Source organism: Microcaecilia unicolor, chromosome 1 (assembly GCF_901765095.1).
Source record: "Microcaecilia unicolor chromosome 1, aMicUni1.1, whole genome shotgun sequence".
Classification (NCBI taxonomy): Eukaryota; Metazoa; Chordata; class Amphibia; order Gymnophiona; family Siphonopidae; genus Microcaecilia; species Microcaecilia unicolor.
In genome coordinates this window covers 327,428,485-327,500,573 of record NC_044031.1, presented here as the reverse complement: position 1 = coordinate 327,500,573, position 72,089 = coordinate 327,428,485, and the positions used below count along the sequence as shown (strand labels likewise).

The 72,089-nt window shown below is 41.6% G+C and overlaps 1 protein-coding gene across 1 annotated transcript; it reads left to right on the top strand.

Annotated features, from left to right (window-relative positions):
- Positions 1–38,602: 38,602 nt before the first annotated feature.
- GCM2 (glial cells missing transcription factor 2) lies at positions 38,603–68,717 on the top strand. Its single transcript, XM_030190054.1, has 5 exons — positions 38,603–38,701; positions 51,660–51,912; positions 55,966–56,078; positions 60,449–60,574; positions 67,830–68,717. Exons 1-5 carry the CDS (start codon positions 38,603–38,605, stop codon positions 68,715–68,717), a joined length of 1,479 nt encoding a protein of 492 aa, XP_030045914.1.
- Positions 68,718–72,089: the final 3,372 nt, after the last annotated feature.

Here is a 72,089-nt window from a genome sequence, read left to right as displayed (position 1 = left end):
GAGCTCAGAGGGGAGAAGGGGATTGGGGAGGGTGGGGGAGCTTAGATGGGTGCTCAGAGGGCAGAAGGGGATTGGGGATGGGTGGGGGAGCTCAGAGGGGTGCTCAGAGAGCAGAAGGGGATTAGGGAGGGGTGGGGGAACTCAGAGGGGTGCTCAGAGGGCAGAAGGGGATTGGGGAGGGTTGGGGGAGCCCAGAGGGGTGCTCAGAGGGGATTGGGGAGGGGTGGGGGAGCTCAGAGGGGTGCTCAGAGGGCAGAAGGGGATTGGGGAGGTGTGGGGGAGCTCAGAGGGGTGCTCAGAGGGGATTTGGGAGGGGTGGGGGAGTGCTCAGATGGGAGAAGGGGTCTGAAGCTGGAACTGGGGTCTGACAAGGGGGCAGGAGGAAAAATGGGTCCATGCCTGGGGCAGGTGGGAGAATGGGTCTGGGGCTGAAAAGGGGGGATGCAAGGCATGTGGTGGATGAAGTTGGGCTGGAACTGGGGGCTGAAAAGAGGGGGCAGAGAAAGAGAGGGGACAGACCCTGGATGGAAGGGGGGCACGTGAGGGAGGGCAGACCCTGGATGGATGGGAGAGGGAGGGCAGACGGATTGAAGGGGCAGAGAGAAAGGGCAGATGGTGGGTGGACGGGGAAGAGAGAAAGAGGGCAGACTGGGGCAAATGGTGGATGGAAGGGGCAGAGATAGAAGCCAGATGTGGATGGAAGGGAGAGAGAGGGCAGACAGTGGATGGAAGGGGCAGAGAGAGAGGGCAGACACTGGATGGCAGAGAGAGAGCGAAGACAGATGCTGGATGGAAGGAAGACAGTGAAAAGAAGATGAGGAAAGCAGAAACCAGAGACAACAAACTGTAAATAAAATATATATTTTTATTTTTTTGCTTTAGGATATAGTATTGTAGCTGTGTTAATAAATGTTTATAAATAGAACATGTAAATAAGGTAATCTTTTTATTGGACTAATTTTAATACATTTTGACTTAACTTTCAGAGAACAAAACCCCCTTCCTCAGGTCAATACAGTATAGTACTGTTATCCTATCCTGACCTGAGGAAGGAGATTTTGACCTCTGGAAGCTAAATGTATTAGTCCAATAAAATGGTATTATTTTATTTTCTGTATTTGTTTTATTTCTATTTGTTAATTTGTAAAGTGGTGATTGGTATTTGTTAGTTTTTTCAAATTTACATCTGCTGTCTTTATATTTTGCACAGTACTAGGGGACATTTTCTGTTTCTGTGGTGTTGCATTGTATGCAGAGTCTGGCATCGGGGGTTCAGTTTAATTTTTGTCTAAATAGAAAGTTTATGATTACTTATTCTATAGTGGATTAGGGTGTATCTGTGTTTGTGAAAAAGACATGGCTTTCGGTTGGCATTGACTGTGCAGGATCGACAATCTGTACTAATCTGTCTGTTTTCATTTTACAATAGGTGAATTGATGTTCTAGTGCTCACCGTAGTGTTTAAGATGCTTTCCTTTTCCTTGTGTGACTCGTACAAATTACTGCTTATGGTATGGTAGAATTGCTCTATAGGTCCTGAGTGTTTTGTATTCTCGGTATGCCTAGTACTGGATTTGGGGGGGGGGGGTGTTAAAAAATGACCAGCCCCGGGTGTCAACTACCTAGCTACGCCACTGCTGAAAACCCAACTGGATTGCAACCCTTGAGGACCAAGGTTAGACAACCCTGCTATAAAGTAATACTGCAAACATATGAAAGCTCTGATCCTAAAATTATATTTAAAAGAAAAATAAACTTAAATCACCAAGGGTTGGATTCACTAAAGTGTACTACTGTTTGAACACACACTAATGTCTTTATTAGTAATAGGTCTTTTAGTAAAATCCATTCCAAAATTTCTGTACCATCTCATCTCAGGTCACCCTATTCAGGCCCACCCAGCCAAACAGAGAGCAGCACACAAAACACGGGCTCAGCTGAGGATGGACAGAGGAACAGAAAACAGGAGAGAAGCTGAGAGCCCACAGAAGAAAGTTATATGCTTAAAAAGAGATGTAACTGTGCTTTTTCAAGCCAATTTTAGAACGGAATGTCTATGGTTTGTATTTCTATATTATCTATCCTCCAAACAACATCCCACAGCATTTCACAGTCCTAATTTAGATTAAACATTCTGTTATAAAAGATATCACAATATCTAAACTCTTACTGTGGACTGCTAAAGGTGAGAGTAATAGTAATACTGTGTGTACAAAAACTATTATTTGCATGTTGAATAACTCGTTATTATTAGAGCTGTGTTGATGCAAGAGGATCAAATTTAGCCTGTTCTCCCACCCCTCCCCCAACAATGTGTAGAATAGACTTTGCAGCATGTTACGTACATAAAATTCTTTGGTGGGCACCATGGACTCAGTTATCTCACTGCTTGGCTACTGACTTTCTTCCTCCTTGAGGATCACAAGAGAAAATGAGAAATAAGCAGTCTGCTTACAGAACTTCAGAATGCCACATTCTGAATATGATTAACAAAATGAAGTACACTAGGAGGCCAATGTACTTACCCCCAGCCATTTTTTTTTTTTTGTGAAAGCTGGCTATGGATGCAAATAAGCTTCTCACATCTTTAGCCAGCTTTCACGTGAAATTTTACGTGTTGATCCTGCCTGTGGAAATGCACATATTTCACAATCAGGCCCCCTTTGCACACTGCCTCCTCATAAAGGTAATCTTTCATGCATAACAAGGGCTTTTATAAAGATTACCTCATGTTGCAACATAACACACAAATTTCCATCCTGGACCATTTAGCCCCATTTCCAACAGTGACCAATCCAGGTCACGAGTACCTGGCAGAACCTCAGATTCCAAGCTACTTACCCCCCCCCCCCCCCCCCACACACACACCCCCCAAGATAAACTCTGGCTTTTTCCAAGTCTACCTTAATAATGGTTTATTGACTTTAGCTCCAGGAATTTATCCAATCCTTTTTTAAATCCAACTAGACTAACTGCTTTTATTACATCCTCTGGAGTTCCAGGTCTTTTTAGTCCTTGAACTTTAAACAAATCTGTTTGTATTTACCTGTTCCACTCTGGATGTTATAGATTTCTATCCTCTCTCCCCTGAGCTGTGCAATTAGGCACATACTTACGAGTCACATAAATTTCAACTCTGCCTCTGCTGCAGCCAAACTCCTCCCTGAACATAAGATTAGATATGTTCAGGGAGGAGTTTAGCTGGAGCAGAGGCAGAGTTGAAATTTATGTGCACATTTTATAAAATATGTGTGTATACCCTTCAATCTTGCCCATTCCTGAAAGTTGGTTGACGGATGGCCTTTTTACTTGGCACAATCCTGTTCACCGACCTATTCTCCCTTCTCTACCTGCTACTCCTTTTATGGATTCCTTATTAGTTCAACTGAATGGATGTTGTCCCCATCGTGTTTCCTTCTTTACTTAGATCTTATCACCAACATCTTTATCCATTTTTTCTTCTGCTTTCGCTAGCTGTATTTCCCTGTTTACTTCTTTGAGTTTTATCCAGTAATCTTTTCAGTGGTCCTCTTGATGCGTTCTTCTGTATTTTTTGAACACAACCTCTTTTGCCTTTACTTTTTCAGCAATTTGTTTGGAGAACTATATCCATTTCCTGTTTCTCTTGTTTTTGTTTACTTTTCTTATATAAAGATCTGTCATATTTATAGCTGCTTTCAGTTAGACAACTGTCTTTCTACTTCTCCTAAGTCTACCTACTCCACCAGCTCCGTTTTCACGTACTCCCATATACCACTAAAATCAGTAAGTCTAAAATCCAGTACTTTTGAATTTGTAGATCTGCACACCACTTTACATTTTACACTTTACACTCCACCTGGACATTTGAAACACTTTCTCCATATGTGATCCAGGGTCACGCCTATCCTTATGGTTTCCATCACCATTTGCCTGAGCAAAACACTTTGGCAGGCATCCACAGTCTCTCTGCTTCTTTCCAGTTCTACCGATGGGACATTCCAATCCACAACAGGCAAGCTGAAATCTCCCAGCAGCAGCACCTTCCCTTTTATTCCCAGTTTATGGATATCTTCAATCATATCCTTGTACAGCTTCTCCATTTGTGCTGGAGGTCTGTAGATACACCTATATAGATACAGGTTCCATCTTCTCCTTTCCTAGACGATGAATATCACTTCCTCTTTTCCACAGGTTCCTTGTATTTCAGCTGCTGGTTTACCCTTGCACAAGGAGTGGAAGGAGGGGGGAGAGACAAAGGCCTTTTGGGTGGCATTTTCCAAGGACAACTGTTTAAGCTGTTTGGGGCTGCACAGGGCTAGAGAAGGGTGCGGTTTACTAATGGGGGGGGAGGAGAGTTACTTATGACCAATGCCATGCAACCCCTTTTATGGAACCAGCACCTGATGGTGAGTTCCAGGGTCAGACAATGAATGAAAACTATAGACTAGGAAAGTGCAGTTCTGTCTTTTTCAAAATGGGTCTGCAAACCTTTTTCATGTGCTTCTTTTTGCAAAACTCAGTACTCATGAGCTGCCTTTCATGATTTAGTATTACAGTTCATGAAAGCTGGGTTTAAATAAAGCTTTCACCTTGGGCAGATTACGTGCAAGAGTGCCATTTGCAACAGTGACTTTCTTATCCGAAGGCCAATAAGTGTAAAGTCACATCATAAAAGTGGTCTGTGTGTGGGGAAAAAGGCAACACCAAAAATGATGCTGCTTTTGTGAATTTTGCACATTTGTTTTCTATGTGTAGCCTACTTCCTCATCAAGCAATTTATAAAGCTTGATAAGGACCTACTAAAAGTGTAATTAGCTTTTATTATTTTTTTTCCTTTCTTATATCAACTAGTGTTACTAGCTCCAAACTGAAAATGATGGCTACTACATATTCATTCCAGCAATAGACCAGCATATTATATAACTGGAGGACTTCCCCATTATTCAGCTTAACTACACCGTACAAAAAAATTGGAGTAATAGAATCAAAAATGCACCTTCCTACCTTATATACAACATGTTTGAAAGCAACAAAGGCGTCCCCTAGGTAAAAAAAAATAATGGGGACGCCATTGTTGCTTTCAAACACGTTGTATATAAGGTAGGAAGGTGCGTTTTTGTCTGATAATATATTCTACCTATTCCGTTGCATTACAGTAATAGAATCAACCAAGAACATGAAACATTTTATTATTTATTGAGATTTATTAAACATCTTTATGATAAGATTCACTCAAGGTGATGTACAGCATATTATAGCTATACTAGTAGACTTAAGGGGTCTTTTAAAAAGTTTAACGCAAGTTAGCTGCAGCAACATGATCCTTAAAATCTTTTTGGGGTGGGTGGCAATGAGGGGTAGGAAAGTAGACGCCTACAAAATTGGGGGGGGGGGGCACATAATTAAATAGTCACCACCAAGCAGCATAAAAGTTGCTATTTGCATCATTAGGAACCTTTTCTCATATGCCCACAAGAGGGTGCTCCATTCACACGTTTTGCTCTTTAATAAAGGGAATTGGCTACATATGGTTTTCTCTGTGGTTAAAATAATGTTCAAAAGGCAGAGTCTGGAAATAATCTCAACAGAGTTACCCTCCACAACACATGCCTGAGTGGAGCAGTAGCCTAATAGTGCATTGAGTCGATATCCTAGGAAACTGGGCTTGATTGCCACTGTAGCTCCTTGCAAACCTGGGCAAGTCACTCAAACCTCCACTGCCTCAGGTACAAAGAACACACTAGGGACAGAAAGGATACCTGTATATGTGTACAGCTCTGCATACATCTAGTAGTGCTATAGAAATAAGTAGCAGTAGTACAGAAAAACAGAACAACTGTAAATACATCAACATTGATCTAAATAAAAACTTCATGGAAAAGCATCTCTGTGCTTCTTGGTCAGTGTCTGATGCAAACCTCAAGGTCCCAACACACAGTCTGGGAAGCGAGTAAGGGGTGTGTAAAAGAATTGGGACTCTAAATAATAAAATGTCACCAGCAATTTAAAAGTCACTGCTTTTTCCAAAACAAACAACAGTTCCAGAATCAAGAACTTATCTGCTGCAGCCATCCCAGCTGATGTGCTCATCTGAAGGAAATACTTCTAGAGATGTCTCAGATTCAGGTAACTCATTCTAAATCATACCAGAGGTCTAAGCTCCTTAGGCTTAATCATGCATTTATAGCCTAGTTGAAAAGAAACCACCCTTTCTTGAATGTCACAACTCCTAGCTTCAGATATATAAAACTTTCCTGGCAACTCTCTCGTTTTTGGTGAGATATTCAACTGTACAGTGACTTCAAAAGACAAACAGGCTTATTTTCGAAAGAGAAGGACGCCCATCTTTCCACACAAATCGGTAGATGGGCGTCCTTCTCCCAGGGTTGCCCAAATCGGCATAATCGAAAGCCGATTTTGGACGTCCCCAACTGCTTTCCGTAGTGGGGACGACCAAAGTTCCCAGGGGTGTGTCGGAGGTGTAGCAAAGGCGGGACTTGGGCGTGCCTAACACATGGGCGTCCTCGACCCATAATCGAAAAAAGAAGGGCGTCCCTGATGAGCAACTGGACGACTTTACATGGTCCTTTTTTGTTACAACCAAGCTACGAAAAGGTGCCTGAACTGACCAGATGACCACTGGAGGGAATCGGGGATGAACTCCCCTTACTCCCCCAGTGGTCACTAATCCCCTCCCACCCTAAAACAAATTCTTTAAAATATTTTTTGCCAGCCTCTATGACAGCCTCAAATATCATACTCGGGTCCATCTCAGCAGTATGCAATGCACTTCAGACAGGCGGACCCAGGCCCATACCCCCCCACCTGTTATACTTGTGGTGGTAAATGTGAGCCCTCCAGAACCCACTGTACCCACATCTAGGTGCCCCTCTTCACCCATAAGGGCTATGGTAGTGGTGTACAGTTGAGGGGAGTGGGTTTTTGGGAGGCTCAGCACACTTGGGAAGGGAGCTATGCACCTGGGAGCAAATTCTGAAGTCCAATACAGTGCCCCCTAGGGTGCCCGGTTGGTGTCCTGGCATGTCAGGGGAGACCAGTGCACTACGAATGCTGGCTCCTTCCACAACCAAAGGACTTGCATTTGGTCATTTCTGAGATGGGCATCCTCAGTTTCCATTATCGCTGAAAATCAGAAATGACCAAGTCTAAGGACGACCATCTCTAAGGTTGACCTAAATTTCCAGATTTGGGCATCCCCGATCGTATTATCGAAACGAAAGATGAACGTCCATCTTGTTTCGATAATACGGGTCTCCCCGCCCTGTCACGGGGATGTCCTCAGAAAAAGTTGGGCATCCCTTTCGATTATGCCCTTCAAAGGCTCTCTACTGACAGTATAGCCTGGCCCAGAAGTCCTCATCTACAACTCTGTCTTCCTTCTCAACTCTCTTCTGGAGGCACACTTAACCAGTCAGGTTTTCAGGATTACCACAATGAACATGCAAGGGATAAATCTAAAGACTCACTACAGGCAGCTTTATCTCATGCATATTCATTGTGGAAATCCTTAAAACCCAAATGACTAGCTAATGCTTCTCAGCCCACTCCTGAAAGAACATCCTATTATACTGAACTAACATATCAAAAGCACATACACTATGGAGATCTTTTACTAAAGTATAGTAAGTTTTGCAATTACCACACATTAAGTGCAAAACTAGTATATAAGCACAGTAGCGGAAGCCAGCAGGCCAATATTCGTAGATACTCAAGCCTCTGCACCGGCCTATCGCATAGCTTTATCAGCGTCTGCTGAAGGAGGTAAGAACGGCAAGCAAAATCCTGGGAAGGGGGGGGGGGAGGCGCAGCTGCAGGAGGGTAAAGGAGGACATACCGGTAAATGCAGGGAGACTTGAGATCCCATTTTTGGTCTTTTTTGGGCCCAAATATCCACTTACATTCAAGTATATACAGTATCTAAACACAGAAGAGGACATATGCTTAATCTAGAAGTCTCCTTTTAAATAAGAGTCTAACCAGAAATAGACTGTGAATCTTACCTCCAAATACTAGACTAACAATTGGATCATCAGACTGGTTCATTGAAACCCCCTAACACAATAGCCTTTTCCACATTTAACTTAAGTCATGACATCCAGTTTGAAATTTTATGAAAAGAGCTATCAGTGAATTCAAAAATGCTTTTAACTGATGAAGTTTCAGGAAAAATCATTTGTACATTATTTGTGTAAATATAATATGATTATGCTAAGGTTTTAAATTCTAAACCAAGTGAACTAAAGAAGATGTTGAACAGGACTGGGATAGTGGAGAGTCCCGAGACACTCCACGTCCAGGAGACCAAGTTTAAGAGGTGTCTCTCATTTTTTATGGCTCCATATCGCCAAGTTTTTAGGAACATTGAAAACAAAGACCATACTGGTTCAGTTAGTCCAACTAGATAATGGTCGACTAAGTCAAATACTAATGACAAATCTAATTACATTAATACTGCAGATCAACCCTTATCAATTATAAGACTGAGTGCTGAGACTAGAAACAGCAAACGTGTTCGAACCATAAAATTTATGAAATCTAGACTGTATGTTATCTAGTCAGTCAAATTTCTCTATATACTCCTATAGTAAGCCACTGCTGCTTTGGAAACTTTATGCAAAAAATTGAACGCTCACTATAGGATGATAATTGGTATGGCAGTGATTCCTAAGCCTGTACTGGGGGAACCCCAGCCAGTCAGGTTTTCAGGATATCCACAATGAATATTCATGAGATCAATTTGCATACACTACCTCCTTGGTATGCACATCTCATATGCATATTCGTTGTGGATATCCTGAAAACCTGACTGGCTGGGGTTCCCCCAGGACAGGTTTAGAAACCCCTAATTTTAGATGAATCTTTCAAGAATGGAGAGTAACAGTACTAATATACCAGAAGGGAAACTTTCCAAAGCAAACATCAATTGAAAAAAAAAAAAAAAGAAAGAAAGAAAGAGCCCCACATAAATCTTCAGGGGGAAACAGTTTAAACATGTTCAGTAGACAAGGATCAATACAGCAAAAATCTTTACTGAACTTGTTTACAAATTTAGATAGGAATTCATGCTGACTTGGAAGAAGCTTATAACAGATATTCCAGTAGATCATATCTGGAATAACTGAGAATTTCTTCATTTTCAGATTTAAATAATGGTAACGACTTCTGTAGCTGAGACCTCATCAACATGATTTTCTGATCAAAATAACCAGCTAGCTCCTCTGCAGAAGGGCTACAGTAAGATATATTCTCACAGGGATTTTTAAATACAGTTTGCACTATTTGAAATAGAGTATGTGAATCATTTGTGCCACTAATATTTTTCTTAGAAATATTACTTCTTTGCATTTACTGGTAAAGAATCATAGACCTGATGTACTTCTTTTCTGTGATATAACCAAAGCAGTTTACATATTCTATGCAGGTAATTCCACTGTTCCTACTGGGTTCACAATTTGTTTTTGTATCTGGGGCAATGGAGAGTTAAGTGACTTGCCTAGGGTCACAAGGAGCTGCAGTGGGAATTGAACCCAGTTCCCCAGCCCACTAGGTTAAGTGCAGTGGGCTGACACTTTTCCAAAATAAAAAGTTTGTCACTGTCAAGTTTAATTTTATTTCACAATCTATTTACTTTCTCACTTTTTAGCTACTAACGGAAGTACACCAAGGCAAAGTAATCTACTTAAAACAGGGCTCTCTCCTCTACCAGACTGGATAGTCTAACATTCCAATCCTCAACCACAGTATCCATATCAACAGATGACAAATTTTACACACATTTGATTTAATTGAATTAAAAAAAAATTCTATATCAAATTAACTTAATGCAAACTGGAACAGGTTTCCTTCCAGAATAGCACAATACTTTAAATCATCCCTCATTCCCTCAATGTTCACGAGCCTCCCTGTCCCTCTGCTGCAAAACACTCCCATAATATAATTCTGTCACCATCATGTTTTACTAAAGAGATGGTAGTAGCAGGGTGATGTGCTGTACATATTTTATGCCATATATATTGTTTAGTATTCAGTCTAGAAAGTTATGCTTTGGTCTCATCAGACCACAAAACCTTCTTCCACGTGTTCAGCATCCATTAAGTGTTTCTTTGCAAATACTATGCAGCCCATCATATGGCCTTTCTTCAACAGCGGCTTCCTTTTTACCAACCTCCCATGTAGGACATGTTTTATGGAGTAATCTTGAAATTATTGAACTGTCAACATTTTTCACAGTCTCGGGCAAAGATCCCTGCAGTTCCTTTAAAGCAAAAGTAATCGTAGGCCTCATAGCGTCCTTCTAGCAGTCCCTTAATCCAAGACCATTGACTCTGTAGAGATGACTTGCTTGAGAGTTTCATGGTGATGCCAAACTGTTTCCACTTTACACCGATGGACTTCACAGGGTCCCAAGATATGTTTATGGTTTATTGATTTATATTCTGCTTATCTCTAAGCAAATTAAACACATGCAGTCGTAGCATTACATATAAATTAAAAACTTCAGTACTTAAAAACAATACATCTTAAAATCACATAAAACTGCACGATGTCTAATCCACTTGGTGCATATAACTGCTGTTGCATCAATCATTTGTATTCTTTAAAAAATAGATGTCCTTTCAACAATTTCTTTAATTTAGCAGGCTCTAACACCTAATCTGCAAAAGAAGCTTGTCCCACATCATAGGACCTGCAATTCAAACAGCTGTCTAGTTTCTTCAAAATGTATTTTCCTCAAAACTGGAATAAAAACCACATTCCACGCCCTCTGAGCTTAGTAAATTTTGAGTACCATAGAAATGTACTGAGCTGCCTCCTGCTTTATATGTATTCTAAGTAGAATTTTGAAACTAATTTTCTTCTCCACTGGTAACCAGTGAAGTTCTTTCAAGATTGGAGTAATATGCTGGGATCTTAAGCATCAAGACACAAGTCATGTTGCAGTATTTTGTAAAATCTGAAAAGATGGCAATCCCTGATGTAAAATATTACAATAATCCAAACCACTGATCTCCAAACTTTGTGTAACCGATCTAAAATCTTCTCATTTAATACATCCTTTCAATTTGCTCAGCATATGCAATGATAGAAAGCAGCCTCTCACCACATTACAAATATGAGGTTTAAAAGTGAGGTGTGAATCTAATGTGTTCCCCAAATTGCAGATCTACTATACTAATGAAAATTTCCTGTCCACACAAATTGATTTTTACACTCATACTGAAATTCTTTTGGTGTTCACCCAATCTGTACTTTTAAATAACCTTATCCTGGAGTCCCTTCGTCAACTCTCTGTTTAGCATATTTAGACCTTTTCTTCACATCTACTGCATACAAGAGACAAGCAACAGACACAGTGAAGGTGACAGATAACAATGGGCAACTCCTGAAGGTGGGATTGTCAGTTTTATTGATTGGCAGAATCAAGACACGAATCGTGTTTCGGCCGCAAAACCTTCATCAGGAGTCTATAATGGAGCACACAATGTACAAACATACAAAAACATTAATCACAATAGTACATTAATTAAAGCAATGTTCATATAAATGAGAATAGTAACATTAAAATAATTAAAATGAAACACCTAAACAATGGCAATCAGTACCTTTCTTAAGAAAGGATAAAAACACAAAGAACCATAAAAATGACTTAAAATAAAGGAATTATAAAATGCTACTGAAACGCAGATGCAATAACGGTGGACTACTGTTATAAGGATATAGCTTAGTAAAAAATAACACACTTGAACTGAGCTGTATTCTTATAAAATTAGTCTCCCGTTATTGCATCAATTCCTTTAAGTCTTTTTTACAGTTTGCTGTGTTGGTTGCTTTTGAAGGATAGTTCTTCTGTGTTTTCCTCCACATACTAGAGAAACAGCTTGAAATATGATTGAACAGCAGACATGACCTCCAACTTATTATGGCCTTAAGACAACTTTTAGAAACAGCGTTAATTTAGGTTCACTTTGACTTGAAGGGGGAAGACTTACACATTCAAGAATAAAGAAAACAAAAAGTCTTAATTTTTCTTTCACATTGAACACATAAAATGGTCTGTGTAGATCAGGGGTTCTCAAACCAGATCTTGGTATACACCAAGCCAAGTCTGGTTTCCAAGATATCCACAATGAATATGTATGCAATATCCATTACACTTCCTTTCCAGGATCTCCTTGGTACTGAGAGAACATAAAATTTATAGTCTTCAAAGGTATGACCTACTTCCAATGTGTGATCCACTAATGGTGTCTCTTTTCACATTCCTTTTAATAGCATTTCTATGTTCAATAATTCTAACATTAAATTTCCTCTTCATCCTACCAATAGATACTAAATTACAAGGGCACATCGCTGCAAAAATTGTTTAAGAACAACATGTTCACTGGACGATGATTAATAAAAACCTTGGTGACCATATGCAGCTTACAAACTGAACAATCACCACACTGACAGTCCTATTGGAAGGTTCCTTCCTTTCCTGTTTGCTACAGGTAAAGCATAGTAACATAGTAGATGACGACAGAAAAGGACCTGCATGGTCCATCCAGTCTCCCCAACAAGATAAACTCATATGTGCTACTTTTTGTGTATACCCTACCTTGATTTGTACCTGTCCTCTTCAGGGCACAGACCGTATAAATCTGCCCAGCACTATCCCCGCCTCCCAACCACCAGTCCGCCTCCCACCACCGGCTGTGGCACAGACCGTATAAGTCTGCCCAGCACTATCCCCGCCTCCCAACCACCAGCCCCGGCACAGACCGTATAAGTCTGCCCATAGGAGCCAACTTTTCAAAATTATGGGGGTGCTAGGCCCAATGGAAATAACCCCTCCATGGAAACATATAAGGAAATTGTTTCAATATTGGTGGTGCTCAAGCACCCATAGCACCCACAGAGTCGGCTCCTATGAGTCTGCCCAGCACTATCCCCGCCTCCCAACCACCAGTCCCGCCTCCCACCACCGGCTGGCACAGACCGTATATGTCTGCCCAGCACTATCCTCCCAACCACCAGCCCCACCTCCCACTAACATCACAAAGATTTCTGTCTCTTTTACAGTGGGGGAAATAAGTATTTGATCCCTTGCTGATTTTGTAAGTGTGCCCACTGACAAAGACATGAGCAGCCCATAATTGAAGGGTAGGTTATTGGTAACAGTGAGAGATAGCACATCACAAATTAAATCCGGAAAATCACATTGTGGAAAGTATATGAATTTATTTGCATTCTGCAGAGGGAAATAAGTATTTGATCCCCCACCAACCAGTAAGAGATCTGGCCCCTACAGACCAGGTAGATGCTCCAAATCAACTCGTTACCTGCATGACAGACAGCTGTCGGCAATGGTCACCTGTATGAAAGACACCTGTCCACAGACTCAGTGAATCAGTCAGACTCTAACCTCTACAAAATGGCCAAGAGCAAGGAGCTGTCTAAGGATGTCAGGGACAAGATCATACACCTGCACAAGGCTGGAATGGGCTACAAAACCATCAGTAAGACGCTGGGCGAGAAGGAGACAACTGTTGGTGCCATAGTAAGAAAATGGAAGAAGTACAAAATGACTGTCAATCGACAAAGATCTGGGGCTCCACGCAAAATCTCACCTCGTGGGGTATCCTTGATCATGAGGAAGGTTAGAAATCAGCCTACAACTACAAGGGGGAACTTGTCAATGATCTCAAGGCAGCTGGGACCACTGTCACCACGAAAACCATTGGTAACACATTACGACATAACGGATTGCAATCCTGCAGTGCCCGCAAGGTCCCCCTGCTCCGGAAGGCACATGTGACGGCCCGTCTGAAGTTTGCCAGTGAACACCTGGATGATGCCGAGAGTGATTGGGAGAAGGTGCTGTGGTCAGATGAGACAAAAATTGAGCTCTTTGGCATGAACTCAACTCGCCGTGTTTGGAGGAAGAGAAATGCTGCCTATGACCCAAAGAACACCGTCCCCACTGTCAAGCATGGAGGTGGAAATGTTATGTTTTGGGGGTGTTTCTCTGCTAAGGGCACAGGACTACTTCACCGCATCAATGGGAGAATGGATGGGGCCATGTACCGTACAATTCTGAGTGACAACCTCCTTCCCTCCGCCAGGGCCTTAAAAATGGGTCGTGGCTGGGTCTTCCAGCACGACAATGACCCAAAACATACAGCCAAGGCAACAAAGGAGTGGCTCAGGAAGAAGCACATTAGGGTCATGGAGTGGCCTAGCCAGTCACCAGACCTTAATCCCATTGAAAACTTATGGAGGGAGCTGAAGCTGCGAGTTGCCAAGCGACAGCCCAGAACTCTTAATGATTTAGAGATGATCTGCAAAGAGGAGTGGACCAAAATTCCTCCTGACATGTGTGCAAACCTCATCATCAACTACAGAAGACGTCTGACCGCTGTGCTTGCCAACAAGGGTTTTGCCACCAAGTATTAGGTCTTGTTTGCCAGAGGGATCAAATACTTATTTCCCTCTGCAGAATGCAAATAAATTCATATACTTTCCACAATGTGATTTTCCGGATTTAATTTGTGATGTGCTATCTCTCACTGTTACCAATAACCTACCCTTCAATTATGGGCTGCTCATGTCTTTGTCAGTGGGCACACTTACAAAATCAGCAAGGGATCAAATACTTATTTCCCCCACTGTATATGCAATCATCAAATTCTTATCAGAGAAGGGTTTCAAATTTTGCACGACATGCCAATGTTTCTTTAAGATCTTAACAATATGATTTGACATGTACGTAAATGGCATAATGCAATACAACCTTATTCCTTTTTTTGTCTGCTGACTTAAGCAAACTTCTATCACAGGTAGACACTCTCAGAACAATTTTCAATGCAAAAAGCAGGATATCTATCCCTTTCCCCTAAATCTCCTTTTCACATCATAAGATCTCTCATTAAAAACTGTGATGTCCAATCTCTTTAAATGTAAAAATTGGCTATATGGGAGATTAGTCTTCAAAGACTTACTATGACAACTGTCATAACTCAAATACTTGTTTACATCAGTAAGTTTTTGGTAGATGTCAATGACAAATTTACCATCTCTGACACTGATCTTTATGTCTAGGAAAGGCAAAGACATCCTATCTATCTGTAACTTAAGATTCTTATCTAGCCTATTCAACCATTCAAAAAATTCCTCAAGTCTATCCTGTGTGCATTCCCAGATCATAAAGATGTCATCAATATCTCTCTTCCACGACACTATCAGGCTCATTTTCAAAGCACTTAGACTTACAGAATTCCATAAGTTACTATAACTCATTTTCAAAGCACTAAGTTCCACAGGTAACTATGGAACTTTGAAAGTCTAAGTGCTTTGAAAATATGCATCTATATTATCTACATATGAAAGATATTTTTTAAAATTGGCCCATATATAAATTTGCTACTGAGGGGGCCATAGTTGCCCCCATAGCTGATCCTTTCACCTGTTGGTAAAAATTCCCATTAAAAGAAAAATAATTCTTAGTTAATACCAAGGCTGCCAATTTAACTATAAAAATCAGTGGGTACCCTATAAAGAAAATCTTTGTTGAACGGTTCCCCTAATTATTTCTATGGCTTCCTTCTGTGGTATTTTGGTAAAAATGATTCCATATCAAAAGTTGTCAATATAGTGTTCTTTGTACATGTAATGGCATCAAGAATGGTCATATCGGCAGAGTCTCGAACATAGGAGGGAATCTTCTTAACAATGAGTCTCAGAAATGTATCAGTAAACACAGACAATGGCTGAAGCACAGACCCATTACAAGACACTATTTTGTTTACTTTATTTATTTTTTGTCTATTAGATTGTAAGCTCTTTGAGCAGGGACTGTCTTTCTTCTATGTTTGTGCAGCGCTGCGTATGCCTTGTAGCGCTATAGAAATGCTAAATAGTAGTAGTAGTAGTAGTCTACCAGGAAAGGAATTAAGGTATCTTTGGGAGGATGTAGATCGTAGGGATGACTGAATTACAATCTCTTTTTTTAGTTAAATATTGGCCTTCCTTTCCAATCTGTAGTAGGGTCTTAATTTCATTTTGTAGAATAGGTGTAGGATCAACCTTTCATTTTTTAAATAGAAGGATGTATTGTCCAATTGCCTTTGGCTCTCCTCACGAAATACTGCTGCCCGTCTTGTTTGCTGGGCTCTACTATATTCTAAGGCTTCTCCCTTACTTCTAAAATTACACTGGCTTCTATTGAAGGACAGAATCACTTTAAAATTATTTATTTATTTCAAAATTTATATGCCACTTTACAGTCAAGGATCAGTCAAGTAAATCACACGGACCCTGATGCAGGAGGCAAAACTTGGGCCGAAGTCGGGCCGTGGACGGGGTTATGAAGACTGAATGACTGCATATATAAGACTGCACAGTTAGGAGAGAGGTGAAACTGATTGGTTAGAATGAGGAATTTTGTTTTGTCTCTGTTAAGTTTCAATTTGAAATCTGCAACCCATGCTTCCATCAGGTCTAGGGCAGATTTGTTTGCCAGTTTAATCTCTTGTATGCTGCTCATAAATAGAATAAAGATGGTAACATCATCAGTATACAAGAAAGTATTGAAACTATTAGTTTCTAATATTCTACCCAATGGAACCATCATAACATTGAATAATGTTGATGAAAGTGGGGAGCCCTGTGGGACTCCACAGTTTGGTTGACTAGAGTAGTGAAATATGACCAGAGTGTTTTACTTGATAGCATCTGTGCTTCAGAAAGCCATTAAACCATTGGAGGACATTGCCACAGATTTCAAATTGATCCAGTAAATTTAGTAGTATTTTATGATTGACTACATTGAAAACACTCGACATGTCAAATTGTAGGATGATTATCTTCTTGCTAAACTCAGTTCTTTCCTGAAGTTAGGAAGGGAAACAAACAAAGCAGATCAGTATATGAAAAAACCAAGGTTTAATAGAAAATTGTTGAATAAAATTAGGTCTTCCTAACAATTTTCTATTAAACCCTGGTTTTTTCATATACTGATCTGCTTTGTTTGTTTCCCATCTTGGAGTTTGTGGATTGGTTACCCTGTTGTTTTCTTGGATCTTTCCTGAAGTTATCCAGTAGGACGGTCATGACAGTTTCAATACTATAAGATGATCTGAACCTGGACTGGGAAATATGTAACATAGAGTAGTTTTGAACGTATTCTATCAATTGTCAAAGTGATGGAAGGAATCATCGCACAACAAATAAGGGTATTGAAGCTTCCGGTCTATAGTTGGATACTTCGCTTCTACTAATTTGAGTACTTTTTGGGATGTTACCTTTTCAATATGAAATAGACCATTAGATAGCATGAAGGAAATATGAGAACTTAGGCAACTGATAAAATATTCAGGCAGGGTCTTCAGGAGGAAACTGGAACAGGAGTCTAAAATACCTTGAAAGGATGCATATTTTTTGAGAAAGTGTTTAGCCTTTCTTCATAAGCGAGGTGTTTTATCACCTTTATTTTTTATGTTACCCTCCTCTGAACTTTTTCTAGTTCTGGGGACAACAAAAATTTCACATAGTACTTAAGGTGCAGTCACACCATGGACCTATACAGAGGAACATTGATATTCTCAGTATTATTTCCTCTCCTTTTTTTTTTTTTTTAGCCACAACACACTGGGCTGCACATTTCAATGTATTATCTACAATGACTCCAAGGATCTTTATTTTGGGCGATGACTCCTAACTCAGAAACCTGCCATTTGTACCAATAGTTGGGATTATTTTTCCCTATAACATAGTGAGTTGAAAGCAGGATAGTGTTAGTAGATGAAAGAAAATCAAACAGACCAAGGGAGGAGCAGATGCAGGGTAAGGGGACAGGGGTGGCAGGTGCCCGAGTAGGAGGTTGGGGGTATCAGCGATAATGGCCCAAGTGGGAGGGGTGCAGCAGGGGCAGGGAAATCAGAGTAGGGGGTGGCAGCGGCTGCGATGGCCTTGCCCCAGGCCTGGCTGTGTCTCTAAGCGGTCCTACTGCACTCTACTTTCAACTCCTCTTCCTTTAAAAATGAACCCCTAAAGACTATTTAACTGCAAAGAATTGGAGAATGATATGAACTGAAACAGCATATTTATTTATTTGTAGCATTTGTATCTCACATTTTCCCACCAATTTGCAGGCTCAATGTGGCTTATATTTACCGTGGTGGCAATTACCATTTCTGGTTGACAGAATTACAAATGGTATTGCATTAAGGTGCGTACATTGTGAAAAGGATGAGGCTACTGTGATGATGAAGCTCCCACCTCAGGATCCCAGGTCCCTCTCTCACTCAGGGTGAGCTGGTTCACAATATGCAGATTTTATGCAAATTATGTTCCTACCCCTTTCTACTCGGGGTGACCTGGTTCTCCAACAAGCAAAACATGGTCAGGTCTCATCTCAAACCAATCTTTATTCCAGCCTCTGGGGCACACTTCTTTTAGCTTAAAACACTTTCACTTCTTCCTACTCAGTGCAATCTTCCATTTTAAACATTTCTTCTTGCACGGTTCAATACCCATAGATTTCTTCCCCCTGAGCCCTCTCACACAGGCATTTGGGCTCAGCACTAACTCAGTCCTGGACACACAGTCCCTCCTTGTAGCACCCAGCTCTAGACACACACAGTCTTTTCGTATGGGTCACACAGTACCTCTTTGCTGTTCTAGACACCCAGTCTTTTCACCCCCAGATCATAGGGCTCAGCCAGTACTTCACATGGAGATCCTTCTGCTCCAGCTACCAGCTCTCTTCTACAGCAGCTAGCTTTCCTCCCTCCCTCACAACTCAGGAGGGGTGATAAATGGTTAATAGCCAAACAGGTCACAGCCCATAACCTGCTGCACCTGTTTCTATCCCCAGGACTCTCCTCGGTCCTAGCGACCTCCAGCTATACATCCCCTTTTACTGGCTCCCTGACTCACCCAGGCATTCTCCCTGGAGATTTTAGGGGAACAGCGCCTTCTAGGGGCCTAACCAGGGTAGGACAGCCTCTTCCTTATCACATAGCTCCCACCTCAGATAATTGCTGCCCAACCTCAGCAACTCTTGTAAGCCTTTTCCACTGAGGAGCAGCAATTCCTCCAAGAGGGCATACACTTCTCCAGGCTGTCCCTGTTCGATCCCCGGGCCTCACCAACCCTCCTATCTAGGCTCCTCATCCCCCTCTTAGCACATCACATGGCCCGGGCCCATCCCCTTCACTAGGCCTTGAGGGGCTCTCACTGCAGCAGGTGCTACCTGACCCTCTTCTCCTGCAGCCCCCTCCTACCTCCTGGGCGCCCGGCAATACCATGATCCCTCTGAGGGAGGGGTCACCTAGCTCGCCTAGGTCCCTTATCTTTCTCTTAGCACCTCACATGGCTTGGCCCTTCCCCCCGTTCCCGGGGACCTGAGGTGCCTAACCGCAGCAGGTCCTGTCTGACCCTCCAACTGCAGCCACCTCCTACCTCCTGGGGGTATCCGACCTCACCACGATCCATCCGAGAAAGGGGTCACCTGACGACTCTTCTCTTAGCACCTCACATGGCCCAGGCCCTTCCCTCTCACTAGGGTGCCCGCCGCTACCATGCTCCCCCAGGCTGGGCCCCTGCAGTAGGTCCCTTTTGACCCTCCCCCTGCAAGTCCCCAAACCTGGTTCTTAATGTCCAGCTTTCACTCAGAGAGTCCCCCTGGTGGCCTCCCAGGGAAGTACAAGTCCTATGCCCGGAGCACCCCCTAGCCGTTCCTTCTGGTCACTACCATGGATTATACTCTTTTGCTCCCTCTAGTAGCCAGAATGGGCATTTTCCCCAGTTTTCCAGTGGGAGAGTGCCCTCTGGCGGCCTCCTCCTGTAAGGGCAGTCACTGTGTTTATCACAACATACATTGTAAAGAAGAATACATTATGGTATCATAAATAGTTTGGACTGTAACAAGTGATAAGAGATTGGTTCTGTCTAGTTCATGATCAGTCTTATTATTTATGATTAGGATGGTTTTTTAAGGTATGCCTTCTTGAACAAGTCAGTTTTCAATAGCCTTTGGAAGATAGTTAGGTCTTGTGTTGTTTTTATGGCCTTCGGTAGTGCGTTCCATAGATGCGTGCAGATGTAGGAGAAACTGGTTGCATATGTGGACTTGTATTTTAGTCCTTTGCAGTTGGGGTAGTGGAGATTGAGGAATGTGCGTGCTGATCTTTTTGCGTTCCTAGTAGGTAGGTCTATAAGGTCTGACATATAGGTCGGGGCTTCTCCATGTATGATTTTGTGGACCAGGGTGCAGACTTTGAACGCAACTCGTTCCTTTAATGGAAGCCAGGTAATTCTATTCTCTTCCTTAGACCACTAAATAGGGAGAGTGAAACAAGATAAGGAGATCAATTAAACAGTAAACAGAAAAAAACTGTGGTATTTACCTGATTATCCCCAGATATTCTCGTCTAATTCATTATTCCACATTGATCATCTGGTTGGCTTCTTCAAGGCCAATACGGTGTTAGTCAAATCATTTCATTGAAAACATACGTATTGTCCAATATTAGTTAGAAATAATACACCTGATTACATTCTTTCTCTTTTAAAAACCAGAAATTATTTAACAATACATATACTTAAGTCTCTAATTCAAATCCCACTGATTAAAGTAATCCCAGTTTCATAGGCTTCACTCCTTTTAAAGTAATAATTTGAGGAAATATTTCTGAGGAAAACTTTAGGAGTCATACCCGGAACTCTGGGAAAAACAATAATCTCGATATTAAACATCTATAATATCGAGATTATTGTTTTTCCCAGAGTTCCGGGTATGACTCCCATTGTGGTGGCATTGATTGGTCAGATGCTTGCTCTCATGCTATTGATTTGGCTAGCATGCTGGGTAAGATATCCTGTGTCATAAACTTGGGAGCAGCCTATGTCCCTGAGCGGGTGGCGAAAAGTAGCTGGTCTCTGGGGGTGCAGCAAGATGACGCTGATGTAATTAAAGGTACATGTAAGTGTAATTGCAAGCCTATTTTAAACCAGGGCAACGCCAGACTCTTGTCACCTGACTGAATAGAAGCAGAATGGGACAGATGCCAGATGACCACAGAAAGCTTAACCTAGTTACCTAAACGTAAGGCATGAGTAGGAGCAAGCAAAAGTAATAATGATGAATCATTTGCTTATAATAGTCATAATTCCTGCTAGGTGACATGTTCCAAGGTTCATAGTAACATAAAGGCATATTTTCAAAGCACTTAGCCTTCCAAAGTTCCATAGGTTCCTATGGAACTTTGGAAGGCTAAGTGCTTTGAAAATATTTGACTTGAATAGTGACATAGTAGATGATGGCAGGAAAAGACCTGCACGGTCCATTATTTGTGATTCTCCATTCCAATATTGTTTAATATTGTCTCTAAGAATCAAGAGAGGGAAATATGTAGCATGATATGAGTTAATTGTCAGAATTAAATGTGTAGCAGAGTTATTGATTTTGCTGGATCAGATACCAATATGAAAATACAGCTTTAAAGACTTATTGGGACAGAATCAGATAAACTGGTATGGCTTTCATCCCCCCCTTTCTCCCCCCTTTGGTAACTACTGATAACAAAAGCTTGGCTGGGTGGTTACCTAAAGCCATCAGCACATCTACTACCCTCAACAAGAGGCTATTCAGAAACAAATAAGAAACTGCTTCAAAGAGATGTCCAGTTCCTCTTCTCCTCCCACCTGAAAGATCCTTCTAAAGGAGCCTGCCTGCAACACCACAAAAGATCAAAGACACCAGAAGACACAGAGTCTGCACCTAACAAAAGACTCCACCTATGACTCAGACTGAAAGCCCACCTACCTATTCACAGACAATGATTCAGGCTGGGGCTAAAACAAAAGACACTGATCATCTATAGAAATACAGCTGGCTACCTCAGACAAATCTTATCAGATGTGTATCTATCCCCTCTCCCCCCATCAACTATCAGACCATGCTCCTCTGCAACTACATTACCCAAGACTCAGTGTAAGACTATGATCCTTTGCAATTTACCCAGCAGTCAGTGCATCTAGACCACAATCCTTTGCAATACCCAGGATTCAATGCACCCACCATGCTTTGCTGCAAACAACAATACCTTGGAGACATTATAAAGGCAAACAGCACGGACTGTTACAGAACAGACTCTCCACTCTCTGCCCTGCTCTTCTCTTCTCTTCTCTTCCATCACTGACTGCAGAATTCCTGGGCTCCTCTTACCTCATGCTGCTCATCAATCAGCTGGACAACAACAAGGACTTTTGTAAGTTAACTTTTGATTTGAACCTGTTGTCTTGTGTTAAAGCACAAATTCTCCTGTTCTAAGTGTCGCGTGCTCGAGGACCTTGGCAACTGTCAGGCATCTTCCCCGGGAGCACTGGGTTCGTGAGTCCTTGGGCCACTACCGTGGAGCGGCAGTGGCAGGCAAGATCACCTTCAGGAGAGAGATGAGACAAGACTGGACCGGAACCCCGGACTGGAGTTCTACACAGGAATACACAGAACTGGAACGCACCGGACGGGTGCGCACTGGAGTGGGGCCCGCTGGACTGGAACACACTGAAGTGGCCCCACTGGACTGGAACATACAGGAGTGGAACCCGCTGGACAGGAGCACACTGGAGCGGAACCCACGGGACCGGAACCCGCTGGACTGGAACACACTGGACCTAGGCTTCACCTACGCTTATTCACCTTTCCCCGAGGGTTGAGCCCTCAGGTTCGGGCGGCCGGCAGGACTTACAGGAAAAACCGGAACTGGAACTTGCAAGCAGGAACAGCAGGAATGAGGATCCAGGAGGGCCCCCTGGCACCTAGGCGAAGGCAAGGCAGACAGGCAGGGAATGTCCGGGTTCCGGCAGTAGGCAGGTTTAAACACAATGACTAGTAAACTGTACCCAAGCTAATAGGAAAACTGTGCCCAGGCAAACCAGTCATACACAAGAAACATACACTAAGCAAACTCAGGAGACTAGAAGCTATACACAAGCTAACAAACAAAGCTGTGCCCAAGCTAACAAGTCATACACTGGAAACATACACAGAGCAAACGCAGGAGACTTAGTAAAGCTATACACCAGCTAACAACCAAAGCTGTGCCCAAGCTAACAAGTCATATACTGGAAACATACACAGAGCAAACACAGGGAACTAGCAAAGCTATACACAGGCTAACAAGCCAAGCGGTGCCCAAGCTAGCTAGTCAAACACTAGGAACAAACACAGAGAACTAGCAAAGCTATACACAGGCTAACAAGCCAAGCGGTGCCCAAGCTAGCTAATCAAACACTAGGAACAAACACAGAGCAAACAATGTAGCAGTGAACAGAGCACTCCACATACCAGGGCCCTAAGACGGAATGCAAAGGCAAGGGCTGTAGTCTCTAAGTGATTAATAAAGCCCTTCCACACCAGAGGCATAGCTGCAGCAATCACCTTGCATCCAAACAGAGGCTTGACACACAGAGAAGTCAGCCCAGCGGGAGCTATCTTGGAAACTGGCACAGAGGAGTCGGCGGCAGCCATCTTGGAAGAGGAATAGCCCACACAGGTGAGGTTCAGTAGGGCAATCAGCACACAGAGCCAGAGAGAAACTAAAACAGAGACAGACAAAGAAACAAGCAGAAGCCAGCACAGCCACTGACTCCCAGAAACAGGGTAAGTCTGAGGGTGGTCACGGCCACAGCCGTGACACTAAGATTCTTAAGACTACTTCTTGCTTGCAACATTATTTACTGAAACCTGTATTGTAAATAAATCTTTCTAAGCTAATTATATGGTCTTTTTATGTTCTGATAGCACATGGTCACTTTTAAAATTTAGTGCCATGCTTTTAAGCCTTACAGTACAGGTTAATGTAATTCAATAAATACAGCAAATGCTCTGAGCAATTCCCCCTGTTCTTAAATATTTCTTGTAACAATTAGAAACTGAACAAAAAGCTCTAAATAGCTCTATAGAGTGACCACGTCAATTGTCCATATATCTGAGAATTATAAATACTTTTTAAATAAAGAGGCCTCAATAGCTGAGGGTACCAACTCAGTGGACACACCTGATAAGGCTTTTATCATGGGCCAACAACCCTCTGAAAAAACCTACAGAGTGAGATACTCAAAGCAATCTGTAGTAAAAAACAGAGAGGTTGTGATATTGATACTAATAATTCAAATAATGGACTATATTGTTAACAAAGTCACACATATGAGTCACACAAAAAAGTAACACATATGAGTTTATCTTGTTGGGCAGACTGGATGGACCGTACAGATCTTTCTCTGCCGTCATCATCTACTATGTTACTATGTATGAGCCCTTTCTGCCACCTATTTAGAAGGCAGAAAGGGCTCACGCTCTACTCGTGCGGTAATCAGGCAGTTTGGGTGCGCTGCCAATTACCTCTGGAAATGCCCTTGCAGTAGAGAATAGAAAATTATTTTCTACCGCAGGAAACTGCGTGCACCAACTTCGGAACTACTGCTGGGCACGCATGCTACCCCAGTGTTAGGGTCAAGTTGGCACACATTACCCATGCAGTGGCCCTAGTACGGATCAGTAAAAGGGCCCCTTCGTGAGGAGGAGGCCTATTATGCAAGGGAAAAAGAAAATAACTTCAAAATCGCAGTTCCTGGCCAGACACCAGCACATCAAAAACTCAAAAAGAAAGTAAAATAAGCCAACAAGGGACATTGATGAGGGGAGGAGAAATCAAATTTTACCATGTTTCCCCTTTACTTTTCAAATATTTTATTCTGAAATACTATGCTGTACCTTGAATTAGAAGTTACTAACAGAATTTGTGTGTGTGTTCAAGTACTGCAATCCTTTTTTCTAATCCCCTCCCCCCCAGTCCTCTCCATCTTTATTTGCCGTCATCTACTATGTTGGAGGCATATTTTCAAAGCACTTAGGCCCAGATGCACTAAACCTTAACGACCCTTTAATGACCCTTAACGAAGAAATTTTCAACCGTAGCATGCATCAAAGGCTGTTTTCCGACGATGCTAGCAGCTAACGAAAACGATATCCAAACGAGAAACTATCATTGAAATGTGGACAATTCGGAATGCACTAACCATACCGATGATTGCAATGAATCATTTACCATCCGAAATTTTACGTGAGCTCAGACCTGTCGTTAAGGCCTGAGCTGTCATCTCCCTGCTGCCCCCTGCACCATAAAAATCCAAGCCGGCATGTTTAAAAAGAAAAGTGAGATACAAACAAAAACACGTGGCTCTCCGCTTCCCCATGCATCACTACAAAACTAAGCATACCTCAAAAAAGGATCAGGAGGGGGCAAAGGTGCTCATCAGAAGCGTCCTATATGGACGGCCTTTGCCCCTCCCCCCCCCCCCCGAGATCGCCGCTGTTCCCCGCTTCCGGCCATATTAAAATAAAAACTGAAAATAAAAATCAAATCTTTTGCAGCGCCGGGCCCCCCTCCCTTCCTGTCTCGCTCTTCTCTCCGTCTCCCACCACTGCTCCGCCTCCCGCCATCCTCTGCCCCGTGCCCCACCCCCCTGAGTTCGTCTTAATGGCCATGCAGCGCCTCTCACCTGTGTGTGAAGGCGCTGCACGGGATGAAACAGCTGATCGTCGATCGCTTCTGCCTCCACCGACGTCTCTCTCCTTCTTCCTGTGCCCGCCCTCCTCTGACGTAAGTTTCCTACGTTGGTAACTTATGTCAGAGGAGGGCGGGCACAGGAAAAAGGAGAGAGACGTTGGAGCAGTGGTGGGAGACGGAGAGAAGAGCGAGACAGGAAGGGAGGGGGGCCCAGCGCTGCAAAAGTTTTGATTTTGATTTTCAGTTTTATTTTAATATGGGCGGAAGCGGGGAACAGCGGCGATCTCGGGGGGGGGGCAAGGCCGTCCATACAGGACGCTTCTGACGTGCACCTTTGCCCCCTCCTGATCCTTTTTTGAGGTATGTTTAGTTTTGTAGTGATGCAGGGGGAAGCGGGGAGCCACGTGTTTGTGTTTTTTGTTGTTGTTGTTGTTCTGACATTTGTGGCATGCGCAGAGCAGCCAGCATAACGCTTGGCTGCTCTGCACATGATTTAGGGGTCAATTACTGATGGGGATTACAAATCTTTGATACATTGTACTTTTCAATACCGCACCGAACATGTGCAACTAGTTTTTTTGGTGCATGCTTCATTTTTTCAAATTCGTTAAGGAATTTAACATTTTACAATTTTTTACGTATGGTTGATGCATCTGGGCCTTAGACTCTATTGTAACCTATAGAACTTTGTAAGTCTAAATACTTTGAAAATGAACCCCATAGTCACCTTAATTCAGAAAGAGGAAATGTGTTCTGGTAAATTAAAGCATGAACTAGATAATGAACACAACTATGAACTTGAGATGACTGACACTGCTCGGGTTTCATTAATTCAAATATTTAAGATTTTTTTTTTTAATTTAAATTTTCCAATATATCACCACATAAAGTGAATTTGCAATCGGCATTATTTAACATTAGGAAACAAAAATGATAAGTATATATCTTTACAGCCCATTTGTCCACAAGTTAAAGAAATTTGATTCCAAGATTAAGGAAATTAAAAAAGAAAAAAAAATACAAAAATTAATAATCAATAGATGCTTCCTCTGGTTCAGACCCCAGCCTGCTAAATTAGGGAAGGTTTACTATATTCACATCAACTCTTGCATCAATAAACTCTTTCAACTGTTTTGGATCTACAAACTGAAAATGTTTACCCTCAAGCACCACATTACAAAAACAAGGACATCGCAAAACAAAATTTGCTCCCAATGCCACCACCCTGGGGCGAAGTTCCAAAAAGGCCCTTCGTCTCATCTGTGTAGGCCGTGAGAGATCTGGAAAGATACGGACCTTTGAGCCCAAAAACAGATTTTCTAAGTGTCTCCAAGAAAGTCGTAGTACGGCATTCCTATCAGGCTCCAACGCAAAAGTGGCAAGCAGAGTTAACCTCTGAGTGACTATTTCTAATGAGCTTTCTAGGAATGAGGTAAGATTCATTCCCTCCCCTATTACGGGGGGGGGGGGGGGGGGTTCCCACCTCCACTCCAGTACTCCCGATGTAATAAGCCTGTGTAATGGGAGGGAGTGAGTCCTTGTCCATTCCCAGGATGTCCACCAAATATTTTTTAACCATCTCCAAAGGAGAAATTAACGGCGATTTGGGAAAATTAAGAAACCTAAGGTTAAGTCTTTTAGTCTGATTCTCAAGGTATTCTAGTCGTTTATGTAGGAAATTATTGTCTTCAACCAAAGCTGTTTCTATAGATCCCATTTCTTGAATTTTGATATCCACACGTTCCAATTTCTGGGTTTGCTGTGCAGTCACTTGTGCTTGAAGCAGGGCAGCCTCAAAAAGAACTTCAATATCAGAAGAATTCTGCTTTAAAGTAGTTTGCATAGAGGTTTGGATATTGTAAACCATGTCCCATAGTGACTCCAGCGTCACAATTGCTGGTCTAAATACTCCACTAGCCACAGGAGGAGATTGAGATAGACTATCAGCCCGAACTAACTTGGAAACAATAGCTTGAGGCAATACCTTTGAAGCCTGTTGTAATAATGTTTCCCGAAGTTGAGAATCTATCTCCGTTGCTGCAGTCACACCCTCAGACAGGACCAGCTGAGCCACTTCGGCGTCTACTACTACTACTATTTAGCATTTCTATAGCGCTACAAGGCATACGCAGCGCTGCACAAACATAGAAGAAAGACAGTCCCTGCTCAAAGAGCTTACAGTCTGTCTCTGTTTGAACAGCCAGCAACTCTCTTCCAGGCTGGGGAGGTGCAATTCGCTCCACAGGGCTCAAGGAAGCCCCGTTTCCACTCTCAATCGACTCCGAAGGGCCGAGAGCTGCAGTGGGGGTCGAAGTTCCCTGAGGACCCGGTTGCTGCCTGGGAAATTGCAGGGTTGTTTGTTTCATCATCGAGGAGGTCACAGGAACCGAGGGAAATTCCTTTACCTTCCCCCTCTGCTTCCCCATGGTTAACGAGGCTACAGAGGCACCGAGAGAAACTCACAAACACAGCAGCCTCCAGAAGCAAACACAGGTGCATCTATTCACAGCGCCATCTTGGAAGTCCCTGCCATATTTAAGATTTAATAATGGTTTGGTTACCATAAGGCACTCCAGAAGAGAAGCAACATTTCAAATATACAAATAACAGCATAAAGTCCATTACCTGGAACAAATGTCCCGTGGTCATGGCATAACTGCAACCATTTATACTTGCTTCTGTAAGGGGAAGTTTTTTGAACTTGTGAATTTCTCTCTCATCTCTCCAGCGGACACAGTGCAAATATTGCGGCTGTATGTAAAGAGCCATGTGCAAGTCTCGTACCAGAAAAAAATGGAGGTAATAAATCATATATAGGTCATTTCAACAATAAAGAGGTTTATAGCTTAGAAGAATGGAAGGTACATAAAAGGGAAGACATTTTTTGTTAGGTTTTTTTTTTTTTCTTTTAGAATTTTTTTGGGGAGGGAGGGGTTTAGGCTGTTAGACTGTGTATTGCTTTTCTACATTATGAGGCTTTATTTTCTCTAGGCCTGTGCTGTTAGATTCCCATTCCGCAGACTGCAAAAACTGTGGAAGGGAGGGAGTTTGAAAAAAAATTCTCATTGGGACAGAGTGGAGTATTGCCCAGGATGGACAGGAAAATAATGTTATTGCCACCTAGAAAAATTATTGCAGCTCTCTCAGGATATTTATTTGGCGATTTGCCAGGCAAAGAAGAAAAAAAATAATAACAAAAAAAAATCTGTTGCCTTTAATAAAATAACCTTTTATAGACTGTGTCCATTTCTACTGTGAATTACTAAAATAGGGTTAACATTTTTTTAAAATATGTTTTTGTTACATTTGTACCCCTTGCTTTCCCACTCATGGTAGGCTCAATGCCATGGGCAATGGAGTGACTTGCCCAGAATCACAAGGAACTGCCTGTGCCAGGAATCAAACTCAGTTCCTCAGGACCAAAGTCCACAACCCTAACCACTAGGCCACTCCTCCACTTTTAAATAGGCATCTTGATATGAGGGTGTCACACATCTTGATAATATGTTTTTTAAATGTACTCCACAATTAATAAACTGACAATAAAATCTAACACTGCCAGTGTACTAATAACAATAAGTGCAGTTATGTTTTATAAAAATGTTTAACCTTCTCCAAGCTGGTCAATTTGAAGGTATTTTCCTCGAATCCATTTAATTATGGATCCCTTATTATAATTTTTTTTTTTTTAATGGGAAGACATACCACACTGTATTTAACAAAAAAAAAAGTTTTTGGTGCATTTTTCTTTTGTTTTGCAAATAATAAGATCAAGAATCAAAACAATTGTGCCAAATTTAGGAGATTAGGGGGTCGTACAAGAACTGTATCAAATAAAAATTTTCGGCGCCAATACGCAAAAATATTGATTTCTCCTGTAAGGGGTGTTATGCTAGGGCCGGAGAAAGAGGCAAACATGCAGAAGGGGAAGTCTGGGGCTTATTTTACCGAAAATTAAATTCGTAGGAAGAAAACGGGAATGAATTGTCTCAGCAGATCTTTCTAATCCGTGAAATACATTTTGGAAATGTTAAATTTCAGTAAATGAAACATTTTTCTGGCTGATTTAAAGAAAATCGTGGACTTGCAATGCCGGCACCGCTTCAGGGCCATACATTTCATACAAGAAGGCACAACGTACAGTTCAGACCAAACTAAACTGGAAGAAACATGTGTTTCAGCCGGATTCTGTTTAATCTCAGCTGGACTTTATGCAATGCGCGTCTGTCCAATTTAGATTGTAAGCTCTGTTGAGCAGGGACTGTCTTTTCATGTTAATTTGTACAGCGCTGCGTAAGTCTAGTAGCGCTATAGAAATGTTTAATAGTAGTAGTAGTAGTTGAAGGCAGCGCCGGCAATGAAAGTTACATTGTTAAGCTGTATGTTGTGATCATTTAAGAAAAAAATTGTCAATAAAAATATTTTTAAAAAAGAAAAAAAGAAGGTCTATGATTTTCTTCCTAAATCATCCAGAATTATGTTTGCTTTACTTGAAGCAGTGTCGACATTCAATGTCTATGGTTGTAGGTCAGGAAGCGATTATGCTTTTTTTTTTGTTACAAGATATGAGCATTTTTTTTAACAAATAAAGGAGATAATTTTTGTTTGTTTTTAATATTAGTAGTAGTAACATTTTTGATTTTCTGAAACACATATTTTCAAAGGTAACTGTGCCCTTGGTCCCCCTCCCCCCGATGGCGTTCCGGATATAAAAATAATTCTCTCGTGCTGTTTATTTTTGTACAGATCTTCCATAAATAGGTGCACCTACTTACAATATATATTATTGAATTTCACCCCCGAGTATTATGTATGATCTCTTCCCGAACACGTCGGAAATTTTATGTTGATAATATAGTTCAGCTGCTCCTTACAGCCCAATTATTTGACACTGGGCAACTAGTTAAGATTCGGATTCGAGAAAAAATTTTAAACCTTTGCTTTGTATAATGACGGAGACGGTTTTTCTTTTACCACGGTGAAAAGTTTTCCATTCTGTTATTGTTCGTTTCCTAGCCTCCCTTTTTTTCTTTATTATAAAAGCAAACCACTTTCTCTTTGTGTGTATTGTGCATGTATTACAATAAAAAGGAAACGAACGGTATAATTTTTAAGTGCACGTACAACGGTCTTCTGTTTGTAAAAATGCTTTCTTAGTTTCATTCTGGTTGCTCTGTGCCAGTTGAAGAGAAATGCAACATGCATATATGTGGCTCCCTAGCAGAAAAGACGTTTGTATGATAGAACATGGAGCCTCTGGACTCTCAGCTGGTAAAAATGGCAAGCCATCTTGTTAGCACTGCATTGTCTTACATGTGCAAACTTCAACTTGTAGCTTTGATTTTTAGAACTTCAAATTGTTTGGGGACCACATTATCATAGAGATTAGCTGAGAAGCTATTATATACTCCCTTGAGTTGTCTGACGTCTGCAAAATGATAGAGGACTGGTTCAACTTCTGTTGAGGAGTTGCTTTTCTTATTTCCACAACTTTCAGAAACAAGAGACAGGAAGAAATACTTGTCCAAAGACTTATCCCTTCCTCCCCCCCCCCCCCTTAAATAGGAATTTTGCTTTCATGATTTAATTTCCAAAAGAGAACAGTTCTATACTAACTGCTTTCCAAATTCTCTGCGTTCCAAAGTCAGAATGTTGTGAATCTCCCTTTTGTGTAGTTTCTTCTATTATAAACATGCTGAGCAACTGGGGGTGGCGGTGGGGGCGCACTTAGTGGAGTTAAACCTGGCCAACAAACTGGCTAAATGATAGGAAACTGAGGGTAATGGTAAATGGAGTCTACTTCGAAAATAGTGGAGTTACCAGTGCAGTGCTCCAGGGAATAGTTATGTATTCTGCTCTGTTCAATATCTTTATAAATCAGGTTGCAGAGGGGCAACATAATGCAAAGATGTGCAGCAGGGACACTGTCAGTGAAATAGGAAAAAAAAAAAACGAGACTGTGATTTAAAAAATGTTGGAGTGCTTAAGTGTCTGGCAATTAAAATTTAAGATAAAAAGCTGTAGTGTCATGCTTTGGCGGATAGAATTCCAAAAGAACTAATACTTGATGGAGAGTGAGCTACTGATCTTAAGGCTGCAAAATAGTGTGACAGGGCAGTTCCCATAGCTAGTGGAATATTTTATTTATTAGGATTTAGCTCACACCTTTTTCAGCACTAGCTTAGGGTAAGTTACATGCAGGTACATTAGCTATTTACCTGTCCCCAGAGGGCTTTACAATCTAAGGGTTCCTTTTACTAAGCGGTGGTAAGTGCTATTGCATGCTTCCTACTTACCAAAATGCATTACTAGGGGATGCGCTGAGGTGCCCTGCAGTACTTTGGGCATCTACACATGCTTCCCCAGCAGTAAAATATACTTTGTATTTTTTAGTGCTGGGGGCAAGTGGAAAGTAGGCATGCCCAGCACTAATCGGTTAGCGCAGTACATTGCCGCATGCCAGCTGATCAGCACATGGTTAGCTCATGAGCCCTTTCTGCCTACTAAATAGGTGTCAGTAAGAGCTCATGTGCTAACAGAGTGGAGTAGTGGCCTAGTGGTTAGAGCACCAGTCTTGCAATCCAGAGGTGGCCAGTTCAAAGCCTGCTGCTGCTCCTCCTTGTGATCTTGGGAAGTCACTTAGCTCTCCATTGCCTCAGATACAAACTTAGAGTGTGAGCCCTCCTGGGACAGAGAAATATCCAGTGTACCTGAATGTAACTCACCTTGAGCTACTACTGAAAAAGGTGTGAGCAAAATCTAAATAAATAATGGCCACATGCTAACTTGAATAAAGGCACCTGGCCATTGATAGACATAAAATGGAAAGGTGGCCATTTTACAGCTGTGCTAAAAGTGGCTTGAGCACACATGTGCTCATTATTATGCAGCTTATTAAAAGACAATGGAGGCAGTGGAGGGTTAAAGGGTCCTTTAATGAAGCTGTGCCAAAAATTCACCTTAGTGCACCCTTACACTAAGGCCATTTTTATCACAGCCATGAAATGCTCAATTTCTTTTTTTGTATTAATGGCCATGTGCTAATGTTGCCTTTAACATACAGCCATTTTTAAAAATTACCACGTGAGCACTTAGCATCATCCATTTTATAGGCAGTAAAGGCTTAGGCAGTATTCCTGTGCTAGCCAGTTAGTGTGTGCTAATGTAGCTTCATTAAGTGTTTAGCGCAGGAATGCCTACTCTCCACTCCTCTTTAAAAATATATATATATTTCCATGAGTGGTTAGTGCACAGATTTGGCAGCTGCCACTGGATGCCTGAGCGTGTCCCACAGTACACCATTTTAAGCTGCATTAAGCATGCATTAGCACCTAACACAGCTTAGTAAAAGGGCACCCAAGTGACTTGCAAGGAGCAGCAGTGGAATCTGAACCAGGCTTTGCTGGTTGTTAGTCTGGTGATCTAACTACTAGGCTACTCCTCCAGTAAATATTGATAATAATAATATAGTAGCATCGTAGATGACAGCAGATAAAGACCTGTACGGTCCATCCAGTCTGCCCAACAAGATAAACTAATGGCATAAGGTATTGTAAGATTAATATGCTATATTCTTTATCAATTACCTATAAGGTAATACGATAAGCATAAGAATATGTAAGAAAAAGGGGAATTAAATACTATATTTGTTAAATTACATTAACCTGCACTGCAAGGTTTAAGGACATGTGCTCAGAACATAAAGACCATATATTTAACTTTAAAGGGTTTATTTACAATACAGGTAATGTAATAATGTTACAAGAGAGAGGCAGTTTTTAAGAATCTTTCACAACTGGAAATGTGCTTTTCAAGATATCAAGTCTGAATTATAAATTATGCTGGATATGGTAACTCACTTTGATAGAGTCTGCTGGTAGCTGGTTGGAGTGATGGAGATCCTTGCTGAAATAGAAGTCTTTCTTGCAGAGTTGTTGGAGCCTGGAGCTTGGAAGTCTTGTCAGAGTGTGTTTGAAATCCAGCAGAGAGGCAGGAGGCAGATCCCAAAAAGAGAGACTGGTCAGTAATCGATGAGCCAAGTGTCCAGAGAGAAGAAGCCAGCAGCAAGACAATTCAAACCCCTTTTTGTAGTAGCTGGTCTCATCTATTTTAATCATCTATTTTTAGTAACTGGTCACATGTTTAATGATCTCATCTGGACATCTGCTGGTCCATTGTCTGAGAGTAAGTGGGCTTAGATGGGCTTTTCAGTCTGAGTCTTTGTCTGAGAATAGGTGGAGTTTCACTGACTTTTGTTAGGTGTAGTAGCTGTGATTGATTCTTTGGAGATGTGTTGATGGACTTAGGTATACACCCAGCTAGCTTTTGTTATCAGTAGTTTCCAGAGGGAAGGGGGAAGATGAAAGCCATATATATATATATATATATATATATATATATATATATATATATATATATATATATATTTGTATCTGATCCAGCAAAATCAATAACTCTGACAATTAAACTCATATCATGCTACAGTATGTTGTGATACTACATGTGTATACTTGACCTTTGATTTGTCCTTGCCATTTTCAGGACACAGACTGTAAAAGCCTGCCTGGCAATGGCCTTGTTCTCCAACTACTGAAGTAGTCATCCAAGCCCCACTCCAGCCCATCCAAATCTGTCCAGCCATGATCAGGACACAGACAGAAGTCTGCTAGGCACTGGCCTTGCTTCCCAATTACCGGTGTTTCCATCTGCAAAGCTTGTTGGGTTCCCTGCCTTCTATACAGAATTTCTTTATGTTTATCATATGCATTTTTGAATTCCATTACCATTTTCATCCCTACCACCACCCATGGGAGGGCATTCCAGGTATGTACCACCCTCTCTGTGAAAAAGTACTTCCTGACATTATTCCTGAGTTGGGACCCCTGCAACCTCAATTCATCTCCTCTAGCTCTACTACTTCCCATCTCTGGAAAAGGTTTGTTTGTAGATTAATACCTTTCAAATATTTGAATACTGTTCTTCAATCCACTGGTGAAATCTCACCTGTGGCATGCTATGCCCAATTCTAAAGGACATATTTCTATCATGATACAAAAAGATTAGGAATGAAGTGAAATTTAAGGACACTAATATATAAAATCTAAAAGATGCCAATGCATTGCACATACAAATAATAAAGCTCCTCCATGACCCTAGTAATCTATTTTAAAACATTTACATTCCAAAGGCTGGAAACAGTATGGACTCAACAGAAATAATTTACATTTCTAAAGCTACCATAATATGCCATCAGGCATACATAACAGCACCAACAGACCCAAAAAGTTGAAAAATATGAAAGTAATTTACTAGAGTCTCTCTCCATCCTTGAAACATAAAGTACACTGATGAATAGAGCCCAAAGTAACAATCCACCAGCACAGACAAACAAAGAAACAACAGAGGTAGCACAACAAAAGAAAAATAAAACATCTTTAAGGAGTTGGACTCAAAATAATGGGAAAAAACTGGCAAATTCACAAACACAGTGGGAAACTACAAAAAGTTACTTCACCATCCACACACAAATCCAAGCCTGAAACAGGAATGACAAAAGAAAGACGGCCCTAAACCTAAAGATAATTGGAGTACCGCAACAGGCAAGATGGCTCACGGGACGCATTACAAAAAATAATAAAGCACAGCAGATACATTCAGATTCTGTAAAATGGAACTAGAAACAGTTATTTATCGTGGTGCATGGTGTGTTCTGGATAATAAGGTAGTAAGCATCATATCCTGTGGAACCTACGGCTATTACTACTTATCATTTCTATAGCGCTACTAGACATACGCAGCGCTGTATGCTTGAACATGAAGAGACAGTCCCTGCTCGACAGAGCTTACAATCTGCTTAAACACTAAACATATTGTAACCACAGAGAATGAAAAAGTTGTGATCACTTAAAGTAATTTCCATTCCCACTGATAAAAGGCTCAGTGCGAGCAAACTAGACATTCTGGAAAAAGGAAAACATTCCCATGTGCAAGAAAAATAGACAGTGCAATAAAGGAGAAAACCACAAAACATCTTTAGTAATAAAAGCATCTGTACCAATTTATTGATACAACAAAGATCATCAGATACCAAGAGGTGCAAGCAAAGACCATGAAACTGTAATAGAAAAAGACCTAAATATTCCATGTTATCAGATGTCAGAAGCCTAATTACAAAGAACTTGCAAATGTACCTCAATGTAGTGTCTGTACATCATTCATGCTATGAACTCCAGAAAAAAAATATCTTTGGCAAAAAGCAAGGAAGTCCACTAGCAGTAAATTCAAATCACTAAAATCATACCCAGCATAATTTGGTCAATGAGTAAGGTTCATTTCTGTCAATAAAAGGTATTTCTAATTAGAATTCTGCTGCATTTTGTTAATTGTCCTTAAATTCTGTTCAGAATACTTTCCCATTTTTAACAATATGAGGGTAAGTTTATAACAGTTCATCAATGATGATCTTAGGTCGGCTGCCACCCAGGGCGGATCGCTGATGCGCACCCCCCCCCCCCCTGGGTGCAGCACAACACCCCCTTCCGGCACAATGACACCCCCTCCCCCCCGTGCGCATCAACCCTCCACTGGGTGCATTCTTAGCTGCTGGGAGCAGCTGCACGGCTCTCGGCTTCGCTGGCTCCCTGCTCCCTCTGCCCTGGAACCTGTTCTGGGGCAGAGGGATCAGGGAACCAGCGGAGCCAACAGGTGCGTGGCTGCTCTCTGCACCCCTCCAGCAGCATGCACCCTGGGCGGACCGCCCCCAGCGCCCCACCCTTGGTACGCCACTGCAGGTCACCTATGTTTGGAGGTGGAGGAGCCACCTGGCTATTTTTTAAGACACGTAGGTGAATATGGGGATTAGTTACTAAGGTGCATTAAGGCAATTGCGCAAGCTATTTGCATTAATAGAGGAATAGTCTAATGGTTAGTGCAGCAGATTGAGATCCTGGAAAACTGGGTTTAATTCCCACTGCAGCTCCTTGTGACCTTGGGCAAGTCACTTAGGGCTCCTTTTACAAAGCAGTGCTACTGATTAGCATGCACTGAATGCAAAGAAACCCATGGGTAGTGCTGCTTTGTAAAAGGAGACCTTAATCCTCCATTGCCCCCAGCAGAAAAACTTAGATTACGTATTACATCTGGGGGCGATGCTCTGCAAGCAACACTTGGTATAGAGTCTCAATGATGTGTTAGATTCTGTTATACAGCTACCTCCTAATGACGGAAGCAAGAAATGCGGTCTCGCATTGAGGACCAGAATGAGTAAAGACAATCAGCTGAAGTGATTTACTGTGCACGCATCTTTTCGGTAGCCTTCCACAGGCAGAACATTGTTCCCACTTAGAATTACACCCGCATTACTTGTGATACAGTGATTGGACTAACAAATCTATGAGTGTGATAACATTGGATTATGGACTATACATGAAGCCTTTGAATAGAAGCTTTGCTTCACAAAGTTATGAGATAGAAGATCTCTATTATGGACCATGTGAGAGCAAGTAGTTCATTTTTTGTCTGTACAACATATGATGTGCAAGTCAATATATATTTATATACAGGGCATGCAAGGTTTGAATGATGTTTGGTGAGTGGTTGTATCGAAGTTTGTTATGAGGGATTATGGACACATGATGTTTAATAAATAATATTTATATATCAATGGTATTCCGGAGTACATTGAATGAATGCAATTATTGAGTTTGTACTCTTTTTATAGACTGTAACCCTAATTGGTAATCTTTTATTATTCATGTACTGCCTGATTCACTAAACTGCAGTGTGATTGGTAAAATACCAATTTTTCTCTATGTGTCTTTATAAAATATTAGCAGAAATCCTGCCTACACCTGTTTAGGAGCAGGCATAAATGTTAGCACAAAGTATGCACGAATGTGTGTATTTTATAAAACATATGCATAAACTATGGCACAGCCCATGCTTCACCCAGACTCATCCCCTGAGCTTGCCTCCTTTAAAGCTGCATACAAATGCACCTAATTGTACTGTGCAAACTTTTAAAAGTGAACTAATTTTCCAATTCACCTGCTTTATTGAAAGAAAGCAAAAACAACAAAACAGAAAACGTTTTACGATAAGCCAGTTTCAACATATGAAAGCCCTTTTATTGCCTTAAAACATATTTCACAGGCTAAAATAGTATGAAATTACCTCCTAAAAGTAGTACCTGAAAGCTTTTTTTGTTTGTTTGTTTGTTTGTTTGTTTGTTTGTTTGTTTTTAGTTATGCCATGGAGTGCAGTATGCAGTGTGTCACATACATGGACATTGTCCATCACGTGTGTCACACCGAAAGAAAGTTTGAGAACCATCTAGAAGAATGGAGGGGAAAAGGAGATATGATAGAGACGTTCCAATACCTCAAAGCTACGGTGGCCAAGAAGCAAACTTTTTCTAGTGGAAATTCTAGAGCAAGAGTTCAAAGGGCTGGCTACAGCTGGAAATATCTCTTCAAAGAAATGATGGTGGATACATGAAGGTCTTCAGTGGTGCGCTGGTATTCAAAACACAATGAAGCTCTGTAGACTTAAATAGCAGTGCGTAAGATCATAAAAGCTTTGTAGGTACATTATTTGTCTCTCTCAAATATAATCCTTTGTCACTTCACAGTTTCTCCAGCTTTCTGGTCTGCAAGCCTTTCCTCCTCAGGATGAGCATCAAGGTCCTTCACCTGTCTGCTTCCTATGGTTTGTGCCTGCAATGGATCAAACAACTCCTTTTCAGTCTTGACCCCTGCTTGTGTCTGGAAGGAGGAGTTAGCAGCAGCGGAGAGACAGAGAGATACCACTGCAGGTGCGATGCAGGGAAGAGGAGGAGGAGGAGGATGGCGCCCCTCCCTCAGATCCATAAAACCTTCTGCAGCCAGCAGAGCCCTCCTGTCCGGCACCCTCTGTCCTGCTGGGGTTTTGGGGTTTTTTGACATCTCTCTCTATCTGATAGGTTTTTAGGTGAGCCTTACCTCATCCCCACCCACTTCCCGACTGGTTCAAGGGCGAGTATCTACTCCCAGGAGCCGATGGTCATCATGTCCAGATCTTCGGCAAATCCGTTTGAGGACGCAGATTGTGTTTGCTCGTATGGGATGAAGTTAACCTGGGACATAAACGACCCAAAATTGCCTCAGGTAAGAAGGAAGGAGCACGCTTTATACGGCTAATGCTCGGGGCGCTCTCCTCTGAATCCTTTTTAAAGGATCTTAGCTCCATTCTTTAATCGATGGTTTGAAAGATTCGTGAGAAAACTACTGACATTGTCACCTTTGTGAGGTAATAATAGCTGTGATAGGAGGTGGGACATTTTTTTCTCGCAGGTTGTAGCGTGTCAAGAGGTCCGTATTTTAAAAGGCTCAATCTTGGGTGGGAAGTGGGAACGGGGACCTAAATACAAGATTCCCTTTTCATATCATAGTATATGAATTACTGATACTTCTACTACTAATCATTTTTTATAGCGTACAATTTACTCTTGGCTATATTTGTAGGGTACACGTTCATTTTCTACAAAACAGTCTCCTAAACTTTCAAATAACTGACAGGTAAGAATATTTCTACGAATGTATTTATTTCCTGGGCATTAATGGAAAGGAAAAAAAAACCCGCATCGGCTTTTGATGATCAAAAAACTGTGTCTTTCCAGATAGTTGCTAGAAAATCTTGACTACCTCTGGGCAAGAATTTTTGTCACGCAGCGGGATTATGGACATTTTATCTTAAATCATGCGGCTGTTAAAAGTAACTTCTGAACGCGCCTGATGGAAACAAATACCGTGTGGAAGAAATGTAGGTGGAAAATACCGCCTTTACTTTTTATTTTTCATTTAACTGGCTTTGAAAGCATAACATCTCTGAAAATTTGTCGCTCTGAGGTTCAATGGATGAAATTTGCCAGAACCTCAAACTTATATTACTGATTATTTAAAATGACATTGAAAGTATTTTAATTTAATTGATATTTTGAAATAAAAAAAAAAAAGTAAAAAATATAAAATGAAGACACAACTAGGAAAAGAAAAACGTATTCCGTTCGGAGTAGTAACCAACTAACCAGCCCATCAGATTAGGCAACATGGACTTGATGTACTTTGAAGTCACCAGAAATTTAAGTTTTACATATATTATTCCCGTTAAAGCAAAAATGGAAGATAGTCGCAAAAACAAACAAACAAAACAAATGGCAAACGCATTTTAACTGAGCTTGATGCGAATTATTTATTTATTCTAGTCTGCTGAGCCATTATAACCACTCACAGTCGACTCCCAACAGATTAAAACTACAAGGGCTACAACCAAATATAACTATAATTCATCATTGGCTGTAGTTTTTCCAAATGCTGACGTGAAAGAGGCACCTTGATACTTTAGAAAAGAAAAATAGAAATGTCTATTGGCTGGTATGATTCACGTGCACAAGTTTCTTCCCCTGCAAAAATTAAAATAAAATATAACAAAATAAAGGTTTAACATGAATGAACAACATTTGGTAGCTACGAAAATGGTTTTATCTTGAAGCTTAGGGGTTTCATTTGCGTTTTCCATCCTTGCAACCAAATCACCGATTAATCAATACAGGTTATAAACTAAAATGCCAAATAAAAGTCTTTTAATTAGTGAAAAAACATAGCCACTACCATTTCAAAGAAATAAGGACATTGCAAATATTGTTGCTAAAAGCTTTAATCCAGATATAAACATGATAAGTATTAGTAGTAGAATTGCAAAGCAATTCCATGCAGTGGGGATTTTAAGTTTTCTGGGAAAATACTATTTGATAATTAGCTTTAATATAGATATTGCTACCCTGAATATTTGTGAGCTGTAGGTTGAAAGGGTTGGGAGATGATGTATTCACATACCACTGCACATATATAAATAAAGCATAAATCATTTAGAAAAAATGCTAAAAATGTTAAAAATCATGGGTAAGAAGAACCCATCAAATCAAACACATCACACAAAATATATTTAATATTTTCAGCTGTTTTTCTACAAATTGGATCAGAAAATTGAAGACCACTGGACAAGGAACTTTATTCTGTGCATTTTTCACAGCCAGGCAGGCACTAATAACAATTTTAAAAGCTGTAATTCTTGGGTGAAATTGCATTTGGTTTTGTCATACTAGTTTTCTACTTCCTAGAGGCTAACACACCTGGATTCATTGTCTATTTCCTACCAAGATCCCGAGAGTCTTCTTCAACCACACCAAGTCAGGCAGCTTCCAACTTTTCCTCACTCTAAAAAGAAAACAGGAAGGATTTTTTTTTTTTAATTCTTTGCTCAGAGTAGCAAAGGAGGTTGTAACTTCAATTTTCTAGGCAGCACTTCTCAATCTTTTTGTGGCTGTGACCCCATGATTGTGGCCAAATAAAACTGTGCAACCCCTGGAGGTGCGTAATAATGATGTACCTACAGAGAGCCCACCTAGCTTGTGACCCCATTTCAGGCCCCAACCCACAGTTTGGGAAGCTGTGCTCTAGAGTGATGTGGCATTTGTGAATTTACCACATAATGTTTAGAACAGGGGTGGGCAACCTTTAGACACAGATTCAATACTATCCCTAGTGGGCTGCACACAGAAAATTAACAAATGAATCATATAATTCACTGCTAACAAAACTCAATGTGAAGACTGAATGCCACAAATTATTACCAGAATGCTCTGTTGTTGTATACTTCTGTCTTTCCAAACAGTTGCTATCAGTGTGACACAAGTCTTGTCCCATGGTTGTATCCTTCAATGGTTCCACTGACAACAAAACTCTAGCTAATGGCATTCAGATGGGCCATTTTCTGTGTATACTTCCCATGGTTTGGCAGGCTGAATGTGGCCTGTAGGTTGCCCACCGCTGGTTTAGAATGCTGTTTCATAGTAATAACATAGTACCCAGAGTTCCATACCCTTCACCCTCCATTAAACTGACTGCAACCAGAACTGGTTATTTTATTTTAATGATAAATTCAGATTTCATCTGTATGAAACCTATTAGCAAAATCAAGCAATTATACCCTTGCTATATTATCAGTTAGTGTTCTAGATATCTGGTAGCCTTGAAAAAACTGGGAGGATTTGTAGTTAAAATGTTAGGCTGATATCATGAGAACATAAGCGCATAAGCGTTGCTATACTGGGACAGTTCAAAGGCCCATCAAGCCTAGTACCCTGATTGCAACAGTGGCCAATCAAGGTCACAAAATACCTGGCAAGATCCCAAAAGCCTAAAACAGATTTTATACTGCTTATCCTAGAAATACACAACGTTTGAAAGGCAAAGCAATTTACTACAACAGAGATATATTTATTAATGAAGGCGTCTCATACTGTCACAACGACATATTTATGTCATACTTCTTTCAAGCTTGTATGATTGTGACTTTGTATAATCATAGACCACCTCCAGCCAACCAGTAGTCCACACTATCTGCCAATAGTGAAAACATCGGTGTCCATATAACCGTGTGCTTACTGTGATATATATTTTTTTAAAGACATTAAGATAAGTTGATTTTTTTGCATCATAATTAAATTTATTCCAACAGTGCTTTAATTTTTGAACAGTAGTGCACATAAAAAAAAAATTTTTTTTTTAATATATCACAGTAAGCACACGGTTATATGGACACCGATGTTTTCACTATTGGCAGATAGTGTGGACTACTGGTTGGCTGGAGGTGGTCTATGATTATACAAAGTCACAATCATACAAGCTTGAAAGAAGTATGACATAAATATGTCGTTGTGACAGTATGAGACGCCTTCATTAATAAATATATCTCTGTTGTAGTAAATTGCTTTGCCTTTCAAACGTTGTGTATTTTTACAAAGATATATAAGACAGAGCGTAGCCATTTCCTGTTTATTTTTTGTATCCTAGAAATAAGCAGTGGATTTTCCCAAGTCCATCTTAATAATGGCTTATGAACTTTTCTTTTGGGAAATAATTCAAACTTTTTTTGAACCATACTGCTTTTAGTAGATTCTCTGGCAACGAATTCTAGAGTTTAATTACACATTAACCCTTGGATTCTATATAGTGCAACTTGAGTTGCATGCACAAATCTGGTCATATTCTGGATTTGCGCACAACTTAATTAGCTTAACAAGCCAATCAGTGCTAATTGAGCTTAACAAGCAATTATTTATACTAATTTGCATTTATTAGAATTTATGTGATGTCTAAGTGTATTTTCTAAAGTGATGCGCATAAATTCTAAGATGCAGATCTGGAAAAGGGGCATGGCCATGGATGGGTCATAGGCAGATCATGGGTAATCCTAGAATTTATGCGCAGTATTACAGAATATGACTGTTCTGTGTGTAATTTAGGTGGCGGCTATTACACCAGGTTTTCATTGGCATAAATGGCCACAACTAAATATAGAAAACGGGTATTGGGCATATTCTATAAACTATGCCTTAATTTAGGCAAATTCTGTAAATTACACCTAAATTTAGGTGCAGTTTATAAGATATACATGTGTTTTGTTTTTTTGTGCCAACTTTTTAGGCGTCATATATAGAATCTACCTGAAATGAAGAAATATTTCACCCAGATTTGTTTTACATTTACTATTTAGTAGCTTCATTACGTGCCCCCTAGTCCTATTTTTGGAAAGACTAATCAAGCAATTTACAACTCATTCAATTCATTATTTTATAGACCTCTATCTTATCTCCTCTCAGCCGTCTCTTCTCCAAGGTAAAAAACCCTATCCACTTTAGTCTTTCCTCATAGGGAAGTCTTCCCATGCCCTTCATCATTTTCTCTGTACCTTTTCTAATTCTGCTACATCTTTTTTGAGATGCGGTGACCAAAATTGCACACCACAATATTCAAAGGTGTGGTTGCACCAAGGAACGATACAAAAGCGTTATAATATTCTCAGTTTTGTTTTCCATTCCTTTCCTAATAATTCCTAACAATCTATTTCCTTTCTTAGTCAGTGTTGCACACTGAGAAGAGGGTTTCAACATATCATCAATTTTTTACTCCTGTGTAACATACAATCGTATTACACCACAATGATGCCCCTTAAGATAAATTGTTTAACTTAGTTTAAATGCTTCTGAATGAAAGCACTCTTACCTTAAGGCTGCCGGGTGTGTGCCTGTTTTGCTAAATGCCATGTGAGGAAATCATGGCTGCTGGATGAAGTAATACGATTATATGTTACACAGGAGTAAAAACAACTGTTAAGGTTGCTCAAATCATCAAAGATCACAAAAGAGTGTTACAATTGAACCATATAAAAGCTATAATTGTTTGAATATTATACAGGTTGTGAACAATAGTTTGGATAGCTTGTTTTAGCTTTTCAGTATGATATGTTGAACCCTTCTGCTCAGTGTGCTGCTGCGGCTAAGAAAGCAAATAAAATGATAGGTATTATTAGGAAAGGAATGGAAAACAAAAATAAGGACGTTATAATGATTTTGTGACCGCATCTCAAATATTGTGTTCAATTCTGGTCGCCGCATCTCAAAAAAGATATAGTGGAATTAGAAAAGGTGCAGAGAAGGGCGACGAAAATGATAAACAACGACAAAGAGAGTCCAAATCTCCCGTAAAAAACACCAAAAAACAACAAGAACAGAAGATGTACAGAAAAACCAAACTAAAATCACAGGTGTAAAAAAGCCAAATTTCTTTATTAAGACCTTAATAAAGGATCTTAATAAAGGAATTTGGCTTTTTTACACCTGTGATTTTAGTTTGGTCTTTCTGTACATCTTCCTTTTTTTTTCGACGAAAATGAAAAACAGGATGGGACGACTTCCCTATGAGGAAAGGCTAAAACAGCTAGGGCTCTTCAGCTTGAAGAAAAGGCGGCTGAGAGGAGATATGATAGAGGTCTATAAAATAATGAGTGAAGTTGAAAGGGTAGATGTGAAGCATCTGTTTATGCTTTCCAAAAATACTAGGACTAGGGGGCATGCGATTAAGCTACAAAGTAGTAAATTTAAAATGAATCGGAGACACTTTTTCTTCACTCAACATGTAATTAAACTCTGGAATTTGTTGCCAGAGAATGTGGTAAAGGCGGTTAGCTTAACACAGTTTAAAAAAGGTTTGGACGCCTTCCTAAAGGAAAAGTCCATAGACCATTATTAAATTGGACTTGGGGAAAATCCACTATTTCTAGGATAAGCAGTATAAAATGTTTAGTACTTTTTTGGGATCTTGCCAGGTATTTCTGACCTGGATTGGCCACTGTTGGAAACAGTCTGCTGGGCTTGATGGACCTTTGGTCTGTCCCAGTATAGCAATACTTATGTAATAGTAATTAAGGGTGACAGTAAGTGTGCCATTCTTTAGTTGGGAGCACAGGGGTAGGTTGATATTCACTGAGTAGAGCTATGTGTTACAATTGTGGTCATTTTGAAGAGTAATAATTGTGGTATACAGTGAGGGGCATAATCGAAAGGGACGCCCAAGTTTTGCTGAGGACGTCCTCGCAAAACGTCCCAATGGAGGGGCGGGAAAACCCGTATTATCGAAACAAGATGTACGTCCATATTTCGTTTTGATAATACGGTCAGGGACGCCCAAATCTTGAAATTTAGGTTGTCCTTAGAGATGGTCATCCCTAGACTTGGTTGTTTCTGATTTTCGGCAATAATGGAAATCAAGGACGCCCATCTCAGAAACGACCAAATGCAAGCCCTTTGGTCGTGGGTTGAGCCAGCGTTCGTAGTGCACTGGTCCCCCTGACATGCCAGGACACCAACCGGGCACCCTAGGGGGCACTGCAGTGGACTTCATAAATTGCTCTCAGGTACATACCTCCCTTACCTTGTGTGCTGAGCCACCCCCCCCCCCCCAAAAAAAAACAAACAAACCCAAAACCCACAACTATACACCACTGCTATAGCCCTTACAGGTGAAAGGGGGCACCTAGATGTGGGTACAGTGGGTTTGTGGTGGGTTTTGGAGGGCTCACATTTACCACCACAAGTGTAACAGGTAGGTGGGATGGGCCTGGGTCCACCTGCCTGAAGTGCACTGCACCCACTAAAACTGCTCCGGGGACCTTCATACTGCTGTGATGGACCTGAGTATGACATTTGAGGCTGGCATAGAGGCTGGCACAAAATATTTTTAAAGATTTTTTTGAGGGTGAGAGGGGATTAGTGACCACTGGGGGAGTAAGGAGAGGTCATCCCCAATTCTCTCCGGTTGTCATCTGGTCAGTTCGGGCACCTTTTTGTGCCTTGGTCACAAGAAAAACAGGACCAGGTAAAGTTGTCCAAGTGCTCGTCAGAGATGCCCTTTTTTTTTCCATTATGGGTCGAGGACACCCATGTGTTAGGCACACCCAAGTCCCGCCTTCGCTACGCCTCCAACACGCCCCTGTGAACTTTGGTCATCCCCACGACAGAAAGCTTTAGATTATGCCGATTTGGGCGACCCTGTGAGAAGGACGCCCATCTTCCGATTGTGTTGAAAGATGGGCGTCCTTCTCTTTCGAAAATGAGCCTGAGTGTATGGTTTGGTACATATATAAGAATTAGGAGCACACGGTATGCTCATCTTTACAGCATAGAAAAGAACACTTTCATAATATGGAAATTTTCAATGATTGAGAAACTTGTCCACCCTCTAGGAAGAGCCTTTGACTTTAGGATGACATTTTGCTTGGGTGAGTTATTACTCTGAGAATCTCTCCTTAATGTCTTTCTAGATATATTTGTATCATAGCCATACTCGTTAGTCAATTGGATTACATGTAATAGTTTGGAGGAACCTCTCCATGTCTTTGTTGACTTTTGATTCTGTACACCCTGATTTGTTGATAATATTTATTGTTAGGATAAAAGTGGTATTATTGGGAATTGTATATTACAGTATATAATATCTAACAGTCATTTCTGTTTGCTAGAGACATAAATCAAATGGCTGTATTTCTCTCCTGTGAAATTATTTTGAAGTTTTAATGCAGAGAGAGATTCAGCAGCATATCAGAAATTTAGAGATAATATGTTAAAGATATGAGCTACAAGGCACAGATTGTTTAGTGCTGTTTCTTTATTGTTCAGTCTCAGGAATACATCAGGTTCCAAGATTAGAGCCCTCCAGTGTCGGAATCTCACCTGAGGAATGTTTGGTTATGTTTATCGCCTAAAAATTCTCTTAATTGTTTAGAAAGAACAAAACATTTTATATGAGGAATTTGTGTTTACCATTTTGAATGAAAAGGAGGAGGTTTATACTTTTAAAGTAAGTTGAATAAATTTGTCTCAATTTGATAGCATGGTCTCTTATTTTGTGCCAAAACGTTTAGAGGCCAGGAGGTTAGATTGAGAACAGGAGATGGCATGATGTCAAGCTCCCTATGCAGCTGCCATCTTGGTACATTCAAAACAAAGCAAACAAACCTATCAGCTGCTGCATTCATGTTGTCATTGTTTATTGATGGTAGCATTCTTATTTGATCTAACTTATATTTTCAAACATGCCAGCTTGTGCAGTATATTGATGTACACAAAGGAAGTATCACAATGGAATAATTAGTTATAAATCGTAATCATTGTGCCATTTGGAAGAGCTGGTTATAGGGATTCCCTAGCGCCCTTGTAGGCATTGTATTCATGTAGAGATTTTTTCACCTAGTAAAGGGCCACCAAAACAGACATCATATTATGAGAATCAGGTGATCAACATTATGAGTTTCTATTTATAAGTACAAAGGTTTTTTAAAACATTAATTAGATTGAAACCTGGGAGTATTTAACATCTTTTTTTTCCTGTGCCTTCATCAAAAGAAAAAGATGGTGTATGGGAACTTGCTCCTTTTCTTTTGTGGAATGCAGTGATGTATTATAAAAATGCACTTGATTATTTTTTATTACTACTATTTCACAGAGAGGTATTGAATAATGAGGGAAGATCTTCCTTCATACAGAAGTTCTATCCAGAGTCAGTCTAAATGTGCGAACATTTTACAGTTCTGTCCTATATATTTATTTCTTCTTCAAGTCCATTTGGTTATAAAAAGCATTTTTTTTGCGGGGGGAGGACCCTTGTCTCCCAGCTGTGTGTTTGCATTTTATTATGCAGGCAAACAACACACCGCCAAAATACAAAATACAGTAGCAAGCAGCACACTATTAGCTGCCAAGTTCATACAAAATTAATTATGTTCAGTAGAAATAAAATCTGTTGGTTCCTGCTATGTGAATATTCCATCACTGTTTCATTATTGCTACCACGTATTACATACTTTGGGCATTTGCTTTAAATTTTGATTGTTTTAATCCATTTATCCAGAGCTTACATGCACATAGTATTGCATGTTAAACCCAAAGACAAAACCTAAGGGTGGTTAAACAATTTGGTATAAACTGTGTTGTTTATGACCTTACTTGTTTTGAATTGCTTTGGGGCCTACTGATCTGTACATCTGTTGGATTATTATGACAGGTGGAAACAGTCAGGTGGGCTTATAGGGAGGGAGAGGAGTTTGGGAGGGGAAGGGTTCTTGGATTATGTTCTCTGTAAAAGTTTATATTGGGCCATGTTGGATGGTTCACTGGTTTTTCTTGTTCTGTATGAAGCTTATCTACCTACATGTTGAATAAAGATGATTAAACATAAAAATTAAGTTTTGGATGAACTCTGTAGAAGTTGTTTACTTTTACAATGTGTGTATGGATGCCTGTTCTGGTGTGTGCATGTGATAAACTTTGAATAACTGCCTATACTTGTGGCTATGATTTCCGAACATGCGACATCAATAAAGGACAGACTTTTAAGTGCACAGTTGGGTATATAAGCTAATCTCAACTTTGTTAAATGTTGCAGACATATCCATGTACTTGCTCCTATTATGTTACTGAATTCTATTATTCTGTTTCACTGTATTTTCAAATTAAGCAACATTGAACCTAAGTTTGCTTGGGATAATGTGGATTGAAAATGTCAAATGTTTTAAAAAATCCTTTATCCTCCACCTTTTTAGGGCACTGCCTATCCAACTGGATGGTGATGGCACAAGGAAAGCAAGTTTGGTCTTGTGAAGACTAACTCAAAATAACCTGTTCCGTAGCTGTGCTCTAGTATTACCATATTGAAAATGTGACCATGCCATGCTTTTGTGGTTATGTTCCACTAATAAGTTAAACAATTAACTGGCTTTCTTGAGAGGATTACATAACCTTTGGATGCACGACTAGAATCAAAAACACACACTATTTATGCAATATCACAATTCCTCATGTACAGCCACAAAACAACCTTTTAGGGTGGATAGTGTTCACAATGTGCTCCTTTTATTATCCACCAGAAAGAAGAGATAAGAGTTTTCAATTCTGGTACAGTATAAGCACAAGAACAAAATATAAGAAAACCAGTACTCTGCATTAGGGGCTTATAGCCCATTTAGTTATGTTTAAACAAATAAGAGATCTGCATGAAACAAAATATTTATTTTTATTTTGACTTATAAAACCACTTATCCCTGAACCATGCTCAAAACAGAATAATCCAGCCATGTATCTAAAATGTAAACTTCTATAAAAGAGATGAGGTGAAGATGGTTCTGTGTGCCCCAATGAAAGGAGAGTTTAATTTTATTTCCATTTAATTTCAATATATTCCATCTTAATAACACCAGGCTTCCCAAGGCAGATTACAACAACAGTTAAGATGAACACATCAGGAAACAGGATATCCTCACTTAAATGTGCCCATGCATTCCTGTATTCTATAGAACAGTGTAGAAAAATGAGCACAAAATACAGAAAGTTTTACTGCTGATTCTACCAGCTACAATAAAGTTTTATGTTGCTTTAGTGATATTCACTTTTATTTCTTGATATATATCTAGATATGGGAAGTTTTCAAATAAATTAAAAAAAAGCTGTCAAATATATATATTTTTTTAAATCCCTTATCCTCCACCTTTTAAGGCACTGCCTATCCAACTGGAACAGCTTTAGACTTTTTACTGATGGGCCACACGTAGGCAGTCCAGTATTTCTAATAAGCTTTTGCTATTGTTTTGGGTCAACCAATGTGACAGCAAGCTCTGCCTACTGGATTCAGCCCATATATTGAGCTAGACAGGCTCATGCTGTCTCCTGTTCTCAATCTAACCTCCTTGTTTGGAGGGATAGCAGTCTCCTCTGTCTTCCCTCTCCTCTAACCTTGTCCAGCATTTCTCCTCTCTCCTTTCCCCTCCATTCGTGAGTATCTCCTTCCTCTGTCTTTCTTTCCCTCCAACATTTCTCCTCTCTTTCCTGCCCTCCACTCCATCCATGTCCAGCATTTCTCCTGCCCTCCCCTCCATTCATCCATGTCCAACAACTCTCAACTCTCCCCTGCCCTCCCCTCCCATCCAAGCCCAGCAACTCTCCTCTCTCCCCTGCCCTCCCCTCCAGTGATTCTCCTTTGCCCTCGCCTCCCATCCCATCCCATCCATGTCCAGCGATTCTCCTTTGCCCCCTGTCCTCCCCTCTCATCCACATCCAGTGATTCTCCTCTGTTCTCCCCTCGATGTACAGTGACTCACCCCAGCCCCCAACGTACCCCCTTTTTCAGCCCACGAGTTTCAGTTTCAACCCCAGCCCCCACCTGCACCCTCAGCTTTCCGACAGCCCTCCCTTCCGTCCATCCGCCCTGCACTTAAAAAGTCGCGGCAGCATCAGTGAAAGCAGCAGGCTCGCCTCTAGCGTTCCCTTCTCTCTCAGTGTCCCACACTTCTGTGATGCAATTTCCTGTTTCTGGTTTCTGCGAAGGCAGGACACTGAAAGAGAAGGGAATGCTAGAGGCGAGCCTGCTGCTTTCGCTGACACTGACGCCACTGCAACTTTTAAGCACAGGGCGGATGGACGGAAGGAAGGGAGAGCTGTCGGAAAGCTGAGGGTGCACGTTTCATTGATAAATCAAATGGACTTTATTAAACATTGTATCCACACATTAAAAGTGAATTTGGTCATAACACAGAAAACAGAGACCAAAGTTAACAACCTGCTTTAGTAAATGAGTCCAGAATCGACTGCTTTGTTGCTTCTCGTTTCTTCCATTTTGCAATGTTTTGCTTTACGATTGATCCACCTCCATAGAGTGGACTCGCTGACGCCCATGTGTCTGCACACCTCCGCTTGCATTTTTCCTGATTTTAAAAGATTTAACGCTTGTAGCTTTTCTTGTACTGACTGTGCTTTTCTTTTTCTTTTTTTAGAAATGTTCATATTAGCCAGTACAGTCTTGTATCAACTCAAAGAACTAATTTGGAACTAATTATCTCGCACCTGAAACACATGAAAAATCTATAGCAGGTCTATGGTGTCTTTGAAAACACGTCCACCTCAGGCTGAATACTGCCCAATTAAATTATAAGCCCTTTGAGACAGGAAGCTACATTGTGTACCTAACTGTAACTTACCTAGATTTTGGATTTTATAAGACATAGAAAAAATCTAATAAAGATCCCAAGCTAAACATCACGCCATGCCCCATTTGTATTGTGCAGGGGCGTAGCCAGACATCCAATTTTGGGTGGGCCTGGGCCCAAGATGGGTGTGCAGCAGAACCTCACCCCATCCCATAGGTGATTTGGTTTCTCCTCTCGCCTGCATGCCATATGGTCTCTCAAATATCCCTCCTCTCCTGCACACCTTTTAAATTTCAGATTTTCAGTGAGGAGCAACTAATCCACACTACTCATGTAGGCCCCACATCCTTCCCACTGATGCAGCTTCCTGTTTCCGCATAGGCGGGAATACGTCAGAGGGAAGGCTGTGGGGCCGGTGTAAGCAGTATGTATCAGTCGCTGCTTCCTGCAGGCAAAGATCTGCTATTTATAAGGTATGTAGGCGGGACAGTTGTTGGGAGTTTTCAGCTTGGGAATCTCTGCCGGCCACATCATAGGTCTGCTGCTACTGGTGGGCCTGAGCTCAAAGTGGGTGGGCCTGGGCCCACCCAAGCCCACCCTTGGCTACGCCACTGGTATTGTGTGAGTTAAGTTTTGTGTTTTCATGCACTCATGTGAACTGATAGATTATTTGTGCTTCAGTGCTACGAAGGCAGATGGCACCCTTATTAACTTCTGGGCCTGTGTCTTTTTCTTCCTTTGCTGCAGCAGGAGCTGAAGCAGTTTGATAGCTTCCAGGAGTGGACAGAAGGCTATGTGCGCTTCATTTATAGCGCTGAGGATAAGAACGCACAGCGCCACCTTAGTGGCTGGGCCATGCGCAATACCAACAATCACAACTGCCAGATCCTGAAGAAGTCTTGCCTGGGTGTGGTAGTCTGCAGCAGGGGCTGTGTCCTGCCAGATGGCACCAAGATGCAACTCCGACCAGCCATCTGTGACAAGGCCCGACAGAAACAGCAAAGTAAGAGGGATCGGGAGGGGTCTGGCGGAGCAGTAGGTTTTCTTACTGGGCAAAAACAGTATGTGCTTTCTTAAAAACATAATTTTAAAAGGCATAATGAAAGAAGTTCCAAAACAGATTAAAATGTTTAAGTAATTGAATTTTTTTTACTGTAATTGTCTGCCGAATCCTGTTCAACTCAAATCAGACATTTTTATGGTGGCAGGAACAGGAGATAAATAGAGCTGCATTTTGATTAAAATTTTAATCACGATGTTATTTACTTATTTACTTATTTTTTTCCCTACTGCAATACCTTGTGACTCTGGGCAAGTCACTTAACCCTTCATTTCCTAGAGTCACAAGGAACTGCAGCGGGAACAAAAATTAATAAATAACATACCTTTAATTGTATAATTAATCACAATTACAAATTTTAATCAAAATGAAGCCCTAAATAAATTTAAGAATAAAAAGTAATGAAAAGGTTAGAAATACAAAACACAAATTGACAAATTACATATTAAAGAATCTAAAACAGCATGCAGAATAGCTATAAACAGCCTTATAGTTTTCACACACAGCCTACTTCAGAAATGCAACCCAAGAGATAAATCATGAGATCTTCAGACCCAAATTGAGGCATAGGTAACACAGGCAACTGCCTAAGACAACCTAATTTTATTTATTTATTTTTATTTATTTTGCAAATTGTATGTGATTTGATACAGAATTATTCTAAATAAAAAAAAATTATATCGATAGGACACCAAAATTTAGAGGAGACAAATATCTGGACTGAGAGGAATCTGCCCTCTCTTGCCTTAGGGCAATGTGCCAGCATCACTTCAGAGAGGCACTTGTGGTGACATTCTTTGATTTCCAAGAGGGCCTCCTCCCCACTCCTGTCTGTAAGTAGCAAAATCTTAACTGAGGGGCCCTTTTACTAAGCCGATTAAGCGTCTACGAGCGCCCAATGTGCATCAAAATGGAGTTACCACCCAGCTACCACATGGCTCTTGCAGTAATTTCATTTCTGGCGCGCGTCCAAACACTTCCTCTCATTTGATGTGCATAGGTCATTACCACCTGATTACCTCGTGAGACTTTACCGCTAGGTCAATGGCTGGCGGTAAGGTCTCAGACCCAAAATGGACGTGCGGCAATTTTCATTTTGTCACACGTCCATTTTCGGCAAAAAGTTTAAAAAGGCATTTTTTGCAGGTGCGCTGAAAAATGATTCTGCGTGTGCCCAAAACGTGAGCCTACACTACCGCAGGCCATTTTTCAGCGCACCTTAGTAAAAGGACCCCTGAAAGAAGAGAGGAATCTGAACACCATAAACCTGTCACACAAGTAGAAAAATAGAGTTGACCTCAAATGAGAGTAGGCAAATTCAAAAGGATGATTTTATTGAAGTGGTCCTGACTTGGACTGTGTTTTGGCATTTTTACCTGCTTCAGCGGTAATCCAGGGAAAAAGAGCTGATGGACCTCAAAAGCATGCAGTATTTTTAGGAAAAGGCCAAATCCTCTTCTGTATTTCCAGATTCAGCTCACATGAACAGGCTTCCAAAACACAATGGAACATTCTGTTTTGAAAGTATGTTCATGCAAGTTGACCTCCGAGATGCAGGAGAGGAGTCAGCCTTTTCCTAAGAATACTGCATGTTTTTGAAGCTCACCAACTGATTTTTCTTGGATCATCCCAGATGCAGGCAAAGTGTCGAAACTCAGTTCATGGGTGGTCCACTTCAATAAAATCATCCTTGCAAATTTGCCCATTGTTGTTTATGGCCAATTCCATTTTTCTACTTCTGTAGCAAAATCTTAGACCTCTCTTGAGACTTTTCAGAGTGATTCACTTGCCAAGTTGTCAGTTGTCCCTTTTGTTTGATCTGTTTACTGCTTATCCATATTCTTCTCCTTAAAAGGTACATTAGTGCAGTTTAGTGTCAACTAAGACAGCTCATGCTTTCTATATCAGTCTCACACTGTCCTCCAATAAAGTATTCACCAGTAAGTTAAAATGCTTCATCATTCACTCAGAACCAGATATTCAGCTGGCAGGGTCAGCATTTTGCTGACAGCGAACAGCGTTATACCTGGAAATTCAATGCTTGGGGCACAGCCAGAAGTTGCTTGGGGGGGGGGGGGCTGGGGGTTGACTAGGGTGGCAAGCATTTCCTTTCAGTCCCACTTCCCAACCTGCAGCTGCTGTTGCTGCCGCTATTGCATTCCCCTCATCATACCTTTCTTGGTAGGGATGCTCAAGCCCTGCCAGCTGAAGTTTCACTGCCAGAGCCCTGCAGGTATTGTCTAAGAAGCAGGGAACCAGGCAGGCTGCTCCAGCCTCCGCCGCCAGCACTTCCATGCATGCTCAGTCGAAATACATGAACTAAGCATGTACAGAAGTGCCAGCATCAGCCACTAGACCACCCCGCCAACTTCCTGCTGCTCAGGCAGCATGGGCTGGCTCCGACGGGAAACTTTTCGCTGGCAGAACTTAAGCACCCCCTCCAGCCATGTATTGGCTGCCACAATGTTGGGGGGGCATCCAAACCTCCAAGGCCCCCCCCCATGGTATGCCACTGGCTGGGTCACGTCCAAGCTCCGGCATTAAATTTCTGGGCATAGGGAGCTATATTCACACTTAACTGGCTAAGAAGAGCCGCAAAAAGATAGGACTGCGTTTATGCAGCTCTCTTAGCTGGTTAAGTGCTTAAAATCGGCACTTAACTGGCTAAGTGCCAACTCTGCTATTGGAACAGCCACAAAATAGCTGGTTTCGGTTTTCAGTGGCACTATCCAGTTATGTGCCACTGAAAATGCCCGGTTAACTCCGGACAGACAATTTAAATGGCCAGGAGCCTCTCCTGGCCATTTAAATCCTTTTGAAGATCGGGCCGTCACACTCTTGCCAGCCGATATTCAGCCCGCGGGAGGCAGGCCGGCTACCTACCGTGATCAGTGCCTGGATATTCAATGCCAGGCCATTTCTGGTGACCAGCATTGAATATCCATCTTTTTTTGGCCAGCTGAATCTTAACTAGTTATATCACTATTCAGCCCTGGCCGGTTAAGTTTATAGTGGCCAAAGATAGGACCGCTATTTAGGCAGTCCAATTTGGCTGCTAAACTTAGCCAGGAAAGTGCTGAATATTTGTGGCTAGCTGGCTATATCGCACAATATAGCCAGTTAGCTGCTATGCACTAAGTGTTAATATTCAGCAGAGATAACTGGCTATCCAACATTTAGTTGGCTAAGTGCTATTTAACTGGCCAAGAGCCGGTTAAATAATGCTGAATATCGACCGATTAGTTTCCAGCTGTTTTTTTTTTTTTTTTTTTAATGGAAACAGGCACTAAATAAAGGTATAGTTGAATCAGTGGAGTTCTGCTCAGGCAGCATGAGTCTCTGAATTGCTTCTGTTTAACCACCCTCAGATCTGTTGAGTTAGCTACTGAACAATGATAAGTGTTAAACAAGTAGTGAAAAGGCAATGCAACTGCAGGGATGGAGGGGAACAAGAAGCAGATCTTACTTTCAGGGCTGAGGCAAAGATGGAAACTTTGCCTCAGACCTGCACGAGAAGGAAGCGCAGGCCTACCCAGAAGGCAAAAGGGCAGAAGCCAGGGCCAAGGAGAAAAAGAGACATGTGTAGGGAATTAAAACATACCTACGCAGGCATCTCCCAGAGGAGGAAAGAGTCATATGCAGGGGGGAGCCCGGGGGGGGGGGGGGGTGACCTATGAAATTCAGAACTGTAACTAGCAGGAAGTAACTGCAGTGTACATGCTGGAACCACAAACACAAAACAATGCAATGCACACACACTGTGAAGGCAGAATACTTCCTCCTTCCCAAAATCCCCTTCATGATGCTGGCATATAGTTTTTGATTCATTTGATAAGAATGCAACAGAGGAGACACTTCCCTTGCCAGCAAGCTTTTTCCCGAGATCAGATCCTTCCTTGTGACTCTCTATTAGCCCTATCCCAAGCTAACTCAGTACTGTAAAGACTTTCCGGCTGATTCTTTTGGACGGTGCTCACTTTGCTTATTCTTTTGCAGAGAAACTCTGTAGTAACTGTAATGCAGCACTGGAGCTGATCCCCTGCCGGGGCCACAGTGGCTACCCAGTCACCAACTTCTGGAGACTTGACTGCAAGGCAATTTTCTTCCAGGTGAGCCAAGGCATAGATGAAACATGCATGCCAGTGGAAGCTCTGAAACCCCATGTTTATATGTAACAGATGAGTCAGAGGCCAAATCCTTTACACTTAAATATTTGAATCCAAGGTGGTCTCTTGAATTGTCATTTCCTCCCCTTGGTCATCACTGCTGTTTTTCTTCATTTTCATAAAGGCAGCACTGGCTCCCAGAACCTGTATATTAAATACATTTAAAAATAGGTGCCTTTTTGGACTTTTAACATAGATGTCTTGCTATAAAATTAACCCCAGTTAAAACAGCAAGGTGAAGTTGAAAATTAGGCAAATTAAAATCATAGAAATTACAACGATATGGTATAGTGACACACAGAGTACATTTAAACACAGCAAAATATTCACATAACAGGAGATAATAAAACATAAAACAGTATTTTACTGAGAGCAAGTGACAGTATATTTCTACAAATTAGAGGCATGAAACTTACAATACAGCCCATTACACATTAAGAAATCTTAATAGACAGCAAAGGAAATGTAGAGGCAGAACGTATAGAGCGACAAGACTGGTAGTGCTATAAAATGATTTATAGTAGTAGTAGTAGTATAACACAGAAATTGAGTGACTCACTTCAAGGATAAAATTGAATGTATAGTACAAGAAGGTGCATGCAGCTGGACTGGAAGAGGAACCCCTTAGAAAGGAAGGCAAGAGAATATTAGGGCTATACCATGGGTATGGAAATTGCTCCTTAAGAAGCTTGTAGCGAAATGGAAATTTTCTGTACAGCATGCCCAGCTGTAGTGGTCTTCAAAAGCCCAGATAAGTACCGTTGATACTACAGTTGAAAACTTATATAGTCCATCGGGAAAAGTATAGTAAAAACTATCATTATATACTTGGAGGTTTTTTTAAGACTTATGAGGAGCTCAAGCGCTGTCCACAAGGGAGTATTTCCCTGTAAATAGTGGATATAAGCATTCAATGATTCATTGTTCAAAGGAGCAAAGACCGTTGAGCATCTGACGTCTTTTTTCCTTCGTAACTGAGTGAGAAACTTGCTTATTTAGTGGAATATTATAAAAATGCACTTGCCTTGTTTTATTACTGCTATTTCACAGAGAAGGTATTGAGGGAATAATGAGGGAAGGGTTTCCTTCATGCAAAACTGCCCAGTCAGTCTAAATGTGCCAACATTGTCCAGTTCAGCACACTATTAACCGCCAAGTTCATATAAAGTTAATTATGTTCAGTGGAAAATAAATCTGTTTGAGCCGGCTGCTTGCTATGTGAAATTTCCATCACTGTTTCATTATTGCTACCAAGTATTACATATTAAGGGCATTTGATTTAAACTTTGTTCTAATTTGTTTATCCAGTCCTTACATGCACATGGTTTTGCTTATTTAAACCCAAAGGTGAATCCTAAGGGCAGTTGAACATTTAAGTATAAACTGTGTTGTTTCTGACTTTAATTGTTTTGGACTGCTTTGGGTGCTACTGAACGGGTTCTGTCAACATTGCCACATGGGACCTGCTATTACAGCTTGATAAAGAGGCCCTTAATTGCCTAAGTTCACCAGATGAATCAGATTGCATAAAACTCAGCCCTATCTTTGTCTGGTTTCTTGTAGGTGCTTAGGTGCCAGATAAGGGCTAGCCGGCTGCACAAACCCTGGATGTTCAGTGCCAATAACTGGATGCAGCCCAGCTTTGTAATTCAGGGTATAACGCTGCTGCTGGCCAAATAATACTGACTGCTGCTGGCTGAATATTTTCCCCATTAAAAAAAAAGAAAATTACCCTACTTGTAAAAGAATATGCAATGACAAGAAAGTGCCTACATTTACATGATCTTATATAGGCATATTTGGGGGGACATACTGCCCAATATTCAGCGCTATTTAACTAGCTAGGAACAACTCCTGACTGGTTAAATAGCTTTAAGCCAGCTAAGCGCTAATATTCAGTGCAAGATAGCGGCTATCTCGGCTGAATATCAGTGCTTAATGGCTAGCCCAGTCACCAGCTAAGTTTAGCGGCCAGAAAGATAAGCATAAATAGCAGGTCTATCTTTGACCGCTATAACTTAACCGATCAGCTGATAAATATTGGCTTAATTGGCTATGTTCATAGCAACCAAAAAACCCCAAAAACCCTGGAAATTCAATGCTGAATACGGCCTGGCATTGACTTTCCGGGTTCACCGCCAACCGTGGGAGTTAGCCAGGCTGCCTCCCGCAGTCTGACTATCAGCCCCATAGTTTGAGGGGGACTTTTCAAAATGAGTATTTATAAAATAGTCTGAAAATAGGCACTTACTTGATCTTTCAACCTGGGCTACCTCTCATAAAATTACCCTTTTTCCTCTTTGTGTCTGAAAGCACAAGTGTCTTGGAACACTGCACTGTGAACTTAAAAGAATGACAGAGGAGAACCTCCAAGAAGATGTGTAGCCAGTTGTAAGGCATAACATAGCCATTCTACTTTGATGTAAAACTGTGAAATTACATGATTCTACAATTTTTTTTCCAGCCAGGAGATTTTATTTGTGCCCTGCGTCTGGACATAACATTTACTATAGGAATACATAAAACTGTATTTTAGCAACTATATTTTTCATAAATTGATGTGTAGGCGGCAATCTGTGTAATGGCTAGATGGCATCTCATTTAGAGGCTGACTGAATTCCGGGTTGTTTCAGCTTCGGTGGCAAAACTAGCCCAAATTCCACATTTGGCCTTGTTTCAGTTTTGGCCAAAAATGCTGATGCATTTTCAGCTGAAACCAAGAAATTTAGTTCTGTGTCCCATGGTTTTCCTCCTCCGATCTGAAAGAGCTCTCACTTCCTTTCTTCCTCCCTCCTGCTCCCTCTTGGCCCACCAGTAAGCTGCTGCCACTGCCTCCCTCCACCCCCGGACATACCATACAACCCTGGTGGCCTCCTAGTGCCTAGTCAAGGCAGCACTGATCCCTAGTCACTCCTGCCTATCCTGTATCCATAGTCAAAATGACTACTGCAACTTCCAGGAACAATTGCTGCTGGAGGTCACAGCAGTCATTTTGGTGTTGGAACCAGCACGGGTAAGAGCCACTGCAGATCACTTCTGCCTGATCTAGCTCCAGTCTCAAAATGGCTGCCACAACCTCTAGTGGCAATATCACAAAGGGGCTTCTTATGTTTGTGGGGGGGAGGGAGATGAAGTGAAGAAGGAAGAGGGAGCTGCTGTGGTTTGGGAAGAAGGGGTGGTGGTGGAGGAGGCAAGGACTGGAAGATGTTCCAGGTTGGGGACTGGGCTGTTTTCAGTTTTTGCTGAAACTGAACAGCAAATTTCAGCCACAGATTCGTTTTTAGCTGAAACTAGAAAAAAAAACCCAGTTTCGGGCACCCTCTAATTATAGGGAATGTCATGCAATTGTCCACAAGATCAGTCTATTATTATTCTTGATCTCGCTGCACAACTGCACAAACTATGTCATCCTGGGATGTTTCCAAGATCAGATGATCTTTCAATATCTGCTATGCAAGATAACAGTGTCCAAGACAAAAGAAAATTACTTTTAAAAAAATGAAAACAGGTATATTTTCACATGTTACAAATTAAGGCAACTAAGATTAATAAGGCCGTATTTCAATTAATCTGCTTTATTAGTTCAAATGTTAGTCCTCCCACACTTAGATTACTGTAATGTGCTCTATTTGAATCTGCCTATTAAGTTATTGAGAAAATTACAACTGATTCAAAATACTGCTATTAGATTGATTTTTAATCTTAAATAGTTCAATAGTGTTTCATCTTATAGAACCCAGTTACATTGGTTTCTGGTACAAATACTCTTCAAATCGGTTTATTTACTTTTTCAGGCATTTATGGTCTCTCCTCTTCCTTAATTACCAATTTTATCTGTGTGCCTTTAGGAAGGTTTTCTGAGAGATTACACAATCTGTTGATATTACATCCAGTAATTTTGAAGAGAGTTCGATTTCATAAGATAGCTAAGTCCATTTTTTCTGACTTTGATTTCTTATTGAAATGTCTTTCCTACACTAATTATTTATCTTTTCATAAGAAAATCAAGACTTTTTTTGTTCTATTGACTCTTCTTAGATGGCTATAATTTACATTATGCTTAGATAAATTGATGTATTTATATTTTATTTTATTTTTTCTTTTTAGACTGAACTGCTTAGGCTTTTTTTAAATGATGTAATCCGCAGTAGGGAGAGTGACGGTATATAAGAGTGTGCTGATACTGATAAATTATCCAATCCTAGCACTCAATAAAAAAGAAGGAGAAACCAGGATCACTTTCTTAGTTGAAAGTCATGCTTACTGGTTTTCTAATGCCTACTAAAGTGATGTTGTTGTTTACCTTGCTCAAGGCTAAAGGCGTCCATGACCACCCAAGACCTGAAAGTAAATCTGAGACTGAGGCCAGAAGAAGCGCTGTGAAGAGGCAGATGTCATCCTCTCACCTGGCGCAGAAGAAGAGGTTTCTGGAATCTGAGGTAAAGCTGACATCTCATGTTATTCAGAGAAGCTATTAGGCCAAATATTTGTGAGGGTCGCAAACACATCTGGTATTTCAGAGCAATGAAGCTGTACAAATCAAAGGCATAGCTAGGTGGGGCTACGGGGGCATGGTCCCCCATAGATTTAGCCTTGGCCCCCTCCACCTTTGACACGCCCCCTGCCACCACAAACTACCTTTGCTGGCGGGGGTCCCTAACCCCCACCAGCCTTAGTCTTCAGCGCTGGTCTCCGGCGCATTCGCTCACTTTGCTGATTTGTGCTGTGAGTCCTGAAGTCCAGCACATCCTGCACGTTCCTTGCTGGACATTAGGACTCACAGCACAGATCAGCGACGTGAGCAAATGTGCCGGAGACTGGCGCTGAAGAAGACTAAGGCTGGCATGGGTTGGGGACCCACACCAGCAAAAGTACCTTGGGGTGGTGTCGAAAGTGGCAGGAGAGGGGGGGGCGGTAGTGGGGGGAGGGGACGGCGGCTGGGGAGACCGGCTAAAATTTCCCCCCCCCCCCCCCACCTTGTGCTCTGGACCCCCCTCCCGCAGAGGTCTGGCTACACCCCTGGTACAAATTACCCATAGTCTTAGACCATTAGTAAACAAATATATCTGATGACAACTAGAGCCCTCAAGGACTGAATTTGAGAACCCCTGAGAATAATGATGTGCATTCATGACAGTCAGCACTGGTACTAATGTCTCAAGGACTTCTGCTAAAGCAATTAGGAGGAATTCTATTAGATAGCATGTATTTGCAAGGTGGGAGGAGGGTTGTACACATGCGTGCATATTATAAAATGCTGTAATTTATCCATGTATCTCCAGCATTTAGGTGCAAACAACAGGGGTGGAAGAAATGAAGTATCAAGATGATCCGAACTATTAAAAAAAACAGTTCCTTTACTGACAATTATATATACAAGTCTGAGGTAGACATACTCATATACAAGTCCCAGACAGATGTACTCAACACAGGCCATGGTTCGACTAAACAGCTTTCTTCAGGAGTTGCCTGCTGGGACCACCTGGAGAAGAGACTACTCCAGGAGCTGCAGAATTATATTATACAAGGATCCTGTGTAATCTGCCAAACAGCTGGTATGCTTGCCAAAGTTTTTCTTAAGATGTCTAGAACCAGCGCTACTTGAGAACTGATTTTCTTGAGAGTTTATACTATAACCTTTTTGTCTATCCTCCAAATTCCACTTCAGAGGAATAAACTTTCCTGAAAGGTATTTACTCTAGACATCTTAAGAAAAACTTTGGCAAGCATATAGAGTACTTAATACCAAATGTTCGACAAATAACACAGGATTCTTGTATAATATCATTCTACAGCCCCTGGAGTAGTCTCTTCTCCAAATGGTCCCAGAAGGCAACTCCTGATGAAGGATGTTTAGCCAAAACATGACCTGTGTTGATTGTCTACCTGAGATTTGTATACATAATTGTCAATAAAGGAACTGTTTTTTAATAGTTCTGATCATCTTGATGCTTCATTTCTTCCACCTCTGTTGCTTGCCTATAGAAATATATCTGATGTAAGTGTTCAAGCCTAAAGGGGTTGTTTACTAAAGCTTAACTCGAGTTATCTGCAGCAGGGCCCATAGGAATAAAATGGGCCCTGCTGCAGATAACGCAAGCTAAGCTTTAGTAAACAGGGGGGTAAATGTTAGACGTGTATATACTCAGTGACACGGAACCCGGGATGGTGAGCCCTTGGGCTGCAGCCAGGCTGCAGCAGACAAGTCCTCTGGGGAGGCGCAGCGCAGAGGCAAACCAGGCACTGAATACAAACAAGATACCAGACATGGCAAATAGACAGAGCACACTCAAGACAAGCAACAAGCACCACCAGAAAAAGGAAATAGACCACTCAGGAGGGCCACAAGGCCGATCCGGAACCCACTCGTACAGAGTCCAAGTGTATGGGCCTTACGGCCAAACTGGAACCGAATCATACCAGAGGGAAAGGGAAAGAAACAGAACAGACTCTCTTGAGCAAGTACTACTCAAGCAGTGCACACACACTGCACTAAACAGAGCCACAAACAAGGGGTCAAAAGACCCTACACACAGGCACAAAGAAACTGAAGGGGAAAAGACAACCCCACTTAGACTCACATGGTAGAAACCACAAGTAAAAGATAAGAAAACCACACAGAAAGGCAACACAGGTCTGAGCTTAGAACCCTAGCTATAAATGAATAGTCCTAACCATGTCAAACAGACATCACACAGAGAGGTAGCACAGGGCTGGGCTAGTAGTCCCAGCTAAAGAGAAGAACTATCCACTCAAGCACAAACAAAACCAGAGAGGACACTCAGGGCTGTGCTAGATCCACAGCTATAAACGAATAATCCTAACCAAGTCAAACAGAAATCACACAGAGAGGTAGTTCAAGGCTGAGCTAGTAGTCCCAGCTAAACGGAAGAGCTGTCCACTCGTGCCACACAGAGAGGCAGCTCAAGGCTGAGCTAGAAGTCACAGCAAACAGAAGAACCACCCACTCAAACAGAATCAAACAGAGAGGATGCACAGGACTGTGCTAGTAGGCACAGCTAAACGGAAGAACGGTCCACTTGTGCCACATAGAGAGACCGCTCAAGGCTGTGCTAGTAGTCACAGCTAAATGAATAAGCAATCCACTCAAACACAACCAAAAACCTCACAGAGAGAACTCAAACAGAAAGCACACAGGAAAAACTCAAGACAAGACCACACAAAGGAACACTCATGGCTATGCCACACAGCACTTAAGGATAAGGAAAGCCACTCATGAAGGAACACTCTAAGCTGTACCATACAGCACTCAGGGAAGAAGGAAGCCACTCAAAGTACTCAAGGGTGTGCCACCAGGCACGCAAGGAAAAAGGGAAGCCACTCATAGGAATACACTAGGCTGTGCCACACAGCACTGAAGGGAAAAGGGAAGCCACTCATAGGAATACACTAGGCTGTGCCACACAGCACTCAAGGGGAAAGGGAAGCCACTCATAGGAACACTCTAGGCTGTACCATACAGCACTCAAGGGTAAAGTGAAGCCACCTACAGGAATACAAAAGGCTGTGCCACACAGCACTCAAGGGAAAAGGGAAGCCATTCATAGGAACACTCTAGGCTGTACCATACAGCACTCAAGGGTAAAGGGAAGCCATCTTTAGGAATACACAAGGCTGTGCCACTCAGCACTCAAGGGTCAAGGGAATCCACTCATAAGAATACACAAGGCTGGCCATACAGAACACAAGAGAAGCCACTCATAAGAATACACAAGGCTGTGCCACAGAGTCAAACAACAGACACTAGAGACAAAGGGAAAAGCAAGCAAACAGGGAAAGCTGCCTTTACATACACAAATCAGATAAGGAGGACTGCTCACAAGAATCAAGAGGCAGACACAGCAGACAAAGAGTTAAAGCATGCTAAAGGGAAGGGCTGCTTCTAAAACACATCAGAAAGAAGCAGGGCTTACACTGCAGTCAAAGGTATAAAGCAAACAAAGAGAAAAACAAACAATGTTCTTACCAGAACTCAGCTAGCACACAGATCTAGGTAGGGAAAGAAAAGGCAGGCAGAGACAGAGCACACCCAGCTGCACGGAAGCAAGATAAATGGTAATCAAGGAAAGCAGCTGGGCTGGCAACAACTGGCTGTCTGAACAGTGAAAGGTAAAGAGGGAAACCACACAAGGAAACAGAACAGGCTTATGCTGGAGAGCCTAGATAACAAGGAAGGAATCTATTCAGGTTGAAACCAGAACCACACACAGAAAAACAGAACAGGGCTTTTCTTAGAAGCAAAGTTAACAGGCTAGTAATCCATACAGGTTTAAAGCAGAACAACACACACAGAGAAACAAAAGAGGGCTTTGCTTGAGAGCAAACCTAACAAGAAAGTAATCCATACATATTCAAACCAAAACCACTCACACAGGGCTCAGGGGTGTGCCACAGAGACACAGCTTAACAAGAAGAACAGTTCTCTCAAAATCAAACAACAGTACAACAAGAAAAGGAAAATAGACCTGTTGCAAAGGCAACGCAGGAAAGCTCCCTGGGTCTTTAAAGGAGTAGGCTGATGATGTCACAAGTAGGATATGAAGCAGAAGCAGGGAGACCAAAGCGAGGCTTGGCTTCAGGGACACCAAAACGAGGCTTGGATAAAAGGCAGACTGGAGATGTCACAGAGCTAGATACAGAGAAACAGTAGGCCTGAACATAAGGGCACGGCCACAACCGTGACACCCAGTTAGACTAGTATTCAGTAACAGCAAATAGGTGCCTACGCTTCTTTTCAGAATAGCCTCCTACCAGAAGTCCAGTTATAGAATTACCCTTTTAGGGTACAATTCTACATGGCACCTCCATTAAAGTGCCCCTTTAATGCATGGTGACAGCCTATTTGGGATGGACATTGGGAGCTCAATATTAATGCACATTTAGGTGCTCTCATTACACCTGCCATAGACCTGGTATAAATGGGGGTGCCCAAACGTAGCAGGCATGCAGGAAATTTACAGTATTCTGAACATTGCCTGACTAAATATCTGCCCTGCCTACATCCTGTCCATGCTCTGCCCCTTTCTAAATGTGTACTATGCTATTCGGACACCTATTTGTAGGATACCATGTAAGCGCCCAAATTACACTTTTGCAAATAAATGTACATGTAGACGCTTAATTCTCAGTATTCTGTACATTTAGGTGCACAGATGGTGTGAAAATGTAAGCGACTTGTTGCAGAATTGCCTTGTATATGCCTAGAAAGTATTTTCCAAGTTTCTCTATTTCCTACCAGTTGCATACCGGATTAAATTTAAGATTCTTTTCTTAGCACAAATGCTCTTTTTACAGACACTCCATCTTATCTGTCATCTTTTATTGGTTCCACATAGACCAGCTAGTCCCAACATGGTCCTCAGGACACATCTAGTCCCATCAGGTTTTCAGGATATCCACAATGACTATTCATGAGTTAGATTTGCATACAATTGAGATTGTGCTTGCAAATGTATTCATACATATTCATTGCGGATTTCCTGAAAACCCAATGGTGTGCCCGAGGACTGAGTTGGGAATGGCTGATATAGACCATCACACCATTTACATTCAGCTGATGACTATCTGCTCTCTTTTCCACCCATGGTGTAAGCACATCTTGACTCCACCCGCTACTCTGTCTTTTTTTATTTGGCCCCTTTTCTTTAGAATTCACTACCCTGGGATTCACTTTTAGAACAGTGGTTCTCAACCAGCGTGTCAGGACACACTGGTGTGTCCTCAAGAGATAGGAGCTGTGTCACAAAAATTTGGTGTAGACAGTAAGTTTGTGTTTCCTTCACAACCATCAGTGCCTTACACCATGGTACCCATGCCTTCTTTTAGCTGGATTGAATAGGAGGGCCCACTGCCCCTAGGGGAGGAAGCTGCTTACATAAGAGACCCTCTGTTTTTGTGACTAGGCAAAGAGTGGGACTTGGCACTGTTAAAAAAAAAAGATGGCCATGGACAACGTTCAAATGCTAGCAAAGAGGCAGAGAAATATGCAGCCTGCCAGACAGACCTCATTGTAAATTTTTCTGCTCTTTATTGCAACTAAGGAAAGTATTGAAGAGAGTATGGGATACATACAGAAAAGTCTAAGTAACAAAAAGTTTTAATTATTGCTTTTATGTCAGTGAATGTTGATGTATCTAACTCTGTACTGGATAGCGGCTTGTAAATGCAAGTAATAAACAGTGCAGAATTATGAGATGAGTCCCTCTTATTTATTTTTTGCTCACATCTTTTTCATTAGTAGCTCAAGGTGAATTACATTCAGGTACGCTGGATATTTCTCTATCCTAGGAGCAGTGGCGTAGCAGGGGGTGCTGCCACCCGGGGCGGGGCGGTTTGCTGTTGCACCCCCCCCCCCGGGTGCAGCACGATGACACCCCCCTCCCCCCCGACCAGCTCCCGCACCCTACTTTTAAAAAGAATATTGGGAGGCAAGGCGCAGTGCCTCGCACCTGCCCTGCACGTAAAAGAAATGTGGACCGTCGGGCCTTCTCTCGCTCTGTCTGTCCCGCCCTTGCGGAAATAGGAAGTTGCGTCAGCGGAGGGCGGGACAGATAGAGCGAGGGAAGACCCGATGGTCCACATTTCTTTTACGTGCAGGGCAGGCGCGAGGCGCTGCGCCTCGCCTCCCGATATTCTTTTTAAAGGTAGGGTGCGGGAGCTGGTCGGGGGGGCGTGTCGATTTGCCGAGGGGGGGGAACTGGCAGGGAGCACTCCCCCCCCTGAGCTGACACCCGGGGCGGACCGCACCTCCCGCCCCCCCTTACTACACCACTGCCTAGGAGGGCTCATAATCTAAGTTTGTACCTGAGATAATGGAGGGTTAAGTGACTTGCCCAAGATCACCAGGAGCAGCAATGGGGTTTGAACCAGCCATCTCTGGATTGCAAGACCAGTGCTCTAACCACTAGGCCACTTCTGTAGGCTCTATGTTCCTTCTCTTTCTCTCTGTCTTGTGAGATATCTGAAGCATGTGATTTGGGTTTATTTTTTCTCTTTAGGAACTCACTGCTCCCTTTGCACTGACAAGCAACCTCCATGCACCAAACATCTATGTATAGAAGGCAGCAGGAATCAAGAGAAAAAGACAACTGAGCACACACTCAATTTATCATACTCACAATGTTTAGCTTCCCCTCTATGATCAGCAAGCTCACATTAAGTTAACATCAGTCCAAGAAAGTATTAAGTAGCAACCATTTATCAATGGCTCATAAAACAGCACGGAGTATGATCATACCAATCTATTTAGTGTGAGCTCAGAAATCCCTCACCTGCATAGAGCACTCCTTTTTTTTTTTTTTTGCATGTGCAGACAAAATTTTTGTGTGCTCATACTAACATCTTCTACAAGTCTTTGAAAGCTCATGTTAAGTCTTTCCTTAACATGCATGCTGAAATCTTTTACACAGACTCCTCAGAGGCCAGAAAAGTGCATGCCTACTAGTTTTAGAAGGGAGCTAAGGTTTCTGGACTTATCCAGGAACTATCGCTGTGAATTCTGAACTTGACAGAAGAGGCAGAATGAGTTATAAGTATTGGAAAATCATGGGTACTTCTTAATAAGGGTCTTGACACAATAGCCCAGTAGAGGCTGGTTTAGATTGCAATGGAAACCCAAAGCAGAAGGGGAAAACTGCCAGAAAAATACAAACCTGTTCTCATCTTCTTTTTCAGGCAGAAAGATACCATGACACTGGCGGCCATCTTAGCAATATGCATCATTTGTCCTGCGTGGAAGGCCCAGAGCGGTTCAGTCTGCTTACAGAACCCAGTTTCCCAATCCCATCTCAGCATTACTCTTCTTTTCAAAACACAGACCCTTATAAAGCCTCCTATGATTCAGTGAGCTTTGATGGGGAGGCATTGCCCACATTTCAGAAATGTTCCAATCCCAGAATTTATATGCCCAGACCTCCTTGTGGCTATGAATTTGCAGTGCCTGGTTATATAAGTTCCAGTTCATTTCCATCACTTTACAAAGATTCAAGCAGTCCACCTGATGCAGATCATGTGCATCTGAATGGACCTCAGCATAACTTTGCTGGATTGAATGTGAGTGATAGGAACTTTGATAACACCATCAAACATCATGGATGGAAACAGATTTTTGGAAAAACTGGATATGGAGACAGAAGTGACTATGGACAAGTCCAGGCAAATGCTGCCCATCCTTATTATAATGGAGATTACCCCTGCAGGTATAGGAGCACACCTTCTCCAACAGCGCCCACTTTACAAACTGTGATAACCACGACTACCAAAGTGTCCTACCAGCCATACAAGTCATCCATGGTAAAGTACAGTGACAACATATATGACATCAAAAACCTGCAGAACTGTAACCATATGACTGACAATATGGCAGACACAATTTTTCCTGAGGTAAAAACTCAGGAGGACTTTGGAGTGATCAGATCAGCTTTGGGCTACGAGCAAGATATTGTCCCCACCAAATCTGAGCAAGTGGAGAACCTGGATACATATCGATATGGAGGATGTACAGCAAGCAGTTTTTCCGAACATCTAGGACATTCTTTTCGATATGAAAACAATGAATACTGAAGTGTACATTCTAAATGGTATCTTAGAAATGATAGTTTATAGTGTATTTAGATTTGCTAGACCACTCTAGCTGCCAATCAGATTCAGAACAAGAAAAGGAACACCAAATTGTCGATAGGAAAGATGAACACTCACAGTGAAAAGTACAAAAGCCAAGAGTGCAAGCCTGCTAAGGACAGAGAAAGTACTTTCTTATAATGTGTTCTTCTCCTTGAACTTGATGGTTTAGCACAGTGGCGTAGCCAAGGGTGGGTCTGGGTGGGCCCAGGCCCACCCACTTTGAGCTCAGGCCCACCCATTAGCAGCACACCTATGATGTGGCTGGCAGGGATCCCCAACCCCCACCAGCCAAAAACTCCCAACAACTGTCCCTCCTGCATACCTTGTAAATAGCAGATCTTCGCCTGCATTGCGCAGCAACTGATACATACTGCTCGCAACAGCCCCACTGCCTTCCCTCTGATGTATTCCTGCCTATGTGGAAACAGGAAGTTGCATCAGAGGGAAGGCTCTGGGGCCAACATCAGCAGTGTGTATTAGTTGCTGCTCGCTGCTGGTGAAAATCTGCTATTTAAAAGGTATGCAGGAGAGGGGGAGATATTTGAGAGACCATATGGCATGCAGGCGAGAGAGGGAGAGACCAAATCACCTGTGGGACAAATGGAATTCTTCTGCCCACCCATCTTGGACCCAGGCCCACCCAAAATTGGGTGTCTGGCTACGCCCCTGGTTTAGCAGATTAAAAATGCCAGAATCAATAAAATACAATTCCCTCCACCCCCCCCCCCCCCCCCAAATAATGTATTTTTTATTTAAGTAACTGAGAGGGTAATTTCAAACTGTACCTCATTTTCAAAGGGAAAGTAAGTACATGCTTTTCATTTGAAAATTGCCATGATGAGACTTTTCCATCTGCTTTTTTTGTTGGTGAAATGTCTGTGAAAATCATGTAGATCAGAAGATACAGTCTATGCACATTATTTTTCAATCCCATCCAAAATTGCCTCTCAAGCTGTCTAAATGTCACATATTTTGGAACCTCCACACACCTACTTTGAGCCAAATGGGATCCAACAATTTTCAAGCAGCCAATTTACCCAAGTTAATAGCTTTGAAAATTTCCCTCTAAGCTACTGACATTTAAAGATTCATGGCATGTGTTTTATCATAAACAGAATAAAATCCATGATTAATTTGTTTGAATAAAGATATATAATTCATTTCAGTATTCATTGTGGCTACTTCCCCAGTTTCAAAGTTCTCAAGTTATCAAATGATAGTTGTGATCTAAAGTCCCTGTATAATTATTTTTTTCATTGTTTTATTGGCTATAAATGGCATTTTGTATTCCTCAAATATGATAACTCATGTTTGTTATGTGTTTTTTTATTTTCATGTAACCAGTAAAACATGGATCCATTGGTCAAAGTTTAATGTATGACACATGTAAACTTTTTCATAATTAGGACTACAACCATCACAGAAATTTATTTATTTGGTTTAAATTATACACCCTGCTCCATCTACAAATATGAGTGGCTTACAATCAAAATGCTTTACAAAAGTCGCTAGTCCTCAGTGCATAATGCGATCTGGCAGTTCCAAGGACTACAGTACAGAAGTTGAAGACCTCAATATGCCTTCCTCTAGTGCAGTGATTCCAAAACCTGGTCCTGGAGGCATTCCAGCCAGTCAGGTTTTCAGGATATTTGCAATGAATATTCATGAGAGAGAGATTCACTTGCAGTAGAGGCAGTACATGAATATCCATTGTGGCTACCTGAAAGCCTGACTGGCTGGGATGTCTCTAGCACCACGTTTGGGAATCACTGCTCTAGTGGGTCCTGAGGGTGGAGGAAAGATAAAAGCTGTACTTCTGTGCATGCTTTCTGTGCTGTCCAGTGTCATACTGTTCACTCTCATGGTTTCCATTCCCACAAAAAGAGTTCAGGAATCAATATTCAAAAGCACATATATTAAAAAAAATTCTAGAAGTTGAATAGTTAATTCTGGGCATATAAATTGCTTTCCATTGACAAGCAGGATTGAGGGGTCCTTTTACTAAGCTGTGGTAAAAGGGGGCCTGCACTAGCATCAGTGCATGTTTTTAATGCACGCTGATGCCCCCTTTTATTTCAGAGGGTAAAAGGCTGGCAATTTTGGGGGAAAGAAATGGCCGTCCAGTAAAAGAACCACTTACTGCATGGCCTTTTCGGTGGTGAGCCCTTACTACCACCCGTTGAGATGGAGGTAAGGGCTCCCGAGCTAACCCAGTGGTAACTGAGCAGCATGCGGAACTGCCTAATTACTGCCGGTTAAGTTCCAGCGCTACAAAAATTACTGTAGTGCCAGATATGGTGCACACTGGGGATGGGAACTACTGCTGGGCTCCTGCAGTAACCCAACGGTTGTTCCAGATTGGCGCACAGCAAGACTGTTGCTGCACGCCAACCCTTTTGTAGATGAGCCCCTGAATTAAGCACACAAGTGGGTTACATGATCCAATGCACCGGGTCACAACTGTTCTCCCAGAGGTTAGAAGATTAGTTAACATTCTGAGCATGTATGGCCCCTCCTGTGTGCAATAGTCTCCTAAGCTCCTAAGTTTGTTTTTCTGCTCAGCTGAATGGACGCAAAGCATTGTTTTTTGTCGTGTTGTCCTTATATTCATTCCTTCCCTCCCCCTCACCAATATTTTGAAACTGCTGAGAGCTGCAGGCTGATTTTGACCCGGATATTCAGTGCCAGGTGTAATCCGGGCACTTGCATTGAACATCCAGATCATGAGTGGCTCCCAGCAATTATCTGGCTGACAGCTGAGATTCAGACCAGTGTCCAGATAACTAAGCAGATAAAGTTCAGAAAGCATTTTTACACCGCTACCCAGGTAAGTCCTTGCTCCACTCTAGCTCCAGCCCTGGACCACCCCAGCACTAGTAGGATAGTGCAATGCTGGTCATAGCTGATATTCAGTCACAATATCTAGTTAAGTGCTGCTGAATATTAATGATGGAGCCAGCCAAGGTGACTGAACCGGGCAGGAGCTTCTCCTGCCTGGCTAAATCATTTTGAATATCTATCTCTGTGTCACCAAAATCAGGATTTCATCCATGCCAGACTTGTGGCAGGAAAACTCAGAACTTTGACATGCTTATTAAAAGTCTTGTGACGTGGTCCAGACCATGATCAGAAGGACTGTAAGCACTGAGTTCAAATGCCACCAAAAGCACAAACAGACTGTCATCTAAGAGAACATTTAGACCCTGAGAAGAAGCTGCTCCTAGAAAAATCTCACAGAGACCTCTTCTGTGCAGACTGGTCAAGAATTTCCCAAAGAAAAGCCATCAACTTCTAGGCATTATAACCTAAGAA

Coding starts and splice junctions, on each gene's coding strand:
- GCM2 (XM_030190054.1), top strand. CDS start 38,603: ATGTCCAGATCTTCGGCAAATCCGTTTGAGGACGCAGATTGTGTTTGC. Junction 38,702..51,659: donor ACGACCCAAAATTGCCTCAG/GTAAGAAGGAAG, acceptor TTGCTGCAGCAG/GAGCTGAAGCAGTTTGATAG. Junction 51,913..55,965: donor GGCCCGACAGAAACAGCAAA/GTAAGAGGGATC, acceptor ATTCTTTTGCAG/AGAAACTCTGTAGTAACTGT.